This window comes from Eurosta solidaginis, chromosome 3, assembly GCF_040869045.1.
Source record: "Eurosta solidaginis isolate ZX-2024a chromosome 3, ASM4086904v1, whole genome shotgun sequence".
NCBI classification, from domain to species: Eukaryota; Metazoa; Arthropoda; class Insecta; order Diptera; family Tephritidae; genus Eurosta; species Eurosta solidaginis.
This window is the reverse complement of record NC_090321.1, coordinates 105,103,082-105,175,170: the sequence shown is the minus strand read 5'-3', so window position 1 is coordinate 105,175,170 and position 72,089 is coordinate 105,103,082. Positions and strand designations below refer to the sequence as shown.

Sequence of the window (72,089 nt, the reverse complement as noted above, 5' to 3'; positions counted from 1 at the left end):
AAAAACTTATAACATAGTTTTTATATTTGTTCTTATGTAAGGGTTGTTTACTAAGTAATTGATGAAATTTGCTTTGTATGTGGCAATGATAACGAGGAAAAGTTTAGATTCAAAACTTTTTCTTTTTGTGTTTATGCAATGATATACAATGAAAAAACGATTTTATGTTACTTTTTGTAATCTATTTTTGTGTATTGTTTTTGACTTTTTAGTTTCTTTGTCAAAGATTGTTACATTTACGCCATCCACCTGTTAACTACATGTGGACCCTCGTAAATGCTTGCCTGTTTATCACGTGGTTCTTTTTGTATTAGAACCATATTGTTTACTCTTTGAAGGACGTGTATTTCTGTCGTAATACAATTCATTGTATTGCATTTATTTCAATATATATCAGTACAATAAGATTCTTAAATCTTTTATAGCACAACAGCATTCATAAACAAATTCACATTTAAATAAAGCTTGCGATTTATAAAAATTAAGAAGTAAGAGTTAGAGTTAAAATAATGAATAGTAATAAAATAAAATTTTAAACTAGAAGTGAGGGTTCCAACAAAACGAGATAGCAGGCCATTCTTCTATGTTCCTGGAGTAAGGCTACAGGTTTTGTTACATCCCGCAAACCAATTTGCAGATAGCCAACAGCGGAAATGTCCCTACTTACATTGGTCCAACATCCAGCAATGTTCTGGATATTACATTGAGCTCCGATCGTGATATATCAAGGTATGATTGTATGATTCTTGATAGACCATCCTTCTCCGACCATGCGTATATCAGCTCAAGCATCCCTCTAAATAGGGTAGAGAAGGGAGGAAACTTTAGAAACCCTAGGTCAACGAACTGGAATAAATTCCAGAAACAGGTAGAAACAAAACTGGGACAACCCAAAGAGGTTGCCAATGTAGAGGAACTGGAGGAATTGAATGAATTCCGAACAATTACGCTTATGACTGCGTATAACAAAGCTTGCCCTCTAAGAAGATTCAGAGGAAAAGCAAAGCCGCCATGGTGAAGCAATGAGCAGAGTCTTCTAAGAAGACAGGTAAAAGAAATGCTTAGGTTCGGAAAGACCGCGGAAAGCGAAGCGTGTCGTGACGAGTACAGGGATCTACTGAGGATCTACACGCGTGAAATTACCAGGCCGAAGAGAAACTCATGGAAAAGCTTCTGTACGGACATAGAGTGCTCCAGCGAAACAGCACGGTTGAAAAAAGTCCTAGCAAAGGGAAACATAGTCCAGGGACTAATAAAGAAAGAGAACGGGGAATGGTCACGTAATAGTGAGGAATCCCTTGAGGTGCTTCTCGACACACATTTCCCATCGGGAGACGGTTTAGAAGAGCCAGCAGACATCACTCACACTTCGATCACGGAGCTAGTAGTGCCGGCCTTGGTGACCGATACCAAGATAGAATGGGCAGTGAAAACATTTTCTAAGTTTAAATCGTCGGGCCCAGACGGTATATTCCCGACCATGCTACAAGTTTTATGTATGGCGGTCGTGGAATGGCTTAAAATAATATTCGATGGGTGCATACGGCTGAATCATGTACCGCACTTTTGGAGAACTGCTCGTGTAGCTTGCCTACCAAAGGCGGGGAAGATCGGTCACGCGTATCCCAAACACTGTAGACCCATTAGCTTAACATCATTTCTGCTCAAAACATTTGAGAGGCTGATAGATGTGTACATAAAGTCCAACGTGGATGAAAAGCTGCCCTCCACAACACAGCATGCGTACACCAAAGGCAAGTCGGTAGATACCGCATTGCATAGGGTGGTAATAAGCATAGAGAAATCCCTGAAATATAAGGAGTATGCTCTAGGAGTCTTCTTGGACATTGCCGGGGCTTTCAATAATGTTGCAAAATGGGCGATTATGGATGGTCTTAATTACATAAAAGTACATCCTGCCTTAATCAGATGGATCGGCTGCATGTTAAATTGCAGGAAGATTACATCACAATGGGTATTGTACGAGGCCACAAAATCAGAGGACAGGGGCACGTCGCAGGGGGGTGCTATCACTTCTGTTGTGGACGCTGGTCATCAACCAACTGCTCAGGCGATTCAAAGAGCGTAAAACTTACGGCTTACGCAGATGACATTGCAATTGTCATAAGTGGAAAGTGCCTTCCAACAATTAGTTCTTTGATGGATCGGGCGCTTCGGGATCTTCATACCTGGGCATCAAATTTCGGGCTGAAAGTCAATGCGGAGAAGACGGATATGGTCTTGTTTACAAAGAGGTACAAGGTCCCAAATTGGACCAGGCCTAAGTTAGGAGGGGTGACCTTACAGGAGAAACTTTGCACAAAATATCTAGGAATCATCCTAGACAGTAAACTGTCATGGAAGCTCAACGTGCAGGAGAAGGTCAAGAAGGCCTCAACGGCACTCTATGCATGTAAAAGAATGCTGGGGTGTACGTGGGGCTCATCGCCCTCTCTTTCTCATTGGGTTTTTACAGCGATTGTAAGCCCTATTCTATAGTATGGAGTTCTTGTTTGGTGGAAAGCCACACAAAAAACAACATACCTCAAAAAATTAGAGGGGGTATGCAGACTATCGATGCTTAGCATTACGGGAGCCCTGAAAACAACCCCGACGGCTGCACTGTATGCCATTCTGCACATTCCACCTGTAGACCTGGTAGCAAAGCACAAAGCATTCATTACCAACCGCAACCAGGCTCGGAGCCTCGGGGCAGCTTGAGTGCCGACAATATGGCCATAGTAGTATAGCGTCATCAATCACAAGACGAACAGACTACCTGATTCCCTATCTGCGCTTCGAAGGAGATCTTAAGGCCACAATAGAGGTGGACGGTTGGCGCAAGGGTGCGCAAATGGCGGACGAGGCGATACATGTGTACACAGATGGTTCCAAAGTAGTGGAAGGAGTAGGGTCTGCGGTATACTGTGCTGATCCGGAAATAAGCAGATCCTACAGGCTGCCGGATTACTGTAACGTTTTCCAAGCGGAAATATTAGCCGTCACCAAATCAGTAGAAACCCTGGAAGAGAATAGCTTAAGATGCAACCGTGTTAACTTTTATATTGACAGTCAAGCAGCACTTAAGGCAATAATCTCGCATAGCACAGCATCTAAATGCGCGTTAGAGTGTAAGAAGTCTCTGGAGAGAATCGGGACAGGGAGAAGCATACATCTATATTGGGTCCCAGGACATATGGGAATAGGCGGGAATGAAAAAGCGGACCAACTACCTAAAAAGGGCGCATCCCTTGAAGCTTGCTCCGTAGACGTCCCAATTAGACTGGGCGAGACTAAGCGAAGGCGAGAGGTGCACATGATCGAGCAAGCGGGAAAGGCGTGGGTTCAAGCGCGTGGCTGTAAAGTGTCGAAGATTATATGTAGGTCTTACAACCCTAGACTAACAAAGTTGCTTCTATCATAAAAAGAGAGGACTGTAGACTCATGACGGGTATTCTGACTGGATACTGCCTTCTGGCGTCACATGCCTTTAAATTAGGTTTGGTAGATAGCAGATGTAAGAAGTGCGGTTTGGAGGAGGAAACGATCGAGCACGTTCTGTGCTCGTGCCCTGCACTTGCCAGGCTAAGACACCAACTATTAGGAGTAACACAGCTGTCAGATCTAGTAGCAGCAAGTGGCTTAAGTCCTAGGAAGCTTCTAGTATTTGCCAAGAGAACGGAGTTATTTTATAACATAGGCCCTGATTTTTGATAGGGTTTTTCAATTTGGTCGTTAAAACAAACTTCTGGTAACACTACGGACTCAATCAGTCTATGTGAGGTCCTCATGGACCGGCCAGTTCAACCTAACCTAACCTAGGGCTACAGAAATATGCATAAAGCGTTTGTTTAAAGTTGCTTTTGTTTAACTTATTCCTTATACTTGACGGAGTGGAGTTCCAAAGACGAATAGTATTGCTGATGTTACCGAGTTAAATTGTGGTACAATTAAGTCACTTAGACGAGCTGGCCTAATAAAAACTTATTTTGATGCAAATAATTTGGCGTGGGCGACATCATGAGTTTAAATAAAAATATGCAATTCCTTGCCTTCAAATAATCTAAGATGCCACAACCAAGGAGACGGTTTATTACGTTCTTTTTGTTTAGTTATGAGCTCTTTTGCTAATATATGGGACTTTTGCATGCGGTACTTTACTTCCTTTGCGTAATTCCCAATATTATATCTTGGATCAATGGTTTCTTTCTTTAGCTCGTTTGGTAAAACTGGTTTTCTACCAAATGTTAGTTCAAAGGGAGTAAATTTATTATCGAACACGATATTGGATGTTCTGTTGTGCAAGAAAGTAAAATACTTTAAGAATGTATCCCAGTCAGAAAATATATCGTTAAGATAAGCCCGTAGGTATTCGTTAAATACTCTATGGTTACGTCCGATTTAGCCTACAGTTTCGTGATGATATGCTGTTGAAAATTCATATTTGATATTTAAAAGTTTTATAAGTTCCGCAAGAATTTCATTCCTATACTCAGTACCTAAATCTGACTTGGTGGATTTCATAGGTCCATATATCAAAATAAAACCCTCGAAAATTGCTGAAACTAATGTTTTGGTACAGCTATTGTTACCAGGTATTTTGTTAAATCGCATATAATGGTAACTGCGAACTTGTTACCGTAGCTTAATTGTTGTAAAGGTCCAATTGTATGGATCTTTCATATTAAAAGGATATACAAGTGGCCTATGATCAGATTTAACAAGAAAATGAGTTCCGTAAATATATGGTCGGAAATGATTAATGGCAAAGTAAATCGCTAACAGCTCTAACTCTATAATGGGTTTCTTTTGTTCTGCATTGTTAAATGACTTCGACGCAAAACATATGGGTAAGTCGTTACCTTCATGGATTTGACTGAGTATAGCACCACAACCTGCCTTGCATGCATCGACCGTAATTATAAACTGTTTTCTGAAATCTGGATATTGTAGTAGCTGTGGTGACATTAAAGCGGATTTTAATGATTGAAATGCGTTTTCACAAGCACTGTCCCTAATAAAGTCTACCTTTTTCCTATTCAAGCGATTTAAGAGTGCTGCCAGTGAAGCAAAATTAGGTATAAACCTTCGATAGTAATTTGCAAAGGCTACGAAGCGTCGCACAGCGTCTTCGCGTTGCGAATGCGGTAAGCGGTAATTTTTTATGTACACAGGTGAAGTGTCATTCAGACTTAATTTTTGTTCGTAGAAATTGTTTAGTGTGATTTTGACGTCGCTAAGAGCGAAAATGTCCGAATATTCTAAACATAAATCTAGTAAATTGCTTGCGGCGTACTTATGCATTTGGTTTTTTTAAATTCTCTTTAACTCATTAATGCGATTGTTTTCTTTTGACGTTTTGTTGATTTTATAAACGTTATTAGAAATAGGTTCAGTGCGAATGTTACAATTTTTTATATATTTTATGCTGTTGGTAGTATTTATTACTTTTGGAATAGGATTACTTGTATCTATGATAAATCTTGCTGTAAAAAAGCCATCTGTGATTTCTTGTGAGTCCACGAAAAGTGGTTCTAGTGATTTGTTTAAATCAAAAATTCGAAAAACTTCGCATCATGGTGGAATAACGCAAGTATCGTCTTCCGTTCCGTGCAGGATTGGAAGTGATATTTTTTCGTTGCTTATCCGAAAAGAAATACTATTTAAGTTATAGCTGATATGACATTTATTTGCTTTTAAGAAATATTTTCCTATTATTCCGTCAGTCGGTTAGAATAGCACTAACCAGATTGAAAAACAACAAGGCCGTGGGCGCTGATGGATTGCCTGCGGAGCTATTCAAGTTCGGCGGCGAGGAGTTGGTAAGGCGCATGCAGCAGCTTCTTAGCAAAATAGGGGCGGACGAAAGCATGCCCGACGGTTGGAATCTAAGTGTTCTTTGCCCAGTCCACAAGAAGGGGGATACTGCAAAATGCACCAACTATCGTGGAATCAGCCTTCTTAATATCGCATATAAGGTCCTTTCAAGTGTATTGTGCGAAAGATTGAAGCCCACCGTGAACCGGCTGATTGGACCTTATCAGTGCGGCTTCAGACCTGGTAAATCTACCATCGACCAGATTTTCACAATGCGCCAAATCTTGGAAAAAACCCGTGAAAAGAGAATCGACACACATCACCTCTTCGTCGACTTTAAAGCCGCCTTCGACAGCACGAAAAGGAGCTGCATATATGCCGCTATGTCTGAATTTGGTTTCCCCGCAAAACTTATACGGCTGTGCAAAATGACGTTGAGCAACACCATCAGCTCAGTCAGAATTGGGAAGGACCTCTCCGAGCCGTTCGAAACTAAACGAGGTTTTAGACAGGGTGACCCCCTATCGTGCGATTTCTTTAATTTGATGCTGGAGAAAATTATACTAGCTGCAGAACTTAACCGCACTGGAACAATATACTATAAAAGCGTGCAATTACTGGCATATGCTGATGACATTGATATCATCGGCCTAAACACCCGCGCTGTTAGTTCTGCTTACTCCAAGCTGGAAAAAGAAGCGGTAAAGATGGGTTTGATGGTGAATGAGGACAAAACGAATTACCTGCTGTCATCGAGCAAAGAGTCAGCGCATATGCGCTTTGGCAACCACGCTACTGTTGGCAGCCATAATTTCGAAATAGTAAAAGACTTCGTTTATTTGGGAACCAGCATCAACACTAGCAACAACATCAGCTCTGAAATCCAGCGAAGAATCAATCTTGCCAATAAATGCTACTTTGGACTAGGTAGGCAATTGAAAAGTAAAGTCCTCTCTCGGCGAACGAAAATCATACTCTACAAGTCACTTATCGTACCCGTGCTGCTATATGGGGCAGAAGCATGGACCATGACAACAGCAGATGAAGCGGCTTTGGGAGTGTTCTAGAGAAAAGTTCTTCGAAAGATTTATGGACCTCTACGCGTTGGCGATGGCGAGTACCGAAGAAGATTTAATGATGAGCTGTACGAGCTATACGCAGACATCAACATAGTCCAGCGAATTAAAACGCAGCGGCTGCGCTGGCTAGGCCATGTTATGCGAATGAAAGATGATGCTCCGGCCAAGAAAGTGTTTCTATCGGAACCCGCCTATGGAAGCAGAGGTATAGGGCAGCCCCCACTCCGTTGGAAGGACCAGGTGGAAAACGATTTAAACTCCCTTGGTGTGACCAATTGGCGCCGGTTGGCGGAGCGAAGGAGCGACTGGCGCGCCTTGTTGGACGGCCATAACCGTTTAGACGGTTAAGCGCCAATTAAGTAAGTAAGTAAGTATATAAGTTAAATTAATTGTAAGAAAGACATTTCAAAGAAGAAGCGGAAATCGAATGAAAAGTTATTTTGTAGTATCCATTAAGGACACACTGAACTGAGGTAGGGTTTCCTAATTATATCTGATATGGAAAAAGCAAAGTAAAGTTTGAACTTACGAAATTCCAGAAGTACCGTTTGCAAAAGTCGCCTGAAAAACGTATGAAATTGCCATGCAAAGGAAGATGTCATTCATTAGGGTCTTCACATGCAAGTTAAAACACGTGATTGCATTCGAGTGTGTATTGTATGTATATATATAATGTAGAATGTACAGGAAATTATTGAAAGCGATTTAAAATCTTGAATTATTGGAAACCCGAAATATGTGTATACGTATGTCCTTATATGTATGTATGTTACACAAGGAATTTATATGAAATGGTATCTTTATATGTATGTATAATAGATATGTATCCCCCAGCGGGTTAGGGGATCAGAATATACCCGCGGTAGGTATGCCTGTCGTAAGAGGCGACTAAAATACCAGATTGAAGGGGTTGTGTAGCGCAACCCTTCAGGTTGCCAGCGCAATATATAGCTTCTCCAAACCCAATTGCCAACCTCATCTATCCGCGGCGAATCCTGTTTCACTAACAGACGAGGCTCTGGCGACCCCAAGCTCCTCATGGAACTTGGGGGTGGGGAGGGAGGGAATGGCATGAAGGTTTAATGTGGCCACATAAATCGTTCCCGAGATGGTCGGGCTAGCACCTTAATGGTGCTATGGTACCGGAGCGTACCGGATCTGTATCCGGCAAAGGACCATCACATCGATAACACTGCCCAAAGCCTTCGGGGAGCAACCTTATCGCTACAACAACAACAACAACATAGATATGTATGTTATATACTTCAAATGTAGTTAATCGAATTGAGTTGAACGAATTTAATTTGGCAAAATTTAACAATCAGCTTTTGAAAACGGATTCACATTTATTGAAATGAATTTGAAAATTGAAATTTCCATGCAAAAATTTACATATGTTTAGGTAACCTACTTTATACATACACCCATACATACACCTTTTTCTGCTTACGCGCTCCGGCGCCGTCCTCAAAATATGTTCTACCTTTGCCACTATTTGCTAATTAAGCTTTCTGTCCACGTTGTAGCTGCAGTTATAGTTACAGCAATTCTCGATCAAAACGCATCCAATAATTTTCGTATGTACGCGCATATACCCTTAAGTATTGCCAGCATAATTTGTATTAAAGTTATATTCGCATTTATGTGTTGGCGTGGCGTGTTTGTAACGGGACTTAGGGGCCCGTTATTGGGACCCGTTATGTATACGGATTGGAATGTAGGCACGTGGGTTGCCGTTTTGCAGATACCAAATTTTCAACTATTTAAAATAGTTGCGACCCATCGCGGTCGCCATGTAAATTAAATAATTGTCTTGTTTGTCCCTCACGTCGGTTACTGATGTAGCCACACGCACATACGTACATACCATTCTCTGAGTTGGTTACAGTTGGTGGAGCTTCCTCCTCAGTGTGACCCGTAGCCAAATTAGCTGGTGCCTGCTCCCAGGTGGCCTCACACCGTTAAAATAGAATTGATTAAAAACGAACACTCACTTTTGTATGTTTAAATAAAACTTAAATATTTTATTGGCAATTTTGTGCCGAGACAAGAATACAATTTTCTTCCAATGATCCGCGCTGTACAAAGTTCCGAATATTAATTTAACAAGATGACCGAGCCGTTCACCAATTTTCTCTTTCCAGCCGCTCGACCATCGGAACGCCAGCTGATGCAGGTTTGTGTTCTTGTTTGCTATGGTGAGTTGGTTGATGGGCTTAAGGCCAATTCACATGTGCCATTACAATCCAAGTAATTAACTTGCTTCTTGAACAGACAACGCTTTTTGGGACTAAGTTTCAGACCAGCACCAGCTATTCTTTGGAAAACCTCCTCCAAGTTCTTCAGATGTTCTTAAAAGTTCTTTCCCAAAATGATGTTGTCGTTTAGCATGTTTTCCAATGTAGTCCTTTCAGTACCTGATCTATGAGTCGTTTGCGTACTTTAAGAGCAATTTTGCCTTACTCTGATAGTCTTCCTCTAGCCCCTCCGTCCATGCCGTGATGTCATTTGAGAGATAAGTCTTGCTATTTGAAACATTTTCCTCCTGGCATCTTCCCAATATTGTTCGTTTGGTTAATTTGAGTGGTGACTTGAACTCATTGGGTACTCTTACCGCACTACGACCATCTTGTTTAATCATAGACAGGATTTTTCATACAAGTATATTCTTTAAAATATCCATGTGGATCTGTGGAAAATTAGCGTACTAACACGCTCGCACACACTTTCTTTAAACTTTAAGTTACCTTTCCGTTGTCTCCTTTTACAGATAAACCAAATTCGTTTCGTTTTATATTGTTTTATTATTACAACTTTTAGTTCTTAACACTTTTTAATTTCTTACGTGTATCAGCACAATTTTATCACTGTCCTTTTTTTGTAATTGTACAGCTTTTATTTTCACGAGTTTAAAGTGCGCGTCTTAGTTGAGTACCGGTTCATTTCTATCTAACTGCCGCTAACGCAACTCTGTGTCTAGGCACCTTTTTCCTTACGTTGCTTAGCAACGATTTTAATGATGGCTTCGAAATTAATGCAGGCGTCGAGCAACGACAGTTTCAACCAATCAGAAACTCTCCGCGTTGCTCGACTCTAACATTTTTAGTGATACCAAGTGCATCTGATGCATGGTTGCATCTTGCACTTTTCCAATGAGGGAGTTGCCAGCTACAATTTAATTTAATGCAATTACTATGGCACTATATCATCCCCCTTTAGAAAAGAAGAATTTGGTATGATTAGTAATTAATCTTGCCACATTCTTCTTTGGGCTTTAGTAATTTGTTGTAATGTTTTGAATGAACTGTGTTAACCCGGGATCCGTTCGTTCAGAACAGTGCAACTTTTGGAAATATAATGAAAAATTTAAACTACCAAGAAAATTGAATATGCAAGAAAAGTCAATTTTCAGAGATTTATAATTAATAGAAATTTTGTTTGAAATGAACCGGTTTTTCTATTCTTATTGTAGGATCTACGTTAGTAAATTTATTTTTACATTTTCATAAAATTGTTTCCTTTAGCCTTCATTGGCGGATTCTTGAAATATACTTGTATATTTATATCTAAAGATTAATTAGTAACTTTTATAGGAATAAGTACAGACTAAATTTAATTAATTTTTTGTACTCTATTTTTATGTACAATTTTTTCGTTTTGATTACTTATCTCACAAATTGTTACATTTGGTTCATCAATATTCTTTACTACGTAGGGACCTTGATATACATTTTTATGTTTATTTCTAGGATCTGTTTCTACTAAAACTCTATCATTAATTTTAATTTCTAAAGGCTTAGCGGCCGCCGTGGTGTGATGGTAACGTGCTCCGCCTACCACACCGTGTGCCCTGGGTTCGCACCCCGGGCAAAGCAAAATCAAAAATTTTAGAAATAAGGTTTTTAAATTAGAAGAAAATTTTTCTAAGTGGGGTCGCCCCTCGGCAGTGTTTGGCAAGCACTCCGGGTGTATTTCTGCCATGAAAAGCTCTCAGTGAAAACTCATCTGCATTGCAGATGTCGTTCGGAGTCGGCATAAAACATGTAGGTCCCGTCCGGCCAATTTCTAGGGAAAATCAAGAGGAGCACGACGCAAATTGGAAGAGAAGCTCGGCCTTAGATCTCTTCGGAGGTTATCGCGCCTTACATTTATTTATTTTTTTTTTAAGGCTTAGCCGTTTTATCGTATAAATCTTTATTTCTAATCTTATGCTTATTAATCAAATTTTTTGCCATTTTATGCGATTTTTGCATTCTAAACTTAAGCTCTTTTGTGTAGTTTTCTACATTGTAGATCGGATCAATTTGCTCTTTTTGCAATTCATGTGGCATTGTAGTTTTTCTGCCAAATATTAATTCAAAGGGAGTAAATTTATTATCAAAAACCGAACTACTTGTAGTATTGTGTAAAAATGTAAAGTATTTAAAATATGTATCCCAATCTGAATACGTTTCATTTAGATATGCACGCAGGTATTCGTTAAAGACTCTTTGATTTCTTTCAACAGTACCAACAGTTTCGTGGTGGTAAGCTGTTGAGAAATCATGATCAATCTTTAAAAGTTTTGTCAATTCAGAGAATAATTGGTTTTTATATTCCGTTCCTAAATCGGATCTAATAGCTTTCATTGTACCATATGTTAATATAAAGGTTTCAAAAATAGCAAAAGCAATCGTTTTCGCTGATTTATCTGGTACAGCTACTGTTACCAGGTATTTAGAAAAGTCACAACTCATAGTACCAGCGAACTTGTTACCATATTTGGATTCCGGAAGTGGACCTATTGTATCGACAATTACTATGTCAAAGGGTTTGCAGGGTGTTGGAGTCAACACAAGATTTTCCTTTGTTTTTGGTTTTACTTTATTCAAAAGGCATTTGTTGCAATTTTTGACAAACTTAGCTATGTCACGAGTCATATTTTTCCATATAGTATTTTGTTCTTAATTTGGAATATAATCGTTTTGTACCACAATGACCGCCTAACAAAGGATCCTCATGATAAATTGTCATAAGTTTTTGTTTTTGCTCTGTTTCTGTTACAGTTTCTACAGGGTAATGATTTTAAAATTTTATTACCGCTGATTTTAAAATTTGTAATTGAAAATTCTTTGAAAAATATATCATTTTTTGGTCATTCTAACTGCTTAATATTGTGACTGCCGGCTGCTTTTTCAAGCCTCGAAAATAGCTCATCTAAATTTGTCTCTCCGTTAGCATGCACAAAATTAAGTAAGTTTAGTTTTTTATGTTTTAAATGCGCATAAATTTGTATATTGGAGATCTCATTATTCTTATTAAACTGTATAGTCGACTTTACTCGCGGTATCTGTTTTGAAAAATTGTATGAAAATTTGTCATAAACTTGTACTTTAGGCGTTTCGCAAAAAGTATCAGTAAAATTATCGTCTTTATTTTGTAATTCCTTTTGTTTGATTTGTGATCGCGTTTGCACTGCTAAAACATGCTTTGTAGATTTTTTATTTCGTCTATACTAATGCGTGAAAGATCATTAGCCACAACGTTAGATTTTCCTTTTATATATTCAATCGTAAATTTATATTCTGTCAAAAACATAAACTAGTGGTCTATGATCGGATTTTACTTTGAAGTTTGTACCGTAAACATATGGACGAAAATGCTTTATAGCGAAATGTATTGCTAGGAGTTCTAATTCGATAATTGCTTTTTTCTGTTCCGCTTTATTAACAGATTTTGACGCGAAACAAATTGGTGAATCGTTATCACCATGCTTTTGGCTTAATATAGCACCACACCCACTCTTAGAAGCATCTACTGTAATTATAAATTATTTTGTAAAGTCAGAGTATTGTAGTTGTAGTTGTAGTAATGCAAGTTTTAGCTTTTCGAAAGCGTTTGCGCACTCTTCGTCCCAAACAAATTCAACTTTTTTCCGATTTAAACGATTTAAAGGCGCTGCCAGTGACGCAAAATTCGGTATAAATCGCCTGTAGTAATTTGCAAACGCGACAAATCGCCTAACCGCATCTTTGTCTTTTGGCTTAGTATACCTTTTAATAGCGTCTATTTTCGAATCGTCTGGCAGCAAACCTTTTGACGTGCATTTATGGCCTGGAAAACTTACTTCGGAACGAAGGAAATTGCATTTGTTTGGATTCAGCTTTAAATTAAACTTTCTTCAGGTTTCGAAAACTTTTTCTAAATTTTTAAGGTGGTGTGTCTCACTACAACCAATGACGATAACGCCGTCAATATACATAAAAGCCTGATTTGGCGAAATGCCTGAAAATGCTATTGACATCATACGAGAAAAAGAGTTTTGTGCTATATTTAACCCGAAAGGTAAAACTTTCCAACGAAAAGCTCCTCGCTCTGTACTGAAAGAAGTTACGTCTCTAGATTTAGGGTGAAGGGGTATTTGGTGAAAAGCAGAAAAAAGATCTAAAGTAGAAAAGTATTTGGCTCTGCCAAGATTGTCGAGTATGTCATCAACGCGTGCTAGTGGAAATTTGTCGGCTATAAGCTTTTTATTGACTGCTCTGAAATCTACGCACATACGATACGACTTTTGCCTGTTGGTTCTTTTTTCGGTACCAAAATTAAAGAGCTGTTATAATTTGAAAAATTAGGTTCGATTAAATCATTATGTAATAGGTTTTCGACTTGTTTATTTATTTCTTCGCGTTGTGTATATGGCAAACGGTAATTTTTAATAGAGACAGGAGTTTTGTCAGTTAATCTAAGTTTTTGTTCGTAGAAATTATTAAGCGTCATTAAGTCGGTTTTTAATGCAAAAATATAAGAATATTTCAAACATAAATCAAGTAATTTCTTTTTAGCGTAAGAGGGCATTTGTTTTGCTAAAAATGATTTAAGCTCTTCTATGCGTTTTGATCGATAGGTGTTTCATTTATGCGATTGACATTGAAGTTTTTTATGTCTTCAGTTTGAATATTGAAATCTTTTACGTACTTGACCTCGTCGGTGGTGTTGATAACTTTTATAATTGGTTTTCTTGTTTCAACGATATATTTTGCTGTGAAAACACCGTTACAAAGTTCCTGAGAATCAACAAAAACTGGACTTGTCGAATTTTTCAAACTAAAAACACGAAAAACTTCACATCTTGGTGGAATTACAAGAGTATTTTTCGAAGTGCTATGCAAAATTGAAACATTTACCTTTTTTGTCCCTTGTCCGAATGTAATTGTGTCATTAGCATAATTGATTATGCATTTGTTCGTTTTAAGAAAGTCTTTCCCTATTATACCGTCCGAAGGAATATTAAAGTTGTCATTGACAACGTGAAGAGTCAGAGGAAAAAATGTATTTGATGCGACTATACTTGTATTAACTGTTCCTAGTGTTGTTACCGTGTCTGTTGTTACGCCTGTTATATTTATTACGTTACTATCGTCTAGTTCTACATCGTTTGCCAAACTGGAAATTTTTATTAGTAAAATGTCTGCCTGTGAATCTACTAGAAAAGAACATATTTTATGAGAATTGCTACAAGCGACTTCGACGGAATCGGAAAAATTTAAATTTAGACAATATATCGAATTGCTCCTGCTCCCTCAGTGTTCGCGCCTGAGGGGCTTCGGCATTTAAAAAACGAACATTGGCTGAATTTCTAGAACTTGAACCCTGATTATTGGAATTTTTTGTTATTTCCGGACCGATTATTATTGTTATTGTTGGAATTGCTGTTGCCTCTATTGTAATTGCGATTATTGCCTCTGTTATAATTGGTATTTCGAAAATTTGTACTATTGTGTTGCCTATTTGCGTTGTTAAATCAAAAATTATTATTGTTGTTGTATCTAAAATTACTGTTACCTCTGGGATTTCCACGGAAATTATTATATCTTATCGGACGTGACCGAAACGCTAACACTTGCCGATCTTTAACTTCCTGTTCTCGCTCTATAATCATTTTCGCTACAACGTCCTTTGAATCTTTGAAGGTTGTTGACGCATGGATTGATTTCACCATATCTGACCTACTATTTAATCTACAAACACTAATGGTTTGTTCAACCGCCATCTCATGGGATTTTGCCTGTGTCATACTTTCAATGATTAGACATCGCTCTAAGGAGTCAGAAAGCTCTTCTACCTGCTTTGAAAATTCTGAAAAATTGTTATTGGTTACTCTTAAGGCTGCAATTTTTCCCGCGACAACTTTCGAGTTGTCTGGCCTAATTTTACTACATAGCGCTTCTTTAATTTGGCTGACTGATTCTATATGCGTTGGTAGGGCTTCGCGGGCTTTGCCTTCGAGCTTGGATTTTAAAAATGCAATAAAAGTAGGAGTTACATTTTCGTTAGAGAATACTTCCATTAATTCAACTTTATTTATAAATGAGCCAAGTGCTAACGGGTCTCCACTATACTTTTCTCGCATAATCGAGGCACACGTACTAATAAACGATTTTTTCTCCTCGATTGTGGCCATGGTTGTAACGTTAAGAATAGGAGTTAGGATAGAAAAACTAGAATTTGGAAGTACAGGTTGATCAGCGAATCCTAAAATGTCTGCACTCAGGGATAATTTATAATGTTCACTTGTTAAAGTATCAGTTGATGGTGCACTTGAAGCTGAATCAAAATCTGAATTATTGGAATCTAAATCTTGTTCTGCGTTTTTGAAATCTAAATTTTTTGGAACTTGAACTTGGATGTGAATTTTTAGAAACTACCTTCCCGTTTCTTAGGTCCATACGTGTTGAAACGAACAGACAAAATATTAAAAATTTTTGTTGTAAGATATGTCGAATTTGTTTATGAAGATTGAATAGAAATTGAATTTAAAGGAAATTAAATTTGAACGAGTTGAGTTGAGCTCAAAAGAAAATTATGAAAGTATTCTTAGAGGAAATTTATGAAAATATTTTAAAAGAAATTTGTGAAAGTATGTATTTTTGAAAGCTTTTAGATTTTAGTTATAATTATACAATTGGTTAGCGAATACTTATTGCAAAAAAACTTTAGTTAGTGAATTTTATTGAAATACTAAAGTTAGTGATTAGTTAATGAAAAGAAAGATTCAAAAATATTTACTTTACGCTTTTGTTGTCCGCAAATCCAAATCCAATGATTGGAATTAGCTGAAAATTTTTCATGCAAAACGGGAAGTGGGAATTGGAATTCATATGCAATTTAAAAGATGTTGAATATTGTTTACGAGTATATTTATTGAAATGTAAGAATTTTTAATTGTACAGAATGTGAAAAAATTTTGAATCTGAAATGTATGGCAAAATTATAATTTTATTTGAATTTAAATGCAAAGATTATAGAATGGCAAATATTTTTGTACAGGCTTTAAACGGACGCACCGCTTTTATCAAAATTGTATGGTTTTATTTTTATAGATACGGGCGCACCGCATCTTTCCAAAATCGAATATAAATGTCCTCGGACGCACCGGGATTTAAAAAAATTGTGTCATATTTTTTCACGAACGCACCGCTTTAGAAAAGTAAAAAAAATTTTTTTTTTTTTTTTTTGTTTCTAATTTTTTGATGGAGCCCACTGTAGGGCAGAGTGGGACTAAACTAATGAAAACTTTTATTGAAAATTTATTGAAACACAATTTTTGTAATAACGGAAAGAACCAATGAAGTTTTTAATGCAGTTTTTGTCCGACCCTGTCCCACAGTGCCTACCTGTGGTTTTACACATATATCTATATATGTATATGTGAGTTTTAATTATTTTTTTTTTCCTGTAAGTAATTTAATTTGATTTTGACTATAATATTTTTATAATAATTATGAAAAGTGATTGAAATATGTTTTAATTTCGATTTAAAAATTGAAAAATGTAATTTTAAATGTATGTATTAAATATGAAAATATGTATGAAAAGTTTTATTTCGCCATACCAATTGCTGCTTGATTTGGTTTACCGCTGTATGTTCAGCTGCTGCGCTTCCTCTTCTACTGCTGCTGCTTGGTGTTCTGCTGCTGATGGCGCCGCTCGTTTTCCGCTATTTTACGTGCCGTTATAAGTGGCGTGGCTAGTGCCGTTTTACAAAATTTTTGGTACAGTTTTCAAAAGTATTTATTTCAGTCTTTGTTATTTTTTCCAATTATATTATTTCTTCCAAATGTCCTTATTTCAACAAAAAAAATTGTTCCACTAGCCACTGCCGTATTTTTGCTGTTTTTTGAAAATTTTTCTGGTAGCCTCAACGTTTTAATAATTTTTATTGTAGATTTTTTGTTGAAAATGTTTAAATGTTTTACATGTTTTAGTAGTTTGGTAACTCATAGTTTTGTCTTTGTTTTTTTGTAAAAATTTTTAAATTGTGTAATTTTTTGTAGTTGTTTTAAATTTTTTTTTTGTAACTTTTTGATTTTATACTTTTTGTAGAGATTTTTTTTTTAAATATTTTGTAATTTTTTGTAAATGGCTTTTAAATTTTTGTAGTTCTTTGTTAATTTTTATATACATTTTTTTTTGTTAGTTTTTACTGATTTCAAATTGTTTTTGTAGATTTTTCTCAGTTTTATATTTTGTAATGATTTTAAATAATTTAATTTTATTTGAAATGGTTTTTGAAATTTTTTGTAGATTTTTTCAAATTTAAAAAAAAAATTGTTTGTAATAGTTTTTAATCTTTTGTCCTTTTTTGTAATTTTTTTTTTATTTTGTACTTTATATGCTGTTTTTGTAGAATTTTTAAACTTGTATTTTTTTTGTAGATTTTTCGACGTTTTTTTTTAATTTTTTGAAGGGTTTTTGTAAATTTTGTAATTTTTTTTTGTATTTTCTCAAATTTTTATATTTTTTTTGCAATGGTTTTTAATGTTTTAAATTTTTTTTTTTTTTCTTTTTTTGTAGATTTTCTGTTTTATAATTTTTTGTAATCGTATTAAATTTTGTTAAAAAATTTTTTTTGTAGATGGTTTTTTAACTTTTATATTTTTTTAATTTTTTTTTGTACATTATTAATTTTTCCAACATTTTTGAAATTTTGTGTTGGGCTTTTTTTTCTTTTAATTTGAGCACCCACGCCTGTTGGGAGGCTGGCCTCCTTTTGGCCACACACCGTTTTTACAGGGCTTCGGCCCACGGTCGCCATTTAAAAGATCCATGTGGATCAGTGGAAAATTAGCGTACTAACACGCTCGCACACACTTTCTTTAAATTTTGAGTTACCTTTCCGTTGTCTCCTTTTACAAATAAACCAAATTCGTTTCGTTCTATATTGTTTTATTATTACAACTTTTTAGTTCTTAACGCTTTTTAATTTCTCACGTGTATCAGCACAATTTGATCACTGTCCTTTTTTTGTAATTGTACAGCTTTTATTTTCACGAGTTTAAAGTGCGCGTCTTAGTTGAGTGCCGGTTCATTTCTATCTAACTGCCGCTAACGCAACTCTGTGTCTAGGCACCTTTTTCCTTACGTGGCTTAGCAACGAAATTAATGATGGCTTCGAAATTAATGAAGGCGTCGAGCAACAGCAGTTTCAACCAATCAGAAATTCTCCGCGTTGCTCGACTCTAACATTATTAGTAATGCCAAGTGCATCTGATGCATGGTTGCATCTTGCACTTTTCCAAAGAGGGAGTTGCCAGCTACAATTTAATTTAATGCAATTACTATGGAACTACAATTCGCTGTTGATTTGTTTGCTGCCTCGACAACCCACAATTTGTTTGTCCTACAATCTCCATCAATCTTTGACTGCCTCCGATTTTGCTGGTATTTTCTGATTCTCTTCCACCAGCACTCGTTTACTGCTGTAGCCTTTTTCGTAGCCGAAATTAAGTGGCACATACATGTTGGTATATCTCATCGTCTTGCTTTCCATGTCGATCTTGATGCCTTCCTCGATTAAGAAGTCCACTCCAATTATCATTTCATTAACAATCTCTGCCATCATAAAATTTTGTAGTACCATGACGTTCCCAATTGCGGCTTCACATGCTACTTCTCCTAGAACCAGGGTGTGTTCTCCAGCGGCTGTACGCAATTTTGCTCCATGCAATGGTCTTATCTTCTTGTTGACCAAATCCAATCAAATGATGGATCTATAGTCACTAAACTTTCCTTTCCATCCACATGCCATCCGACAGTGAGATTACTCGAAATTCTTTCAATTTGCGAGACAGAGATTATGGGGCATTCAATTGCCGGAGCCCGTTGTCGCCCCTTGCGGCTAACTCGCTTTAGTTTAACGATTGAGTGGACTTGAAGATTTGCTCATCTTCTTCAGCTCTGCGTTTAGGGTTAGTGCCGCAATAACGTGCATTGTGCACCGTTTTGCCACAATTAAAGCATTTGACTGCATCATAATTCCTCTGCTGCGTTCCCTTCAATGGTTCCAAAATTGTTTCTGCCTACTCTGGCCTTTCTTCTTGCAAACGATGGGCTTTTTACGCTGGCTTACTCAAAAGTGAAGCTGTTTCTTGAGGCAGCAGTGCATGTGATACCGTTTCTGCGAATGCAGGTTTTGGATTTGCGTATGTCGCTCACTTCGTTTCAAAATCCCGTATTCCATGAATAAAACTGAACATTTATAAAGCTCTGGATTTTGACCCTCTCGGTGTATTCCACGGGTGCGTCCGCGCTTGCCAGATGAGCCAATCTTTCAATGTCCGACGCAAACTCCTGCAGTGTTTCATTCCGCTTCCGTAACGTCTCTCGACAGCGACCATCTATGCCTCATAACTGTTCCGTTTTCCTACTATATTAGTCCGTAATACTTCAGCTGCGAGCGCTTTCGATGCCACGAACAGTGCAGCAACTTTGTATTCAGTATTGAAGTTGTTCACTGCTGACGTCATCTTAAATTGAAGCTTAAATACCTGGAAAGGAACAGAGTCGTCAAAAAAAGTGTTTACCTTCGTATTGCTTACTGAAACAGCTGGCCGATTTAGTTGCAACTCCTGTATACGACCTCTCAAAGCAGCCACCACTGCCTCGATTTTTTCGTCCATGCGCGCTTCGGGTTTGTATGATATACGCGCCTCTTCTGCTTCTAGTTGTAATGTAATGCGTGTCTAGTGTTCTTTCAGTTGAGATGCCATATATTTTCCTTTGTTCTTCCAGCTGTGATAAAATTTGTGTTTCCTCTGCTTCAATCTTGGATGTTATCCTTGTATCTTGGGATTCCAGCTGCGATGACATGTTTGTGGTATATGTGATAACATTTCGGACATTTGTGCCGATATTGCAGCTAATATGATGTTCAAGTCTGTGTTCCCCATTGTCTGCAGTGTTTCGTTTTTAATTACTTTTTGCAGTCGTTGGCCTGGATGAGCAAATTTAAATCTCCGGTTTTCCAAATAATGAAATCGCGGTTTATGTTATATTCGATTGTTCTCTCCGTTCGCTGGCCAACGAATTAATCATGTTTCAGCAATTAAAACAGAGCAACGCGCTTAACGGCAAATTAATACATAGAATTCAATTTTATAGTTAAATGTACATACGTATATGTACATACAAATTCATTAGAGTTTAGTACATATAGAATATGATGAGTAGACAATAAAGATAAAGAAGTGTCAAAATGAAATGAAATAAAAATATGAATATGTGGGTTAAAATAGACATAGTAGTGTAAACAAGCTTTATGCGGTGTAAGGCAAATGGGCGTTCTGGACTTTCCCTCCCCCGTGAATTAATCTGGTTTACCAACAACTACATCCAGAACGGCCAGTTTGGACACAGCTCTCCGCTTCACTCCTTGAACAGTCCGCACGTCAACTTGACGCATTTCACCACCTCAGCCAGGGTAAATTTCTTCCACTACACCCCGAAACCATTCTCTTCGCGGAACATTGGGACCGCATAGGAATACCAGCGGGTTAGGGGATCAGAATATACCCGCGATAGGTATGCCTGTCGTAAGAAGCGACTGGGTAGCGCAACCCTTCAAGTTGCCAGCGAAATATATGGCTTCTCCAAACCCAATTGTCAACCTCACCTATCCGCGGCGAATCCTGTTTCACTAACAGGCGAGGCTCTGGCGACTTTAAGCTCCTCATGGAACTTGGGGGTGGGGAGGGAGGGAATGGCCTGAAGGTTTAATGTGGCCACATAAATCGTTCCCGAGATGATCGGGCTAGCACCTTAATGGTGCTGTGGTACCGAAGCGTACCGGATCTGTATCCGGCAAAGGACCATCACATCGATAACACTCCCCAAAGCCTTCGGGGAGCAACCTTATCGCTACAACAACAACAACAATATCCCCCTTTTTTACCGGCTGCTTTCGTTGGCACCACTTTTCTCGACGTGTTAACTTAGGGAGGTACTACGCTATCCAGCGCTTCCTGATAACGAATCTGTCGAGCAATGCGCCCTTGTTGGCGGATAACGAGTATATCAGTTACGACTTCGGATGAGCCTGGTGCAGTACTAGCCGATCCCAATAAGGAGTCGTTTGGCGTGAACGGCTGTTCCTGTTTCTTGTCACTTGACAAATGCGTATGAGGACGAGAGTTGACGAAATTCTCAGCCTCAATCAAAACACAATTAAACGTATGTTCCCTCGACAGGACCCAAATAGTTGAGGCCCGTGTATGTGAACGGTCTCACGTATGGTGTCAACCTGTCAACGGAGAGTGGTCCCATGAGTGGTGGAACTGGCACGGCCTTGCGAACGCTGCCTAGAAAGCTTGGTAGCCGTTTTACCCAATGTAAGTGACGTATGGAACATATTGTTGCTTCGGCATTTTGATGACCCATAAGTCTGTGGTTCAACTTGGCGTCGGCATATTTTAGTAAACAAGATTACCCAGGCTGTAGTTCTTACCATCCTGTTAAGAGACGAGAAACGATTAAAGTTTTTAAAGTCATATCTTACGATGTTTAAAGCGTATTGCGGTCGCATTTCTTCATGGCAGTCATTAAGATCAGTGGCAATAACTTCTTCAGAAGTTCACGTATTTTCTGGCTGGTTGGGGCAAACGCAACTTTGTTGTTGATGCGTATAGCTTCGTCGGCGACATTTTCGGTTGTAAGTATCCACTGCCAATCGGATACTTTAGTGGCGGCTAAAATTTCTGCTGTTCTGTGTTGTACGAATGGCTTGTATCTGCTTCGTATCCAATTTACGACAGTCTTTGAATCACTCCATAGCCAGAGGATGCACTTGTCGATGGCTACGTTGGGCTCCTCCCTCACTCATTGTATAAGTCGTGTTCCCAAAACCGCCGCTTTTAGTTCTAAGCGCGGTACGGTTAAAGACTTTAATGGCGCGCATTTTAATTTCGCAGAGACGAAAGTAACTTCTACTTTGCCGCTGGAGTTTTCAAATTGCCTGTAATCGAATATGGTGGCGGGTACTTCCAAATAAAAGCCACGTAAATTGTTAGGGTTGGGCTTTATTTATTATAAGCAAAACGTACATATAAGAAATATTACAATGTTATTACAAATAAAGACAAACTCACGCTTTTGTACGACCACGCACTTCACCACCAAATTTCGTATTACTTTTAATTAATTCTTCTTTATTTAGATATGGGCGTTGAAGTAGGCCTAATAATCGATAAACTTAAAACTTAATAAATAGGCACACGACTAGCTACTTCACAAATTAGGAACTTTTTATAACAAATAAACACAAGCTCAGCTACGGCAACGTCCCCGCCTCCGTGAATTTATCAAGATTCACCAATATCAATTTTCGCTAAGACGCAGCTGGGGGCTTAAATACTGTCATCTTCGTATTAACTTCTGCGCATCTAATTGACCATCTTATTTTGTTTTGTTGATTTTTGTTGTGCTTCCTGATCCACCTCTTTACTAATACGGTCGAAACATTCCATTAATGCAGTCGTAGGTAGTTGTTCTTCCAATCTTAAATGGATAGATAATAACTCGGCATTTATCTCATCCTTCTTGGAGTTGTTACGTAACTGCCTGGTACTGGAGAGGAGGAGTGGCAGAGTGGCATGGTAGTAGCCCGGCTGAGGCTCGTCGGCTTTGAGGCGCGGTTCTTGCCACTTCTCCTTTCCCAACAGTTGCATAGCAAAATTTAGGTTCATGTCTGGGGAAAGAATTTAAACAAAAGAAGAAAAATAAATATAGTAAAGCGAGAGAAAATCTGTCCGAGTCAGGTGGAGCCTTCCACCCCTCCTGTTCACGAGATGCGAACAGCCTTTGGACTCTACTATGGCTCCACTTCCCGAGTAGAGTCCCCTTGAACCTGACTAATGTCCGTCTTTAGGTACCTACGTATCTTCCATCTTTCCACTCAACTACCTCAACTTACCACCTACACCAGCAAGTAAACTGCCTTTAGCCAGACATGTTGTAGCTGAAATTACCCATGTATGAAAAATAATAATCCTCAACCCATATACCACAATATAAAGACGATTCCAAGGAATTCCAGCTTTAAATTAATAAATAATATTTATTCAAATAATTCATAAATGACTCCTTACAGCTAATCAAAAATTATAACTCCCGTTTCATTACTTCTTCCCTAATCCTAATCTCAAAATATGAATTTTTATTTGAAAGGAAAATTTACAAGGAAATATTAATAATTATTATTACAAAGAAATATTAAAAATTCAACAACGGCCTAATGGCTATCTAATCATTTATGCACAAGCACACGTATAAACTTATGTAAAAATGCACGTACGTGTGTGCGTTCACTCTCAAAAATATGTCAACAGAAATATCTGTATAAGAATATGTTCCCTTACTCAGAGAACCGCTCTACATAAATAAAGGTAAGTGCATATGTTTTCTTCAAAAAAACTTACCTCGCTTATCCGTATGATTTTGGTACCAAAAACAACAACCAAGCTGGAAGTAAAGAAAAAAAACAAACAACATATGTAGATCAATAAGTTATCCCTGATACTGTTACGGGCTTTGGCCGCTTGACCGTGGTCAAGGCTAATTATTAGGAGCTAATGTCTTTTGATGTTAGTTTAACGCGGCGGTTCGGTGCATGTGCATTATTTCATGCATATGAAAAAAAAATATTTGTGTTTAGCAAAAAGGTAGAAATTAAAAATTAACAAAGCTAAATAGGGTCGCGGCGCGTAAAGCAAAAAAAGTGTAAGTGAAGTGTATATGTAAAGAAAAATCGAAGAAAAAAGGAAGCTTTTCAATCTTAAAAAAAAAAAAGAGAAATTGAAAATGTGATGCAAACTGTGTGGACGGGCCAAGACAGCCAGAAAAAATCCACAACTAGGAGTTAATTTTGAGAGTGGCAGTATATACCCTAGTAGTGGTGCATATGCCTGAGCATGTGTAGGCCTGAGTGCCAAAAAAATGAAAAAAAAAACCTTAAGGTAAGGAAAATATTCAGAATAAAAGGAATTCCGTAAAACGTATGCTAATTAAATAATAAAACTGATGTTATAACCAGGTAAAGCAAAGAGAATTAACAAATCCAAGAATAAAAAAATTCAAATTAAAAATTTATAAAAACTTTTCGACAAAAAAATGTTCGGGGGTGTACCTTAATATAATGAAAAATGAAAATTAAAACGAAAATATGATTTGAGTACCGCTCATGCTCAGCGCCGAAATTAGATTGATTTTTATTCATGAATATTTTCTATTTTATAGTAAAATTTCTTACAATACTCTTACAACAATTACGTACAATACTTACACACTAAGAATAACTACATTCTATTTCTATATACCTATTCATGTAGAAATATTTGGTCAGTCGCACTGACAAACCGACGCTGTCGATCAGGCATGCTGATCGATGCGTGAGCTAGTGAGTGTGACGCTTATGGGTTAAACAACTGTAAACGGATACGGCTCACCGCTGGGTTCTATATAACTTATCTATGCCGCTATGGCTATGTCGCTATGAGTTATTTGTTTGTGGTCGAAAGTGAAATTCATTTGCTTGTGCATTACAAGCTTGACTTATTCTGGCATTTACATAAATACAAATATCTTGGGTTGTGGTAATGCCACATTGGTCTTCGGATGAGAGTTCTTTACAATTTTATTCTTATTTTGTTTTTTTTCGGAGATTCTCCTTTCGTTGAAAACTTTAGATTTCTTTTACCCATTTTATTTTTTATTATAAGTTGTTTTTCTTTCACCCTTTTTTTGCACAGAGCTTGTTAAAATCCCAGAGCAACCAGATTAATCATTTCTTTTAGAAGCCTTTAAACGAGAAATTGGACGAATTTGTTCCGGTGTTTTCGAAAAGGCTGAATCTGAAGTGGGTCTGTCCTTTCTACGCTTTCGTCCGGCTGAAGAGGAGCGGGATCTATAACTTCTATATTGTTGTTGGAATGAAGCTAAACTGGGTCCATTACAGTGTTCTCTTCCGTTTCATATTCAGGAAATAATTCATCTTTTTGAAATACTTGCGAGTTGAAAGGATATATTCCAGTCCACCGAAAACCACTTATTATGTTTTCTGGTTTAAATGCTCTTTGGAATGGTATATTAGAGATGCAAGCGGTTTCTTATATTGTTATTTTCTTTCCAGGGTTGTTAGTCATAAAATCGGTGAAAGAAATTTGAAGAAATTTTTTGAATGGATCGTAAACCGATACGTCAAGTGGTTGAAGATGGTGTGAAGTATGTGGAGGAAATGATAATAACTGTATGCCATTTTCCCTTGAATAATTGATGGTATCAATACTGCAGTGAGATTACTGGTTATCGAGAATCAATAGAATTGGACGCTATTTTGAGCTATTTGTGTTCTTTTGAATGTGCGTGACAATACCTACAAATACCTCCGACATCATCCAACCACTTTTGCTGACTAATTTCAAGGACTCGAAAGACATCCGTTTAAAAATTGTTATATCCGTTTCATCCAAACTGTATATATTGTTTGGCGTAAACGAGTAGGTGTCATAGTTTTTTTCCAATTCTCGTAAATTCATTGACATATTTTTTTGAGAAAACTTTTAATCTAGCCAAGCTGGTACGCTCTGGCTTACGGAAAGTTAGGATCGGATTATGTTTAATGAAAGCGTAGAGCCAATCTTGACTTCCTTACTTCCTGCGTAGTATTCCGTTTCTCGGGAAATACCTTATCATTAGCTTTAGCGTATTGATATGCCAACTTCTGAAATAATTTATACGATAGGCCGTATTGGAAAAGTACGTAGTAAACTTTGACTGAAGGACTACATCTTGAAAGGTGTGACCGCCTAAAGAATACATTTTTATTTCTAGATTCAATTGCTTGTCGGTAAATGCTATATTTTCTACCGGCAAAGGTTGCCGTCTTTATAACGCGCAAAGCATCTTCTATTGCTGTATATTGGAACGATTTTCCGTCCTCCCTTGTCAAATTTGGTTTTGAGACAAACCGGTTTCGGCGTTGTCCCATCATCAGTGTCGATTTTCGTTCTGATCTGTTGTTGTCGTTGGTTCTGTATTTATAGTTCGTAGGTACGTGAGCAGGTATTGTCAAAATTGATGCTTGTGTGTATTTAGTTATGTGTATGTGCTGTGTGTTCATTCAGAGCAGGTAAAAATCCGTAATTTTAGTCGACTGACCTTCTTTGTGGGTTTGTTGTTTTGATGCGTTAATTGTTTTGTGTTTATTTGTTGTTGTGTGTGTGTATGTTGTACCTGTGTGGTTAGTTTGTTTCTTGTAAACAAGTTTTAAAGGCTCGAATATTGTGTCAGAAATTGTGTTTATCTGTTCGTTTATTATTCTACCGTCGAATGTTTTCTGTTTGTAGATTTCCATGTTTTCTAGTACGTTTAGACGTCGTCCTTTTGCTTGTATGTGAAGAACCCTAACTGTTTTATTGATGATTGCTGGGGAACATTCATTTTCCACCATGTGATTCGCGAAGTTAGAATCTGGTATAATGTGTGGGGTCCGTGTATTTTTGTTGTAATCTCTAATGTGTTTTCTGAACCTTGATCTTATTTGCCGTCCTGTTTGTCCCGTGTAACTATGTTGGTATCCGCTGGTAAGCTTGTATACGGTGTGGCTGCTAAGCGGATCCTCTGAGTTAGTATTAGTTCTTAGTTTTCGCCCTAGATTGTTCGATGATTTGAACGCTGTGTTCATGTTGTATTTTTTGAAGAAGTTTGCGAATTCATATGTTGCTTTTCCAGTATATTTCATAGTCGTCCAGGTGTCATTATTTTCAATATTTCTTTTTGGTTCTCCATACGTCCTTCTGAGCTTATCTACTAGTGCTTCTTTATATCCGTTGCTTGCAGCAATGTTATATATGACTTCAAGCTCTCTCTTATATGCCTCTTGTGTAAGAGGTGTTCTTTCAAGTCTATGTACCAAATTCTTTAATGCTGCATTTTTATGCTGTTGAGGGTGATTTGAGGTAGTATGTATTATTGTGTCGGTGACCGTTGGCTTTCTATCGTGCTGCTTGTTGAGGTACTCCAGTACAAGCTCTTCGTTATTAGTAGTTAAAACGCATATTATGTCATCCACATATCTAGCATAAAATGACACGCCTAATTTGGACTTCAGCTCGTGTATGTACTTTTCTCCCAGATTTTGCATGAACACTTGTGGCAACATGCTCACTTTTGTGCATGACGGCAACCCGTTTTGGGCTAATGACAGATACTTAAAATCAACGAACGACGCGGAAGAATTAGTAGAAGAAGAGCGTTTACACAGAAACATCCAAATTTCAATATTATTAGTTTTAAGAATATTATATATTAAATGTTATGTTTAATCAATAAACATATTATCTAAAGTCACTACATTAGTATCGATATGATCAAGTACACTACATTGGTGGCCCCAAACTAAAAATAAGCACGCAAACACAAAACTTGGGCACCGAAAACACGGCAACCACATCTTCAAGTGTTTCAGAATTTGGTTTAGCATTCAGCGAAAGCCCCGGTGATATTTTCTGAGCCACTCGTGCAGTTAAATTACCCCCATTCTGGAAAGACAATTGTGCAATATGGTTTATACAAGTCGAGGCCGCACTCGAAATAGCACAAATTCGCAGCGACATATCACAGTACCGGTATGTTTTGGTGCACTTGGACAATACTACACTACCATTTGTGGCCGACATTATTAAGGAACCACCAGCTAGCTGATGGTAAACTCCAGGCTTTGAAGACACGACAGCTTGATATATTCGAAGAAAGCAGCGAAAGCAAATTACGACGTCTGCTATATAACACTGAAGTCACTGATGGGAAGCCATCACAATATTTACTGCGTTTAAAAAGTTTAGCAGCTGGTATGGTGACAGTGAACATTCTACGTACAATTTTTCTGGAACAAATGCCACAGAACGTCCGTCAAATTTTGGCCGTCAGTGCCACTAACGATCTGGACAGCCTCGCCTTACAAGCAGTCAACATTTATGACGTGCAGAATAGTATTATGTCAGTGACTACCAAAGTGGGCCCCCAACAGCTGACGGGGCAGTAGCATACAACGAAACACAAAAATCCTTTGCACATAGCAAGGCAAATGGGCGTTCTGGACTTTCCCTCCCCCGTGAATTAACCTGATTTACCAACAACTACATCCAGAACGGCCAGTTTGGGCACAGCTCTCCGCTTCACTCCTTGAACAGTCCGCACGTCAACTTGACGCATTTCACCACCTCAGCCAGGGTAAATTTCTTCCACTACACCCCGAAACCATTCTCTTCGCGGAACATTGGGACCGCATAGGAATACCAGCGGGTTAGGGGATCAGAATATACCCGCGATAGGTATGCCTGTCGTAAGAGGCGACTGGGTAGCGCAACCCTTCAAGTTGCCAGCGAAATATATGGCTTCTCCAAACCCAATTATCAACCTCACCTATCCGCGGCGAATCCTGTTTCACTAACAGGCGAGGCTCTGGCGAGTTTAAGCTCCTCATGGAACTTGGGGGTGGGGAGGGAGGGAATGGCCTGAAGGTTTAATGTGGCCACATGAATCGTTCCCGAGATGGTCGGGCTAGCACCTTAATGGTGCTGTGGTACCGAAGCGTACCGGATCTGTATCCGGCAAAGGACCATCACATCGATAACACTCCCCAAAGCCTTCGGGGAGCAACCTTATCGCTACAACAACAACAACAATATCCCCCTTTTTTACCGGCTGCTTTCGTTGGCACCACTTTTCTCGACGTGTTAACTTAGGGAGGTACTACGCTATCCAGCGCTTCCTGATAACGAATCTGTCGAGCAATGCGCCCTTGTTGGCGGATAACGAGTATATCAGTTACGACTTCGGATGAGCCTGGTATTTGTGCAGTACTAGCCGATCGCAATAAGGAGTCGTTTGGCGTGAACGGCTGTTCCTGTTTCTTGTCACTTGACAAATGCGTATGAGGACGAGAGTTGACGAAATTCTCAGCCTCAATCAAAACACAATTAAACGTATGTTCCCTCGACAGGACCCAAATAGTTGAGGCCCGTATATGTGAAAGGTCTCACGTATGGTGTCAACCTGTCAACGGAGAGTGGTCCCATGAGTGGTGGAACTGGCACGGCCTTGCGAACGCTGCCTAGAAAGCTTGGTAGCCGTTTTACCCAATGTAAGTGACGTATGGAACATATTGTTGCTTCGGCATTTTGATGACCCATAAGTCTGTGGTTCAACTTGGCGTCGGCATATTTTAGTAAACAAGATTACCCAGGCTGTAGTTCTTACCATCCTGTTAAGAGACGAGAAACGATTAAAGTTTTTAAAGTCATATCTTACGATGTTTAAAGCGTATTGCGGTCGCATTTCTTCATGGCAGTCATTAAGATCAGTGGCAATAACTTCTTCAGAAGTTCACGTATTTCCTGGCTGGTTGGGGCAAACGCAACTTTGTTGTTGATGCGTATAGCTTCGTCGGCGACATTTTCGGTTGTAAGTATCCACTGCCAATCGGATACTTTAATGGCGGCTAAAACTTCTGCTGTTCTGTGTTGTACGAATGGCTTGTATCTGCTTCGTATCCAATTTACGACAGTCTTTGAATCACTCCATAGCCAGAGGATGCACTTGTCGATGGCTACGTTGGGCTCCTCCCTCACTCATTGCATAAGTCGTGTTCCCAAAACCGCCGCTTTTAGTTCTAAGCGCGGTACGGTTAAAGACTTTAATGGCGCGCATTTTGATTTCGCAGAGACGAAAGTAACTTCTACTTTGCCGCTGGAGTTTTCAAATTGCCTGTAATCGAATATGGTGGCGGGTACTTCCAAATAAAAGCCACGTAAATTGTTAGGGTTGGGCTTTATTTATTATAAGCAAAACGTACATATAAGAAATATTACAATGTTATTACAAATAAAGACAAACTCACGCTTTTGTACGACCACGCACTTCACCACCAAATTTCGTATTACTTTTAATTAATTCTTCTTTATTTAGATATGGGCGTTGAAGTAGGCCTAATAATCGATAAACTTAAAACTTAATAAATAGGCACACGACTAGCTACTTCACAAATTAGGAACTTTTTATAACAAATAAACACAAGCTCAGCTACGGCAACGTCCCCGCCTCCGTGAATTTATCAAGATTCACCAATATCAATTTTCGCTAAGACGCAGCTGGGGGCTTAAATACTGTCATCTTCGTATTAACTTCTGCGCATCTAATTGACCATCTTATTTTGTTTTGTTGATTTTTGTTGTACTTCCTGATCCACCTCTTTACTAATACGGTCGAAACATTCCATTAATGCAGTCGTAGGTAGTTGTTCTTCCAATCTTAAATGGATAGATAATAACTGGGCATTTATCTCATCCTTCTTGGAGTTGTTACGTAACTGCCTGGTACGGGAGAGGAGGAGTAGCAGAGTGGCATGGTAGTAGCCCGGCTGAGGCTCGTCGGCTTTGAGGCGCGGTTCTTGCCACTTCTCCTTTCCCAACAGTTGCATAGCAAAATTTAGGTTCATGTCTGGGGAAAGAATTTAAACAAAAGAAGAAAAATAAATATAGTAAAGCGAGAGAAAACCTGTCCGAGTCAGGTGGAGCTTTCCCACCCCTCCTGTTCACGAGATGCGAACAGCCTTTGGACTCTACTATGGCTCCACTTCCCGAGTAGAGTCCCCTTGAACCTGAATAATGTCCGTCTTTAGGTACCTACGTATCTTCCATCTTTCCACTCAACTACCTCAACTTACCACCTACACCAGCAAGTAAACTGCCTTTAGCCAGACATGTTGTAGCTGAAATTACCCATGTATGAAAAATAATAATCCTCAACCCATATACCACAATATAAAGACGATTCCAAGGAATTCCAGCTTTAAATTAATAAATAATATTTATTCAAATAATTCATAAATGACTCCTTACAGCTAATCAAAAATTATAACTCCCGTTTCATTACTTCTTCCCTAATCCTAATCTCAAAATATGAATTTTTATTTGAAAGGAAAATTTACAAGGAAATATTAATAATTATTATTACAAAGAAATATTAAAAATTCAACAACGGCCTAATGGCTATCTAATCATTTATGCACAAGCACACGTATAAACTTATGTAAAAATGCACGTACGTGTGTGCGTTCACTCTCAAAAATATGTCAACAGAAATATCTGTATAAGAATATGTTCCCTTACTCAGAGAACCGCTCTACATAAATAAAGGTAAGTGCATATGTTTTCTTCAAAAAAACTTACCTCGCTTATCCGTATGATTTTGGTACCAAAAACAACAACCAAGCTGGAAGTAAAGAAAAAAAAACAAACAACATATGTAGATCAATAAGTTATCCCTGATACTGTTACAGGCTTTGGCCGCTTGACCATGGTCAAGGCTAATTATTAGGAGCTAATGTCTTTTGATGTTAGTTTAACGCGGCGGTTCGGTGCATGTGCATTATTTCATGCATATGAAAAAAAAATATTTGTGTTTAGCAAAAAGGTAGAAATTAAAAATTAACAAAGCTAAATAGGGTCGCGGCGCGTAAAGCAAAAAAAGTGTAAGTGAAGTGTATATGTAAAGAAAAATCGAAGAAAAAAGGAAGCTTTTCAATCTTAAAAAAAAAAAAGAGAAATTGAAAATGTGATGTAAACTGTGTGGACGGGCCAAGACAGCCAGAAAAAATCCACAACTAGGAGTTAATTTTGAGAGTGGCAGTATATACCCTAGTAGTGGTGCATATGCCTGAGCATGTGTAGGCCCGAGTGCCAAAAAAATGAAAAAAAAAACTTTAAGGTAAGGAAAATATTCAGAATAAAAGGAATTCCGTAAAACGTATGCTAATTAAATAATAAAACTGATGTTATAACCAGGTAAAGCAAAGAGAATTAACAAATCCAAGAATAAAAAAATTCAAATTAAAAATTTATAAAAACTTTTCGACAAAAAAATGTTCGGGGGTGTACCTTAATATAATGAAAAATGAAAATTAAAACGAAAATATGATTTGAGTACCGCTCATGCTCAGCGCCGAAATTAGATTGATTTTTATTCATGAATATTTTCTATTTTATAGTAAAATTTCTTACAATACTCTTACAACAATTACGTACAATACTTACACACTAAGAATAACTACATTCTATTTCTATATACCTATTCATGTAGAAATATTTGGTCAGTCGCACTGACAAACCGACGGTGTCGATCAGGCATGCTGATCGATGCGTGAGCTAGTGAGTGTGACGCTTATGGGTTAAACAACTGTAAACGGATACGGCTCACCACTGGGTTCTATATAACTTATCTATGCCGCTATGGCTATGTCGCTATGAGTTATTTGTTTGTGGTCGAAAGTGAAATTCATTTGCTTGTGCATTACAAGCTTGACTTATTCTGGCATTTACATAAATACAAATATCTTGGGTTGTGGTAATGCCACATTGGTCTTCGGATGAGAGTTCTTTACAATTTTATTCTTATTTTGTTTTTTTTCGGAGATTCTCCTTTCGTTGAAAACTTTAGATTTCTTTTACCCATTTTATTTTTTATTATAAGTTGTTTTTCTTTCACCCTTTTTTTGCACAGAGCTTGTTAAAATCCCAAAGCAACCAGATTAATCATTTCTTTTAGAAGCCTTTAAACGAGAAATTGGACGAATTTGTTCCGGTGTTTTCGAAAAGGCTGAATCTGAAGTGGGTCTGTCCTTTCTACGCTTTCGTCCGGCTGAAGAGGAGCGGGATCTATAACTTCTATATTGTTGTTGGAATGAAGCTAAACTGGGTCCATTACAGTGTTCTCTTCCGTTTCATATTCAGGAAATAATTCATCTTTTTGAAATACTTGCGAGTTGAAAGGATATATTCCAGTCCACCGAAAACCACTTATTATGTTTTCTGGTTTAAATGCTCTTTGGAATGGTATATTAGAGATGCAAGCGGTTTCTTATATTGTTATTTTCTTTCCAGGGTTGTTAGTCATAAAATCGGTGAAAGAAATTTGAAGAAATTTTTTGAATGGATCGTAAACCGATACGTCAAGTGGTTGAAGATGGTGTGAAGTATGTGGAGGAAATGATAATAACTGTATGCCATTTTCCCTTGAATAATTGATGGTATCAATACTGCAGTGAGATTACTGGTTATCGAGAATCAATAGAATTGGACGCTATTTTGAGCTATTTGTGTTCTTTTGAATGTGCGTGACAATACCTACAAATACCTCCGACATCATCCAACCACTTTTGCTGACTAATTTCAAGGACTCGAAAGACATCCGTTTAAAAATTGTTATATCCGTTTCATCCAAACTGTATATATTGTTTGGCGTAAACGAGTAGGTGTCATAGTTTTTTTCCAATTCTCGTAAATTCATTGACATATTTTTTTGAGAAAACTTTTAATCTAGCCAAGCTGGTACGCTCTGGCTTACGGAAAGTTAGGATCGGATTATGTTTAATGAAAGCGTAGAGCCAATCTTGACTTCCTTACTTCCTGCGTAGTATTCCGTTTCTCGGGAAATACCTTATCATTAGCTTTAGCGTATTGATATGCCAACTTCTGAAATAATTTATACGATAGGCCGTATTGGAAAAGTACGTAGTAAACTTTGACTGAAGGACTACATCTTGAAAGGTGTGACCGCCTAAAGAATACATTTTTATTTCTAGATTCAATTGCTTGTCGGTAAATGCTATATTTTCTACCGGCAAAGGTTGCCGTCTTTATAACGCGCAAAGCATCTTCTATTGCTGTATATTGGAACGATTTTCCGTCCTCCCTTGTCAAATTTGGTTTTGAGACAAACCGGTTTCGGCGTTGTCCCATCATCAGTGTCGATTTTCGTTCTGATCTGTTGTTGTCGTTGGTTCTGTATTTATAGTTCGTAGGTACGTGAGCAGGTATTGTCAAAATTGATGCTTGTGTGTATTTAGTTATGTGTATGTGCTGTGTGTTCATTCAGAGCAGGTAAAAATCCGTAATTTTAGTCGACTGACCTTCTTTGTGGGTTTGTTGTTTTGATGCGTTAATTGTTTTGTGTTTATTTGTTGTTGTGTGTGTGTATGTTGTACCTGTGTGGTTAGTTTGTTTCTTGTAAACAAGTTTTAAAGGCTCGAATATTGTGTCAGAAATTGTGTTTATCTGTTCGTTTATTATTCTACCGTCGAATGTTTTCTGTTTGTAGATTTCCATGTTTTCTAGTACGTTTAGACGTCGTCCTTTTGCTTGTATGTGAAGAACCCTAACTGTTTTATTGATGATTGCTGGGGAACATTCATTTTCCACCATGTGATTCGCGAAGTTAGAATCTGGTATAATGTGTGGGGTCCGTGTATTTTTGTTGTAATCTCTAATTTGTTTTCTGAACCTTGATCTTATTTGCCGTCCTGTTTGTCCCGTGTAACTATGTTGGTATCCGCTGGTAAGCTTGTATACGGTGTGGCTGCTAAGCGGATCCTCTGAGTTAGTATTAGTTCTTAGTTTTCGCCCTAGATTGTTCGATGATTTGAACGCTGTGTTCATGTTGTATTTTTTGAAGAAGTTTGCCAATTCATATGTTGCTTTTCCAGTATATTTCATAGTCGTCCAGGTGTCATTATTTTCAATATTTCTTTTTGGTTCTCCATACGTCCTTCTGAGCTTATCTACTAGTGTTTCTTTATATCCGTTGCTTGCAGCAATGTTATATATGACTTCAAGCTCTCTCTTATATGCCTCTTGTGTAAGAGGTGTTCTTTCAAGTCTATGTACCAAATTCTTTAATGCTGCATTTTTATGCTGCTGAGGGTGATTTGAGGTAGTATGTATTATTGTGTCGGTGACCGTTGGCTTTCTATCGTGCTGCTTGTTGAGGTACTCCAGTACAAGCTCTTCGTTATTAGTAGTTAAAACGCATATTATGTCATCCACATATCTAGCATAAAATGACACGCCTAATTTGGACTTCAGCTCGTGTATGTACTTTTCTCCCAGATTTTGCATGAACACTTGTGGCAACATGCTCACTTTTGTGCATGACGGCAACCCGTTTTGGGCTAATGACAGATACATAAAATCAACGAACGACGCGGAAGAATTAGTAGAAGAAGAGCGTTTACACAGAAACATCCAAATTTCAATATTATTAGTTTTAAGAATATTATATATTAAATGTTATGTTTAATCAATAAACATATTATCTAAAGTCACTACATTAGTATCGATATGATCAAGTACACTACATTGGTGGCCCCAAACTAAAAATAAGCACGCAAACACAAAACTTGGGCACCGAAAACACGGCAACCACATCTTCAAGTGTTTCAGAATTTGGTTCAGCATTCAGCGAAAGCCCCGGTGATATTTTCTGAGCCACTCGTGCAGTTAAATTACCCCCATTCTGGAAAGACAATTGTGCAATATGGTTTATACAAGTCGAGGCCGCACTCGAAATAGCACAAATTCGCAGCGACATATCACAGTACCGGTATGTTTTGGTGCACTTGGACAATACTACACTACCATTTGTGGCCGACATTATTAAGGAACCACCAGCTGATGGTAAACTCCAGGCTTTGAAGATACGACAGCTTGATATATTCGAAGAAAGCAGCGAAAGCAAATTACGACGTCTGCTATATAACACTGAAGTCACTGATGGGAAGCCATCACAATATTTACTGCGTTTAAAAAGTTTAGCAGCTGGTATGGTGACAGTGAACATTCTACGTACAATTTTTCTGGAACAAATGCCACAGAACGTCCGTCAAATTTTGGCCGTCAGTGCCACTAACGATCTGGACAGCCTCGCCTTACAAGCAGTCAACATTTATGACGTGCAGAATAGTATTATGTCAGTGACTACCAAAGTGGGCCCCCAACAGCTGACGGGGCAGTAGCATACAACGAAACACAAAAATCCTTTGCACATAGCATCGGAGAATTAACTTCTAAGGTAGAAACGCTCACGACGGCGGTAAAAACAACAAAAGTTGAAAAGGCGAGAGAGATAGGAAAAGACATGTGCTATTACACACACGTTTCGGTGCTCAAGCAAAGAAGTGCCGACAGCCCTTTAATTTCCGCAATCAATTTAAATTAACAATGCCTTCGGTCATCCTCTTAGGCACAGCTGACGGCCCGTTCAATTCGCGCCTACAAATAACCGGTTTAAAAAATCGTCTCAAATTCTTCATCTACACCGGCGCCGACATTTCGGTGCTTCCCAGGGGAGATCTCAATAATACTCCAACGAATTTAAAGAAAACTGATTTTACTCTCTTTGCAGCAAAGGACTCTATATAAGAACTTATGGCTTACATCAACTAACGTTCGACATTGGTCTGGGTCAAACTTTCAAGTGGCAATTCACAGTCGCAGACATTGCGCATCCCATATAAAGTACCGACTTCATCAAACATAACAACCTACATGTCAATATACGCAATACGAGGCTGGTGCACTATAACTCAAGCGTTACTAGGTCACAGTCTCCACGACCTCAAGCATCAATGCAAGAAATGACGGCCGCACACGTTACATCCGCCACTTATAAAAGTTATGTGGAACGCCTCTTCCAGGAGTTCGAGGGAATCACCAAACCGACTAATCCCCTCACGCCTAAGCACTGCGTAAAACACCACTTAACTACGCAGGGTACACCCGTCGCAGAGAGGTGCGTCGGCTCTTTGGAGAAAAATTAGCAGCAGCAAAAAAGTATTCGACAGTATGTTAAAACAAGGTATTTCCGTTCCGTCAAAGAGCCACTACATCTCGTGCGAAAAAAATATGGAAATTGCACCTGAAGACCGACCGAAAAGAGTGGTAATAACACCCTTCGGCCTCTTCGAATTCAACGTAATGACATTCGGCTTATGTAAAGCTGCAGTCTTTTTAAAGATTAATGGATTCCATATTTCGAGACTTGCAAGTTTGTCACATTTATATCGACGATATCTTGATAGCACCTAAGTCCATGGGGTTAAAATAGGCACAGTAGTGTAAATAAGCTTTATGCCGTGTAGGGCAAATGGGCGTTCTGCGACTTCCCCCCGTGAATTAATCTAATTCACCAACAACTACATCCAAAACGACCAGTTTGGACACAGCTCTCCGCTTCACTCCTTGAACAGTCCGCACGTCAACTTGACGAATTCCACCGCCTCGGCCAGGAAATTTTCCTCCACTACACCCCAAGACCATTCTCTTCGCGGACCATTGGGATCGCATAGGAATGCTAGATCCCCCTTTTTTACTCGCTGCTTTCGTTGGCACCGCTTTTCTCGACGTGTTACCGTCGGGAGGTACTCCGCTATCCAGCGCTACCTGATCAGAAATCTGCCGAGCAATGCGCCGTTGTTGGTGGATAACGAGTATATCAGTTACGACATCGGATGAGCCTGGTGTTTGTGCAGTATTAGCCGACCCCAATAAGAAGTTGTTTGGCGTCAACGGCTGTTCCTGTTTCGCGTCAATTGGCAAATGCGTAAGAGGACGAGAGTTGACGAAATTCTCGGCCTCAATCAAAAAGCAATTAAACGTATGTTCCCTCGACAGGACCCAAATAGTTGAGGTCCGTGTATGTGAACGATCTAACGTATGGTGTCAACCAGTCAACAGGGAGTGGTCCCATGAGTGGTGGAACTGGTACGGCCTTGCGAAGGCGGCACACTGCACAGCTGGCTATAACGCTGCCTAGAAGGCTTCGTAGCCGTGGTACCCAATTTAAGTGGCATATGGAACATATTGTTGCTTCGGTATTTTTATGACCCATAAGTCTGTAGTGATGCATTGTTATTAGTTTCGTGAATGTACGTGTTGGCGGCATTATTACGGGGTATCTCACGTCCATTGGCAACCACCTAGCAGCATCTATGCGCCCACGCACACGCATAATTCCTTCTTCATCAAGATATGGCGATAGTTGTAGCAAATAACTTTGGCGTTATATAATTTTCCCTCTGCTTATTGGTTGTATTTCGGCGTTGAAGGACTCATTTTTGAAGAAATGATATAGAAGGCGTTTTGCTCCTTCCAAATCACTGGCTGTCAATCCAAAGCAACTACTTAAGATTTCAACTTGGCGTCGGCATATTTTAGTAAAAAAGATTACCCAGGCTGTAGTTCTTACCATCCTGATGAGCGACGAGAAACGATTAAAGTTTTTAAAGTCATACCTTACGATGTTCAAAGCGTATTGCGGTCGCACTACTTCATGGCAGTCATTAAGATCAGTGGCAATAACTTCTTCAGAAGCTCACGTATTTCCTGGCTGGTTGGGGCAAACGCAACTTTGTTGTTGATGCGTATAGCTTCACCGGCGACATTTTCGGTTGTAGTTATCCACTGCCAATCGGATACTTTAGGGGCGGCTAAAATTTCTGCTATTGTGTGTTGTACGAATGGCCTGTACCTGCTTTATATCCCATTTACGACGGTCTTTGAATCACTCCAGAGCCAGAGGATGCACTTGACGATTGCTACGTTGGGCTCCTCCCTCACTCATTGCATAAGTCGCGTTCCCAAAACCGCCGCTTGTAGTTCAAAGCGCGGCATGGTTAAAGACTTTAATGGCGCGCATTTGGATTTCGCACAGACGAAAGTAACTTCTACTTTTCCGCTGGAGTTTTCAGATTGCCTGTTATCGAATATGACAGCGGGTACTTCCAAATAAAAGCCACGCAATCAAATGTCTACAATTTGAGTAAAATCTTGTTAGGGTTGGGCGTTATTTCCTATAAGCAAAACGTACATATAAGAAACATTACAATGTTATTACAAATAAAGACAAACTCACGCTTTTGTACCACCAAGCACTTCACCACCAAATTTCGTATTACTTTTAGCTAATTCTTCTTTATTTAGATATGGGAGACTTGGCGATGAAGTAGGCCTAATAATCGATAAACTTAAAATTTAACAAATACCCTGCAAAAATTTTTGGATTACGTGTTCCATTTTCTTCATGTTGGAGTACTCTAACAATACTCCTTTGCAATGTGTTTGCGGAACACCATCAGCCGATCATTGCTCGTTTTTTAACGACCGTGATCACGACACGATGACGATCGAACAGAGTTGCCAAAAGTAAAATATTGCATACAAATACCTGATAATATAATTTTACTATGGCAACTCTGATAAAATGCAACCGCGCACTGGTTTTATGTATACATACTACAGTATAGAGAAATATTAGTTTCTTTATTCACGCAAATGCTAAATAACATAAGAATATTCGTAGTGAAAAATATTAAAGTTGTATTGCCCCTCTTCATTTACTTTCATTTTAAATTAAATTCACTTCGATAATTTTTTCCGACACAATTCCTCTTTAGTACTTTGGCATATGATCCTCTGTGGGTGCTCCATGGAGTACTACAGTGAAAGTACTTTGGAAAGTACTCTCACGTATGTACTCTATGGAATACTCACAAACAAAGCGAGAGTGGGATCACCTACTCCTCTCCTAGGACAGCGCAATGTTAATTGGAGCACATTTTTTGTATGAATACAGATTAGATTTGGAGCAGTCCTATACTCCCAAAGGAGTATTCCTTACATTATTTATAGAGTACTCGCGTTTTTTGAAGGGTACCCTTCAAGGCGGAGGTGGCTAGTTCACTCACACATGCAAAGCTTTTTTCGCTCTCCACTAACACATAGACGTTTCATGCTGTCATCGAAGTGACAGTGTCATCTTTAATGAAAATTTATTAATTATTCCGGGAAAACATTTAAACGAAGAAAAAATATAATTGCGATAAAAAATATAATTGTGTAAAAAGTAAAAGTTTTTGTGCTACGGGCTTTTAAGTTGTGACATCTGTTAGCTGTTTAGGCATTTCTAAATTAACCTGGCGCTTTAACTAGAGGCAACCAAGTCCTCTTGCCACCAATTGGAAGATTCGATTTCCAAAACCAATAAAAGGTAACGTTTTACACGACAGTGAAGCACCTAAACAAAGGTGGTATCAAAAGACGCGTGTCAAGCTTCATTTTTAGAATTCGAAAGGGGAAATTAAAAATTTTGTTGCACAGAACACCTTTTTGCGTTGGCGGCCTTCGCCAAAAATAATATTAAGGGTAACGTTTTACAAGACGGTGCAACACCTAATTTAAAAATTATCAAAATTATGTTTCGACAGAAATAAAAATTTATATTTTCGTTTTTGGATTCTAAAAACGGAGCTCGAGGCGCGTCTTTTGATTCCACCTTTGATAATTTTTGATAAAAATTAGGTTGGTGTTGTTGTTGTTGTTGTTGTAGCGATACGGTTGCTCCCCTAAGGCTTTTGGAAGTGTTATCGATGTGATGGTCCTTTTCCGGATACAGATCCGGTACGCTCCGATAACACAGCACCATTAACGTGCCAGCCCGGCCATCTTGGGAACGATTTATATGGCCACGTTAAACCTTCAGGCCATCCCTCCCTCCCCACCCCCAAGTTCCAAAGTCGTTAAAGGGGAGTGTCCTTATCGCTACAAAAACAACAAAATTATTTACTTTCTGCTTTCCATTCATACGGATGTGCATTTTTAAATAATAAAAAAAAATGTTATATTATTCTAATAGATAGCATTACTGCCGATGTGCTTTTCAGCTTAGAATATGCCAAAACCAGGGGATACCTACAATTAAATGCAGATTCACGAGTCATTTGCCAAGGATTTACCGGTAAACAAGGTACTCTACACAACCAACATGCTTTGGAATACGGTACCAAACTGTTTGGATGTTTGCTATCCTAGAAACATTAGAAATAGAAATTTCTTTGATTGTTTGCATCACCAAAGGTGTGCCATAACATGATATGGTTCGCTTTAAGCACGCTCTCTTGAGGCAAAAAAATCGCGTCTAGTTAGGCCCGATTGTCCAGGAATCATCGCACCAGAAAGGGTAAGTAAATTGCCTACCATATTAAATATATAAACAACATGTATGAATTGGTTAGTGATAATTTGTCATGCTTTTGTTGATAATCAACTGAAGAATGCAAATACCACAGAGTTCGAAGTTCATGTAAATACCAATTGATTGGAGAGCAAAATACATATGTACTTATGCATAGAACTGCAAAGAAAGGGAGGAATACATTATGGTCAGTAGATTTACAAGATTTTTGTCATTTTCCCTGGTTCGCAGTTGTCATTACATTACGTTAAGAGAGGCCATCAACACCTTATTACCCACAGCCAGTTAAAATTTTACTCTTTTCATCACTGATTCAAAACGTGGAAAGTTATATATCGAGCATTCCACGGAAAATGGTAAATTTTAGCAGACTTTCGCATTACGATCATTATTAATATTCAATCCCTATAAGGTTTAATATAGTCATATCAATAGATCCCGAGATGGTCGGGCTAGTACCTCAATGGTGCTTGTTACCGGAACGTAGATAGATAGATAATTTATTAAGGATTGCACAGTGACTTGCACATCCCCTTCACAGGACCTCATCCTAGCCGACTTCCTTGATGAACCCTAGCAGTATTCTTGGATTAAGGAATTAAATGTGGGAATGCTCTGGCCATGGTGAGCCCATAAACTTAGCCCTACGTCTTGAGATTGCGTCGCATTCTAGGAGAATATGGTCCGCCGTCTGCTGATCGATCACAAAATCGGCATGTGTTGTTCGATATTATACCCAGCTTTTGCATGTGACTGTTCAGTCTACAGTGTCCCGTAAGAATAGCCGTTAGGATTCTTAGGTTATCCTTCGAGAGGCCTATTAATGCCCTGTATCGAGTTGTGCTGTAACCCCTTAACAGTAACTTATATTGTCTCAGGCCTGGCATATTGCGCCAATTTTTTTCTCTCTTTTCCCTCCCTTCTATTAATAAATGCCACTGTGAGCCAACTGACAGGAACGGCTCGTGATCGATGGTTCATGCAGTTGCTGCCTCTCTTTCCGGGTTGTCCGCCTGATGTTGTTGTTGTAGCAGTGCTTCGCCCCATTCAATAGATGCGACCGATCACAAATTGTCATCAATCTCCTCTAACGGGAGTCCAAGGAAACTTTCTGTTTCAACAGGGGTGGACCATAATGAGAGGAATGTTAGAGGCGTTGGTTCCACAATACAGCTAAAGAGATAGTTGGTGTAATGTGGGGACACATTACAAGCAGAACAATGTTTTGTATGTCGGGGTTGATTCTGAATAGGTAAGAGTTTAACCTGTTACGGTAGCCAGATCGAAGTTGAGCTAGAGTGACTTGCGTTTCCCTAGGGAGAGTGCGTTCCTCCTCTACTAGTTTTGTTCTTTAAGTACAGGTTTCACCAGCACAGAGGTCCGACGCCTGTTTGTGGAGTTCACTGAAGACATGCTTGTGTTTTTTAGCTTCATACGGCTGTGTTTTCAGGTGCCGTATTTCCTCATAATGTAATGAGGGCGTAAACAACAAGAAGCCACAAAGGATTTATAAAAGTTACGAGGACGCCGGGTTTTGGGAACTAGCCCAGAGCAACCTGTCCGATGCAACCATCCCTTGCACCTGAAACACTGGAAAGAGTATGGTCGTCCTAAAAAGATTATTTTCCGGCAAACGCAGCAAACCCATTTCTGAGGACCGGGGTCAGGAGAAGGGCCCGGATTGGGGTCGATACCCGGAAGAAGAGAGTATGGCACAAACCCGCTGCAAGGATCTGCTGGGAGGATGACAATTTATGGGAGGGACGCAACAAATTAAACACTGAGTCCACCTGCTCATTTCCCTCTACTTCCCTGTGACCTGGGACCCAGGGCAACAGTACTACATTGTGTGCTCCTAATTGATTCAGCTTTTCTACGCACTCAAGGACCAGTGCTGACTTTATTTCGAACGCCGCAATTGCCTTTATTGGGGCCTGACTGTCTGACTAAGTATGGCAATTGTTTCATTGGGGTATCAGCGCTGAAGGTTCAGGTAAGCACACTAACTTATGACGAATACTTCGTTGGTCTGGGTCCAAAAACTCTGGCTCCAATCCCCTCTGGCGTCTTCGAGCGTCTATGTACCATACGATCTTGAGCAGACTAGTAATACATTGCACCCGCCCACACTTATACAGCCGTACCAAGAGACGGAGCAGCCCATTACATATTGGCACAACCGGAGCACTGCTGGACATCCAATCTATATTAAAGCTATGCATTCAAAAGTGTTTGTACCAGTGGCTGGAGCACACCGAACTGGATCAATGTATGCTACATTGATGCCTGCATAAATACCAAGCAATGTTTATGTAAATAATGTTACTGCTAATGCCAATTTGCCAATTTGAGCTAATGTGAGAAGGCGACAACCTGGCTAGGCCACTCTGACATAATCGGTTTAAGGGCTAGCCCGGGGAGATCACATCGGCAGCGTCTGTATACCTCTAGGTGCGGCTGCAAGCGGGCGTCTGTCTTGGAGCAATCGGCTCTATATATAAACGTGCCAAGTAATATTTTCACCCCCGCTGAGCGGGTTGTGCGCTGGACTTGGGACCCGCCACGTAAAACCATACTCCAATGAAATATAACAAAAAGCCTCGGATAAATACACTGTCTGTTGATGACGACCATGCCAAACGTTTGAAGGACAATGAATTGAGGGCATGCACCTGGAACGTCCGCTCCCTGAATGGGATTGGTGCAGATGCCCGGCTGGTTGATGTCCTCGTCAAAGCAAAATCTGACATCACTGCCATCCAAGAAGTGCGTTGAACGAAGCAAGGAAGAAAGAAGACCAAAAATTGTGACATCTGTTGGAGTGGCCGTACGAATAAGCACAGTTTCGGCGTCGGATTTGTGGTTGGAGAGAGACTTTGTCGCCAGGTTCTGGCGTTCACACCTGTGAACGAACGTCTCGCCGCTATCCGAATAAAAGCAAAATTTTTTAATATATCATTCATCTGCGCCCATGCGCCGACAGAGTAGAAAGGCGATATGGTGAAAGACACTTTTTATGAACAATTAGAACGCACATACGAGCGCTGCCCCCGTCACGATATAAAAGTCGTGCTTGGTGACTTTAACGCCAGGGTGGGCAAAGAAAGTGTTTTTGGCACTACATTCGGAAAGTTCAGCCTACACAATGAAACTTCTCCTAACGGACTGAGGCAGATTGACATTGCCGGTGCTCGAAATATGGTCATATCCAGCACGAGGTTCATGCATAAAAAGATTCATCAAGCTACATGGCTGTCTCCTGATCAAAATACTTGCAATCAGACCGATCACGTTGTGATAGACGGACGGCATGCCTCCAGTGTTTTAGATGTGCGCACGATCCGAGGACCTAACATCGACTCGGACCATTATCTCGTTGCAGCCAAAATACGCACCGGCATCAACGCGGCTAAAACCAAGGAACAAAAAACACAGGGAAAGCTAGACGTCGAAAAGCGTCAATCACAACAGACTGCCAATGATTTCGCAACTCGACTCTCACACCTGCTCTCTGAGAGCACAATTCATCCTGATGGAATACAGGAGCAGTGGGAGCATATTTCCAAAGCACTTCGTACTGCCGCCGAGGAAAAAATTGGTTACCGGCGACCACCAAAAAACAACTGGTACGATGAAGAATGCCGCGTTGCAACTGAAAGAAAAGACGCTGCCTACAGGGCTACGTTAAAAGCGAGCGCGACAAGAGGAGTGTTTGAACGCTATCGTGAGTTGAAAAAGGAAAGGAGACGCCTTTTCAGGAAGAAAAAAGCAGAAGCAGAAAGGCATGAGTGCGAGGAGCTTGAGCTGCTATCCTCCAGGAATAACGCCCGAAAAATTTACCAAAAAGTACGGCGACAGACGGAAGGTTTTAAGATCGGGGCAAACTCCTGTAGGAACGAAAACGGCGACCTTGTAACTGATGTCCAGAGAGTGCTTAGATTATGGAGGGAACACTTCTCTGTTCTCCTAAATGGAGGCAGCAATTCACTGCGCAGAGATGAAGAACACGATCCCGCAATCGATGATGATAGAATATATGTCCCCCGCCCGATTATGACGAAGTTAGAATAGCAATAACCGGATTGAAAAACAACAAGGCCGTGGGCGCTGATGGATTGCCTGCGGAGCTATTCAAGTACGGCGGCGAGGAGTTGGTAAGGCGCATGCAGCAGCTTCTTAGCAAAATATGGGCGGAAGAGTGCATGCCCGACGGTTGGAATCTAAGTGTTCTTTGCCCAGTCCACAAGAAGGGGGATACTGCAAAATGCACCAACTATCGTGAAATCAGCCTTCTTAATATCGCATATAAGGTCCTTTCAAGTGTATTGTGCCAACGATTGAAGCCCACCGTTGATTGGACCTTATCAGTGCGGCTTCAGACCTGATAAATCTACCATCGACCAGATTTTCACAATGCGCCAAATCTTGGAAAAACCCCGTGAAAAAAGAATCGACACACAACACCTCTTCGTCGACTTTAAATCCGCCTTCGACAGCACGAAAAGGAGCTGCCTATATGCCGCTATGTCTGAATTTGTTTTCCCCGCAAAACTTATACGGCTGTGTAAAATGACGTTGAGCAACACCATCAGCTCAGTCAGAATTGGGAAGGACCTCTCCGAGCCGTTCCAAACTAAACAAGGTTTCAGACATTGTGACCCCTATTGTGCGATTTCTTTAATTTGATGGTGGAGAAAATCATACTAGCTGCAGAACTTAACCGCACTGGAACAATATACTATAAAAGCGTGCAACTACTGGCATATGCTGATGACATTGATATCATCGGCCTAAACACCCGCGCTGTTAGTTCTGCTTACTCCAAACTGGAAAAAGAAGCGGTAAAGATGGGTTTGATGATGAATGAGGACAAAACGAAGTACCTACTGTCATCGAGCAAAGAGTCAGCACATATGCGCCTTGGCAACCACGCTACTGTTGGCAGCCATAATTTAGAAATAGTAAAAGACTTCGTTTATTTGGGAACCAGCATCAACACTCATCAGCACTGAAATCCAGCGAAGAATCAATCTTGCCAATAAATGCAACTTTGGAATAGGTAGGCAATTGAAAAGTAAAGTCCTCTCTCGGCGAACGAAAATAATACTCTACAAGTCACTTATCGTACCCGTCCTGCTATATGGGGCAGAAGCATGGACCATGACAACAGCAGATGAAGCGGCTTTGGGAGTATTCGAGAGAAAAGTTCTTCGAAAGATTTATGGACCCCTACGCGTTGGCGATGGCGAGTACCGAAGAAGATTTAATGATGAGCTGTACGAGCTATACGCAGACATCAACATAGTCCAGCGAATTAAAACGCAGCGGCTGGGCTGGCTAGGCCATGTTATGCGAATGAAAGATGATGTTCCGGCCAAGAAAGTGTTTCTATGGGAACCCGCCTATGGAAGCAGAGGTAGAGGGCGGTCCCCACTCTATTAGAAGGACCAGGTTGAAAACGATTTAAACTCCCTTGGTGTGACCAATTGGCGCCGGTTTGCGGAGCGAAGGAGCGACTGGCGCCCCTTGTTGCACGGCCATAACTGTTTAGACGGTTAAGCGCCAATTAAGTAAGTAAGTAATGCCAATTTGCACGGTTGAGCACATACCTACGTTTATACAAGGTGGAACACCACACTACCTACATGGCGATGTAGCCACCGATCAGGTTGCTGTAAGAGATTAATTTAAATATGTTACTCATAAACACTGATTCTTATATTTTCATTATCATTAAACTATAGACTGTAGAACTCATGACGGGTATTCTGGCGTCACGTTTTGTGCTCGTGCCCTGCGTTTGCTAGGCTAAGACTCCAGCTATTAGGAGTGATACAGCTGTCAGTTCTGTGCTCGTGCCCTGCGTTTGCTAGGCTAAGACTCCAGCTATTAGGAGTGATACAGCTGTCAGTTCTAGAAGCAGCAAGTGGCTTAAGTACTAGGAAGCTTCTAGTATTTGTCAAAAGGACGGAGTTATTTTATACCATATGTCCTGGTTGTTGATAGGGTTTTCAGCTTGGTCGTTAAAACAAACTTCTGGTAACTCTACGGACTCATTCAGTCTATGTGAGATCCTCATGAACCGGCCAGTTCAACCCAACATATATTTGGTTTTGGTTTTTACTTTAGAATCAATCGGTTAAGTAACCGATGTCAGCTAACTAAGCGCCTTCAAATGTAGATCCATAAAGAACATGGGGTCGCCAGAGCCTCAGCTGTTAAAGACACAGGATTCGCCACGGGTAGGTGAGGTTGACAATTGGGTTGGAGAAGCTATATATTGCGCTGGCAACCCATTGAAAGGGTTGCGCTACACAGCTCCTTGAACCAATTTGGTATTTTAGTCGCCTCTTACGACAGGCATACCTATCGCGGGTGTACTCTATGCACCACAACCCGCTGGATCCATGAGAATCGTGAGTGCACTTAGGGTGTCCCAAGACAAGTTCCGTCGTACCTGGTGTTGTTGGGTGAGCGGCCAGACAGCAGGGTGCAACAAATGCACCTTCCGTAGAATACCCTTGCTGAGCCCAGAAAATCGGGGAAATATAGATGTAACAACCGAGTATATTCTGTATCATATGATCAACTTGGAGACAACCAAACGCTTATTTTCCTGTCCAACACAGAACTGGTGCACGGCACTGCTGCTAAAGAAGGGCAGGCGCAGTTATATCAATTCGTTCCCGGGTTACTCGGGGAAAGCAATTTTAGCAGTACTTTGCCCGTTCAATTTGCACATCCATTCAAGAACTTCACATAATGGATTAAACAGTCATCTTCATTTATTTGTTTTTATTTTTTTAGCGAGCCTAATTTACTTCTAACATCAATTAACCCTTGTTTAAATTTTATGCTGTCTATAAATGCAACAGCGAAGTATCTTCGGGTACCCCTGCCATCGGAAGATACCTTGGCATGGTGGAGGTTCACTTGAAGTTACTTTACAAGGGCCTGAATCTGCTTATCTGAAATCTCATTGAGTCCCTTGAGCCTTTGGCCTCTCAGAAAAGAGCTAATAGTGGAGTCCTATTTATAGAGCACTTTTCCGGTTATATTAAAAACTTTTAATCTATCCTTACTGATATTAGTTTCCTGTTCATTCTAGGTAATTTAATTTTGACGATGTGCGCATAGCAATATTCCAAATATTTCAGCTGTGGCTGTAAGAAGAACACACATTTGCTCAATTAACAGGAAAACTGCGACAACTGTCCCTCCGCCTTTTTATTACCACATATATGGCCCTACCAAGCATATTATGGGAAAGGGTCAAGGCCAAATGCTTAACATCACCTGTGAAGCGACTTTGAAAGCACGAATTGGGGCTGCCTATATTCCGGTATTTTCCCTACAAAACTCATATGGCTCTATAAACTGATTTGAACAACACCAGCACAGGAAAAATTGGGCAGCATCACCCTGAGCTTCGAAACAAGGTTGCAAAATGGGAACGACTATTAATGGACGTTAAAGTATTTATGTAGCTGGTACATATCAGTATTTTATTTATTTATTTATATGTTAAGTTTATTTGGGTCATAAGGAAATAACTTGAATTGTAAAACCCATTATAAATATGAATTATTTGTTAATTAAATATTATTTAAACAAATTGTACTTGTTTCATTCATGGAAAAAGCGAATTGACAGAAGGTAACCGGTACGGGTAACCGGCAAGCCAGTTACCCGTGTTGTTGTTGTTGCATATGTTTTGGTTAGCGATAACGAAAACATACCTAATAAAGTAACTTCAAAATTTAAATAACATCGAGCGAGAAGGAATGTCCAAAACACAATAGGTAAGAGCGTGAAAGCGAGTCACACGTACACTATTTTGAGAGAGCGCGTGCGTTACTTTTTTCACGACATCAATGTAAAAGCAAAGAGGATAAATATAATAAGAGCCGTCACTCGTTATTTTTTAGCCATTTACTCGATGTAAACTGTGAGGTGGTCGCTACTTTTGTTTTATAAGCGACATTTTTGAATTGCTTTCCCTTTATCCATGCGGGGTTGTCATTTTATGCAAACGTGTTTTTTGGAAAGAGCATTAAATAATTTATTAAATACAGTCGGAAAAATAAACACAAATACCCCATGAAAATGTATAGAAGACATTTATAAACATCTCGCCCAAAAAAAAAGTAGCGACTACCTCATAGTTTACATCGAGTAAATGCCTAAAAAATAACGAGTGACGGCTCTTATTATATTTATCCCCTTTGGTAAAAGTGATTAAGACGATAATTGGTGACCAAGTTATCGGTGACGATTAAGTAATCGATTAGGTAACGAGTGTCTATCTTGTAGGGTAGCTACCCTTCATAAACGCGAGTACTCTATAAATATTGTAAGGAATACTCCTTTGGGAGTATAGGACTGCTCCAAATCTAATCTGTATTCATACAAAAAATGTGCTCCAGGTGATCCCACTCTCGCTTTGTTTGTGAGTATTCCATAGAGTACATACGTGAGAGTACTTTCCAAAGTACTTTCCTTGTAGTACTCCATGGAGCACCCACAGAGGATCATATGCCAAAGTACTAAAGAGGAATTGTGTCGGAAAGAATTATCGAAGTGAATTTAATTTAAAATGAAAGTAAACGAAGAGGGGCAATACAACTTTTATATTTTATACTACCAATATTCTTATGTTATTTAGCATTTGCGTGAATAAAGAAACTAATATAACACACATACGCATACGTGAATAAAGAAACTAATATGATATGTATACATAAAACCAATGCGATGTTGCATTTTATCAGAGTTGCCAAAGTAAATTTTATTATTAGTTATTTGCATGCAATATTTTACTTTTGGCAACTCTGTTCGATCGTCATCGTGTCGAAATCACTGTCGTTAAAAAACGAGCAATGATCGGTTGATGATGGTCCGCAAACGCATTGCAAAGGAGTATTGTTAGAGTACTCCAACATGAAGAAAATGGAACACGTAATCCAACAATTTTTGCAGGGTACTTCACAAATTAAGCTTGGTACGCAGATCACAAGTAATTGCTCAAGAAAATTTTTGCCTTTTTTTTTGCGTGAAAAATAGTAGTATGGAAGTAATTTTGACGTTTAAAAATCTACGGTGAATAGTGAAACAAGCAAGAAGAACAGCACATAAACAAAAGAAATATAAAGAATGTCACCTCCTTATTAGGGAAAGTATTCGCAAACATATATTTTTGATAATTTTCTGTCTAATAAATGTTGTTATTTTTCTAGAGTGGTCCTCAAATTGGTCAGCTACACCACCAACATCAATTGCCGACAGTGTAAAATCTCCATACCAGCAAACAGATGAACAGCAAATGCCACCGCAACTGGGTCCAATGCCACGACAGCCTGGTCTAATGCAGTCAAAATCCGGTCAAATGCCACCTCAACACCCTATGCGCCAGTCATTTGGTGGCCATGAGCAACAAGGTCCTCCAGGTATGCCGCCCGCATCTACTGGACCAGGTGGGGCAATGACACCACATCCAGTTATGCCAAGGTATATACCACAACAGCATCCGGGTTATGCAATGCCACGATAACAGCAGCAACAACCTCCCCAGGATGGCTATCTGCCAATGCCACAAAATCCGGGCTATCCACCACAACCTCAAAATCCAGGTTATCCTCTACAACAACCAGGTGCACCACGTGGTTACATGGGTCAAATGATGCCACCAATACAACCTGGACAGACGCCAATGCTCAGTCAACCACCCAAGCCGGGTCAACCCCCAATACCCAGACACGTTCGGACGTTCTGGTTATAATGTATGCTAATACAACTAATAATTTACAAATTTGCTGATGATTATTTTTGTGTTATTTTCTTTAGCAACCACCTGCAACTGTTACTGGTAAATATCAACAGCCGCAACAGTATGATCAAGCCCAACGCCGTTTAGATCCCGAACAGATGCCAAATCCGATAAGCGTTATCATTGAAAATCAAAATAGCGCTGGTGGTGCTTTTATTACTAATGAACAGGATTTATTACCACCATTGGTGACCACAAAATATGTGGTAGAAAATTAGGGTAACTCCTCGCTACGTTACGTTAGGTATCGATAATCGAAATTAATGTTTTGTTTGGCAATTACATTGATCTTTCTTCTTTGCAGGTCGTCTTTGTATTGCATACCTGCAACAGCTGATTTATTAAAAATAACAGCTTTGTCCATTACACTTACCGTCTCACCAATGGCACGCACGGTTGAGGGTGAATATGAGCCACCCATTATAAATTTTGGTGAATTGGGTGCAATTAGATGTAATCTTTGCAAGGCTGATATATACTATTTGTAAATGCTGGTCGTCGTTTCCAAAGTCTTGTGTGTAAAGTAACAACAGATGGTAAAAAAATCTGTAAATTTTGCTTGTGTTCATTGATCCATATTTTTTCTCAACAGTGCCAACTGAACATTTCCAACATTTGGGCCACACCGGACAGCGTGTAGATAAATATGAATGTCCTGAACTTGTATTGGGTACGTATGAGTTTTTGTGTAAAAAATGTTTGGGTACCGATAGCTCTGAAGGTAAACCTCAACTCATATCCAACATCAATGCTTCGCAATCAATTGTGGACGCTATACGCACTACATTGGGTCCACGCAGTATGGACAAGCATATTGTTGATTCCAGTGGTAAGGCCACAATTTCAAATGATGGGGCAAGCAGTATGAAACTATTGCATATTGTGCATCCAGCCGTAAAACTCTAGTCGACATCGCCAAATCTCAAGATGCTGAGGTAAGTTTTTTGTTATATTAGAATGTCTAGAATAAAAATGTTTCTCTTATCAGGTCAGCGATGGCACCACTTCAGTAGTACTTTAAGCAGGTAAAATCTTAAAACAAGTTAAGCCATATGTTGAGGAAGGCGTGCATGCACATATCATCATTAAAGCTATACGTAAAGCATTACAATTACGCATGGCCAAAATATGACATGGCTGTACATGTAGAGGCGCCAATCAAAGGAATAACAACGTGCTTTATTGGAAAAAGGCGCTGCCACAGCAATGTCCTCCAAACTTATTCATCAACAAAAAGATGTATTTTCTAAAATGGTTTTGGACGCTGTACTTTCCTTTAATGGACACAAAGTCATACAAAAAATATAAAATCGCAAAATTAAATATAGAATTGGAATTGAAGGCTTTTATTCAGTCTATAAATTTCACTTTCAGACAATGTATGTATATACAAAGAAACATTAAAAACTAAAAATAAATATACATACAAACAGTGGCTCCGAAATCTATAATAGAAGCCACCTAAACCAAAGTTGCAAAAGTTACAAAGAATTAATCAAACTTTGAAAAACGGACATCAAAATTTGCATCTTTTTTGGCAGAGAGTCTAGCAAATTTTTGAGTACGCAGTTTTGTAGCCCAATCAATTTCAAAATAATAATGTAAATACTAGAACGACTAAAAAGTTTATCTGAATTTTCAGAACTTTTTAGTAGAGGCTGTTCAACATTTTCTTCCACACAAAAGAAAATTTTTCGCATGCGTTGTATGGAAGAAATTTCTCAACAGCCTCTACAAAAAAATTCTGAAAATTCAGATAAACTTTTTAGTCGTTCTAGCATTTACACCATTATTCTGAAATTGATTGGGCTACAAAACTGCGTACTCAAAAATTTGCTAGACTCTCTGCCAAAAAAGATGCAAATTTTGATGTCCGTTTTTCAAAGTTTGATTAATTCTTTGTAACTTTTGCAACTTTGGTTTAGGTGGCTTCTATTATAGATTTAGCTATATTTTGCAAATTAGAGTGCCTTTTTGTTATGCAAATTATACAGCCTTCCTGTGATGCATTTTAATCGAGATTTTGATACAATATAGAATGTTTAATGGTTCATCTAATGACCTGATTAGATCAAAGTTTAAAAAATGGCACACTCACGCTTCTGGCAATCAAGTGACGATATGTACAGTGTGCGCCAAAACTAAAGCACCGAAGTCTCTGTTGCTTTTGGTTAAGTAAAATCTTAAATGCAAGTTCTTAATTCAATGGGGCGTATACTCTAAATTAGTTGCAACTTTTTTGACAGATATCCCATTGGAAGTTTTGTCAAAAAGCTACAACTAACTTTAAGTACCCACTTAATTCTGACTATGGATATGCTTTTATTTGTGAAGACCACATCGACGGCTGAGTGGAACATCACCGTATTTCAAAACATTTTTCGAAAATTCCCTTTCTCAGAAATTGTTTCACGAGCGCCTTAAATTAGAACTTGTTTCAAAAATGCCTTATTTCAAAACTTGGTTCAAGAACGTCCTATCTCAGAATGAGTTTCAGAAACGCCCTATCTCAGCTGCAAGTGTATTTAGTTTTCGTTCAAATATGACCTTTTGTAAACTCATTCTAAGATACGGCGTTTTGGAACTAAGTTATAAAATAGGGCGTTTTAGGAAAAAATTCTAAGTTAAGGCGTTCTTGAAACAATTTCTGAGAAAGGGCATTTTTTTTAAAATGTTTTGAAACAAGGTGATCTTCCACTCAGCCGTCGATATACTAAACCTTTATATATTATATTGAGTATATGTTTTTCCTTAATAAAAGAGACTTAACATCCCAGAACTTATAATTTGACTCTTGTTGAGCTATGTAGATGTTCTGAAAGGAATTTCGGTGCTTTATTTATGTCGCACACTATATATCATAAATTTCACCAACAGACTTCAATATTTACTCTTGGAGAGCTCATTAATAATACAATGCAATAAATAATAATAAAGGCATGCTTTCAATAAGCGCCTATAAACTTCCCCTCTTATCCATAAAAAAAAAATAGTTTTATTAAGCTCTTATAATTGGAAATTTGTATGGAAATGTCATTTTAAAATGCTTTATAAACCTTCAATATTTTATATGAATAATGGGATTAAATAAATATACCCCTTATACATAAAAAATCATGAGGGTTTATAAAGATTTTTAAAATGACATTTCCATACAAATTTCCAATTATAAGAGCTTAATAAACCTATTTTAATTTTTTATGGATAAGGGGTATAATTTATAACAAACATAAAATAACATTTCTTTTTATCTAATAATATATTGGGTAATATGAACAAAAGAGTTTGCTAATAGACTTCAATATTTGGACGCTTTAAGAGCTTATTTGGTGCAGATGCCCGGCTGGTTGATGTCCTCGTCAAAGCAAAATCTGACATCACCGCCATCCAAGAAATGCGTTGGACGAAGCAAGGAAGAAAGAAGATCAAAAATTGTGACATATATTGGAGTGGCCATGCGAATAAGCGCAGTTTCGGCGTCGGATTCGTGGTGGGAGAGAGACTTTGTCGCCAAGTGCTGGCGTTCACGCCTGTGGACGAGCGTCTCGCCGCTATTCGAATAAAAGCAAAATTTTTTAATATATCATTCATCTGCGCCCATGCGCCGACAGAGGAGAAAGACGATGAGGTGAAAGACATTTTTTATGAACAATTAGAACGCACATACGAGAGCTGCCCCCGTCATGATATAAAAGTCGTGCTTGGCGACTTTAACGCCAGGGTGGGCAAAGAAGGTGTTTTTGGCCCTACAGTCGGAAAGTTCAGCCTACACAATGAAACTTACTTCTCCTAACGGACTGAGGCTGATTGACTTTGCCGGTGCTCGAAACATGGTCATATCAAGCACGAGGTTCATGCATAAAAAGATACATCAAGCTACATGGCTGTCTCCTGATCGAAATACTCGCAATCAGATCGATCACGTTGTGATAGACGGACGGCATGCCTCCAGTGTTTTAGATGTGCGAACGATCCGAGGACCTAACATCGATTCGGACCATTATCTCGTTGCAGCCAAAATACGCACCCGCCTCAACGCGGCTAAAAACAAGGAACAAAAAACACAAGGAAAGCTAGACGTCGAAAAGCTTCAATCACAACAGACTGCCAATGATTTCGCAACTCGACTCTCACACCTGCTCTCTGAGGGCACAACTCATCCTGAAGGAATACAGGAGCAGTGGGAGCATATCTCCAAAGCACTTCATACTGCCGCCGAGGAAAAAATTGGTTACCGGCGGCCACGAAAAAACAACTGGTATGATGAAGAATGCCGCGTTGCAACCGAAAGAAAAGACGCTGCCTACAGGGCTACGTTAAAAGCGAGCGCGACAAGATGAGTGTGTGAACGCTATCGTGAGTTGAAAAGGGAAGCGAGACGCCTTTTCAGGAAGAAAAAAGCAGAAGCAGAAAGACGTGAGTGCGAGGAGCTTGAGCTGCTAGCCACCAGGAATAACGCCCGAAAATTCTACCAAAAAATACGGCGACAGGCGGAAGGTTTTAAGACCGGGGCAAACTCCTGTAGGAATGAAAACGGCGAACCTGTAACTGATGTCCAGAGAGTGCTTAGATTATGGAGGGAACACTTCTCTGCTCTCCTAAATGGAGGCAGCAATTCACCGCGCAGAGATGATGAATCCGATCCCGCAATCGATGATGATGGAATATATGTCCCGCCGCCCGATTATGACGAAGTTAGAATAGCAATAACCAGATTGAAAAACAACAAGGCCGTGGGCGCTGATGGATTGCCTGCGGAGCTATTCAAGTTCGGCGGCGAGGAGTTGGTAAGGCGCATGCAGCAGCTTCTTAGCAAAATATGGGCGGACGAAAGCATGCCCGACGGTTGGAATCTAAGTGTTCTTTGCCCAGTCCACAAGAAGGGGGATACTGCAAAATGCACCAACTATCGTGGAATCAGCCTTCTTAATATCGCATATAAGGTCCTTTCAAGTGTATTGTGCGAAAGATTGAAGCCCACCGTGAACCGGCTGATTGGACCTTATCAGTGCGGCTTCAGACCTGGTAAATCTACCATCGACCAGATTTTCACAATGCGCCAAATCTTGGAAAAAACCCGTGAAAAGAGAATCGACACACATCACCTCTTCGTCGACTTTAAAGCCGCCTTCGACAGCACGAAAAGGAGCTGCCTATATGCCGCTATGTCTGAATTTGGTTTCCCCGCAAAACTTATACGGCTGTGCAAAATGACGTTGAGCAACACCATCAGCTCAGTCAGAATTGGGAAGGACCTCTCCGAGCCGTTCGAAACTAAACGAGGTTTCAGACAGGGTAACCCCCTATCGTGGATTTCTTTAATTTGATGCTGGAGAAAATTATACTAGCTGCAGAACTTAACCGCACTGGAACAATATACTATAAAAGCGTGCAATTACTGGCATATGCTGATGACATTGATATCATCGGCCTAAACACCCGCGCTGTTAGTTCTGCTTACTCCAAGCTGGAAAAAGAAGCGGTAAAGATGGGTTTGATGGTGAATGAGGACAAAACGAATTACCTGCTGTCATCGAGCAAAGAGTCAGCGCATATGCGCCTTGGCAACCACGCTACTGTTGGCAGCCATAATTTCGAAATAGTAAAAGACTTCGTTTATTTGGGAACCAGCATCAACACTAGCAACAACATCAGCACTGAAATCCAGCGAAGAATCAATCTTGCCAATAAATGTTACTTTGGACTAGGTAGGCAATTGAAAAGTAAAGTCCTCTCTCGGCGAAAGAAAATCATACTCTACAAGTCACTTATCGTACCCGTCCTGCTATATGGGGCAGAAGCATGGACCATGACAACAGCAGATGAAGCGGCTTTGGGAGTGTTCGAGAGAAAAGTTCTTCGAAAGATTTATGGACCTCTACGCATTGGCGATGGCGAGTACCGAAGAAGATTTAATGATGAGCTGTACGAGCTATACGCAGACATCAACATAGTCCAGCGAATTAGAACGCAGCGGCTGCGCTGGCTAGGCCATGTTATGCGAATGAAAGATGATGATCCGGCCAAGAAAGTGTTTCTATCGGAACCCGCCTATGGAAGCAGAGGTAGAGGGCGGCCCCTACTCCGTTGGAAGGACCAGGTGGAAAACGATTTAAACTCCCTTGGTGTGACCAATTGGCGCCGGTTGGCGGAGCGGAGGAGCGACTGGCGCGCCTTGTTGGACGGCCATAACCGTTTAGACGGTTAAGCGCCAATTAAGTAAGTAAGTAAGTAAGAGCTTATTAAATTCATTAAATGTATACTTTCAATAAGGGCCTGTATTAGGCTGAGGCGATTTGGCAATTTATACCGTGCCGTCGAAATTATAGTTCCTCATGTTCGTACGAACCAAAAAATTAATGTTGTTATAAAAAAAATTAAAAACTTAGAAGGAATCATTCGCGAATCTAAATCTTTTCCATTTTGAATTCAGAAAACGTCAACTGAATTTCAGAATAGGTAATTGGATTTCAGAATAGGCAATTGAAATTCAGAATGTGTGAAGTGGATTTCAAAAATAGACAATTCAATTTCGGAAGGCATCAATTGGATTTCAGAATCAAACAATTTATTACGCAAAGTTGGAAAATAATTTGTAAGTTCAAGGCATTTCATAAATTCATTTAAATGTAAAATGGTTCGAAAGGTATTTTCTGAAATCCACTTGACGATTTCTGAAATCCAATTCACACATTCTGAATTCCAATTACCTATTCCGAAATCAAATTAACATATTCTGAAAGGTGTAGTTGACCGATCAATTATGTACCTATTAACTTGGGAATGAGTGTATGTTGTAGACCAATTTTTTGTTCGTACCAACATAAGGAATCATAATTTCGACGGCGCGGTCTAGCCTGCTTCCTTAAATATAATTTATAACAATTTTTCATGAGGAAGATATGTGATCACAGGTGGTGCACTGACGTACAGACCAATTTATTCTGTGGTCTGGCTGGATTTGTGTTCCACGATTTTCTGTAGAAGGATACTGTTTATGTGAAGACACATGTCATCTCCGACAGAACGTGGTAGCTTATTTAGCAGCCAGTCAAAGGTCGATAATGCCTGGGCGTATGGGGATTTCTTACGATCCTCCAAAAACTCCTCTTGCTTTTTTAAAATTCTATTGAAGCGCCCCCACTTCTCATCTGGACTTTGAGATAACGTATACGGTTTCGAAAGCTTTGGATTCTGTAAATACAAAATGCTAGGTCTATTTATATATTTTATTTATTTATTATTTATAGAACGTCATGCTGTTGCGCATATTGCCAGACATCAACGCAGAATGTGATGCTGGTGCAACTGCGCAATACTGCTGTCGATATTACCATCTGCACCCATACTCACATAGTCGTATTGGGAATCCTTGTCACTAATTTGCGTGCTGTTCAAGTCCTCTGAGGGATCTAAGGGATATTGGCTTGATTCCTCACTGAAATTCGATGAAGATGTAAATGTCCTGCAAGGGAGTACATGTACAATGTTAACATTTTTTGAAGTATACACACAGAATTCATGACAATGGATCAAACTTCAAAAACGTTTTTTATCAAAACTTGAATTTTTTTATCCGAATTTCAAAAAATTTTTCGAATATGCAGTTTTGTAATGTCCAAGTTAGAAGTTTCTCAGAAGTTTCCCCGAATTTTCAGAACTTTTTTTGAAGACAGTGTTGGTTATTTTCTTAAAAAAAAATAAAAATATTTCGTTTTTTATTCGATATTCAAAAGTTTCATTTCGTTGATATCAAAGTAAAAAAAATTGATTTTTAGAGTTTGAGTATGTTTTTCCATACAAAAAACGCTCAAAAAATTACTAAAAAATTCTAAGTTTTTGATTTTGTTTCTGATGCCAACATAACGAATTTAAAAAATTTTTTTTTGACTTCGTTGTCGAAAAAAAAATATTTGTTTATTTCGTTGTGCATCCTTGTTTTCTTCCATACAACTTATACACAAAAAGTGATTTTTCAATCAAAACATATGGAAAAAATACTCAACACTCTCGACAAAAAAAATTCTGAAATTTCGAAGAAACTTATGAGGTACTTCTAACTTACACATCTATCTATATATATAAAAATCAAATTATGTATGTATGTATGTAGGTAAAGATCGACTTGCGTCCTAAACGTATCGACCGATCACAACCAAATTTGCACAACCCACTAGAAACCTTCCAAGGATGGTCATAGGCTAAAAATAATATCGATATATAAAAGGGGCGTGGGACCTCCCATGCAAAATGAATATTTAGTACTACATAACTCTGAATATATTCATGCTAGAACATTGAAATTCAGTAAGGAGTTATATGAGGTCAATCCCCAACACAAACAAAATGTGGGGAGGGGGAGAAGGTCATCGGGAAGTTAGTTAAAAGTGGATTGCAAAATTACCTTCGTTTTTGTGAAACGTTTGGCAAGAATGCCATTTCCCCGGCAAACTCCCAATATAGCCGCATCTAATGCAGCGCCGCCGCTACTGCCACTCTTTTGCCGCTTGGATGCTCTGACGTGGTAGCGATAGCTTTCCCGAAGGCTGGTCCACGCGTCTTTGCTTTCAATCACTAATGTAAATAACACATACAATTAAATGTGATACTTTGCATTTGCTCACAATTGTTAAAACATGTCCAAAAATGTCGCGAGAGGTATTTAAAGATACGTTTTGACTTCCGTACCAATAACACACTTGCAGTTTTCGGAACACGTAATACTTGTGCGTACACGAACCAAATGGAAATTACAGAAAATGTCCAACTTTGCTTGCAAATACCTATTTATAAAAGACAAAACGCATCTTTGGACACTCCTCCATATATTTTTGGACGTGGTTTAACAGTTTTGAGCTAAAGTAAATAATTACCAATTAAAATACACAAATATGGTAATTGTTTACTTTAGCTCACAACTGCAAAAACCCGACCAAAAATATCGGGAGAGGTGTCAAAAGACGAGTTTTGATCCCAGGACCACGACTCCGAGAGCGGAAACTCAAAATTTTATTTCTGTCAAAAGTTATTTCCAAAAAACCGAAAAATGGCCCGGGAGCACTCCGAAACCGAGGGTGGGATCCATAGTTTTCTTGCGCAGAACACCTTTCTGTATTGGCGGCCTTCGGCCACTCTTATAAAAAATTACCCTGGGTGGGTCCAACACCGGTTTGGAGACCAAAACTATATCCGCGCAACACACTTTTACCCACAGTTTTTCTTGTGGGTAATACAAAATCATCAAAATAACAACCACATGAAAATTTTGAATTTTGTTTGCAAATATCGGTAATAGTCTAGTTGAGGGGTTGACTGCTAATACGCTACGATGCGTCTTGGCATCAGTATTAATAATACGAAGGCGGAAAATAAAAATTTCAACTCGTTCAAAAGATATTAACGAAAAACCGAAAAAAGACTCGCGGGTACCTCCGAAACCGGGGGTGGGATCCATAGTATTTTTGCTACCGCCACGGTGATGCACAACTTTTTTTGGGGGTACTAACACAACAACAACCACATGAAAATCGCCAAATTCAATTGCAAATATCTCCGGACTCTTTCACTTCTCTTATCAGAGCCCGTTTCTCCTCCGCCGTGAAATTTAATACGCGCTTTTTGCGTTTTGGTGCTGCAGCAATATTTATTTCCATTTCTGAAATAAAATAATAATTATTTATTGCAGAAAAATTAAAAAACCATTTGCTTACCTAATTTTCCAGTTGTTTACCTTTTTTTCTTCAAGAAATATATGGCACTTGACATATTTCTTGCGGAAACCGGTGTTGCCGTATGTAAAGTTAATGGAAAAATAGTAGTAAAGTGTCGTACTAAATTTCTTGTAAACTGCGTACTACTTCAAGAAAATTTACCACAAGGAATTTTCTTGAGCATTTCTTGAGCGTTTTTTATATGGAATTTTTACTTTCTTGTGATCTGCGTACCACGCTTTAGGAACTTTTTATAACAACGAAACACAAGCTAAGCTACGGCAACATCCCCGCCTCCGTGAATCTATCAAGATTCACCAATATCAACTTTCGCTAGGACGCAGGCTGGGCGCTTAAATACTGTCATCTTCGTATTGACTTCTGCGCATCTAACCTGGCCATCTTATTTTGTTTTGTTGATTTTCGGACAGGGTGGATAAATGATGTACATTGGAACGATTTTCCGTCATCCCTTGTTAAACTTGATTTCGAGACAAACCGGTTTCGGCGTTGTGCCATCATTAGTGTCGATTTTCGTTCTGATCTGTTGTCGTTTGTCCTGTATTTATAGTTCGTAGGTACATGAGCAGGCACTGTCAAAATTTATGCGTGTATATATTTAGTTATGTGTATGTTCCATGTTCATTCAGAACCAAGGGTGGTTTTTACTGATCGATTTGTGTGGCTGACTGAGGCAGGTAAAAGTACGTCATTTTAGTCGTTTAACCTTCTTTGTGGGTTTGTTGTTTTGATGCGTTAATTGTTTTGTGTTTATTTGTTGTTGTGTGTTTGTCTGTTGTACCTGCGTGATTACTTTGTTTCTTGTAAACAAGTTTTAAAGGCTCGAATATTGTGTAAGAAATTGTCTTTATCTGTTCGTTTATTTTTTTGCCGTCGAATGTTTTTAGTTTGTAGGTTTTCATGTTTTCGAGTATGTTGAGACGTCGGGCTTTTGCTTGTATGTGAAGAACCCTGTTTTATTGATGTTTGCTGGGGAAAATTCATTCTCCACCATGTGATTCGCGAAGTTAGCCTCTGGTAAAATATGTGGGGCCCGTGTTTCTTTGTTGTAATCTCTAATGTGTTCTCTGAACCTTGTTCTTATTTGCCGTCCTGTTTGCCCCATGTAACTATGTTGGTATTCGCAGGTAAGCTTGTATACGCTGTGGCTGCTAAACGGATCCTCTGAGTTAGTATTAGTTCTTAGTTTTCGCCCTAGATTGTTCGATGATTTGAACGCCGTGTTCATGTTGTATTTTTTGAAGAAGTTTGCCAATTTATATGTTGCTTTTCCAGTATATGTCATAGTCGTCCAGGTTTTATTATTTTCATTATTTCTTTTTGGTTCCCCATGCGTCCTTCTGAGCTTATCTACTAGAGCTTTTTTTATATCCGTTGTTTGCAGCAATGGTATATTTGACTTCAAGCTGTCTCTTACATTCCTCTTGTTTAAGAGGTGTTCTTTCAAGTCTATGTACCAAATGCTGTAATGCTGCATTTTTATGCTGTTGGGAGTGATTTGATGTATTATGTATTATTGCGTCGGTGGCCGTTGGCGTTCTATATATGTCGTACTTAAATCTTTTGGCAACTTTATCAATATTTATCGTGAGGTCTAGATAGTTGATTCCTCCGTCTTTTTCGGTTTCCATTGTAAATTTTATATTTCCGTGCTGCTTGTTGAGGTACTCCAGTACAAGCTCTTCGTTATTAGTAGTTAAAACGCATATTACGTCATCCACATATCTAGCATAAAATGACACGCCTAATTTGGACTTCAGCCCGTGTATGTACTTTTCTTCCAGATTTTGCATGAACACTTGTGGCAACATGCTCAATTTTCTGCATGACGGCAACCCGTTTTAGGCTAATGACACATACTTAAACTCAACGAACGACGCGGAAGAATTAGTAGAAGAAGAGCGTTTGCACAGAAACGTCCAAATTTCATTATTATTAGTTTTAAGAGTATTATATATTAAATGTTACGTTTGATCCATAAACATATTATCTAACGTGACTACGGTAGTATCGGTATGATCAAGTACATTGCATTGGTGACCCCAAATTCAAAATGAGTACGCAAACACAAAACTCGAGCACCGAAAACCCGGAAACTGTATCTTCAAGCGAAGCCCCGCTGGTATTATCTCAGCCACTCGTGCAGTGAAATTACCCCCATTCTGGAAAGACAATTGTGCAATATGGTTTAAACAAGTCGAGCCCGCACTCGAAATAGCACAAATTCGCAGCGACATATTGCAGTACCGGTATTTTTTGGTGCACTTGGAAAATACTAACCCGCCATTTGTGGCCGACATTATTAGGGATCCACCAGCTGATGGTAAACTCCAGGCTTTGAAGACACGACTGCTTGATATATTCGAAGAAAGCAGCGAAAGCAAATTTCGACGTCTGCTATATAGCACTGAGTTCACTGATGGGAAGCCATCACACTATTTACTGCTGTTAAAAAGTTTAGCAGCTGGTATGGTGACCGAGAACATTCTACGTACAATTTTTCTGGAACAAATGCCACGGCCGTCAAATTTTGGCGCCACTAACGATCCTGACAGCCTCACCTTACGAGCAAACAAAATTTATGAGGGGCAAAATAGTATTATGTCAGTGACTACCAAAGTGGGGCCCCAACAGCTGACGGGGCAGTAGCATACAACGAAGCACAAAAATCCTTTGCACAAGCGCTCACGACGGCGGTAAAAACAACAAAAGATGAAAAGGCGAGAGAGATGGGAAAGGACATGTGCTATTATCGCTGGAGAAAAATTAGCAGCACCGAAAAAAGAATTCGAAAGTATGTTAAAACACGGTATTTGCATTCCGTCAAAGAGCGAATGGGCCAGCCCACTATATCTCGGCGGAAAAAAAGATGGAAATTGCACCTGAAGACCGACCGAAAACAACGGTAATAACACCCTTCGGCCTCTTCGAATTCAACGTAATGACATTTGGCGTATGTAACGCTGCACAATCGTTTCAAAGATTAATGGATTCCATATTTCGAGACTTGCAGTGTTGTCATACTTACAGCGACGATATCTTGATAGCATCTAAGTCCATGGGGTTAAAATAGACATAGTAGTGTAAATAAGCTTTATGCGGTGTAGGGTAAATGGGCGTTCTGCGACTTTCCCTTCCCCGTGAATTAATCTGATTCACCAACAACTACATCCAGAACGGCCAGTTTAGACACAGCTCTCCGATTCACTTCTTGAACAGTCCGCACGTCAACTTGACGAATTCACCACCTCGGCCAGGGTAAATTTTCTCCACTACACCCCGATACCATTCTCTTCGCGGAACATTGGGATCGCATATGAATAATAGATCCCCCTTTTTTACTGGCTGCTTTCGTTGGCACCACTTTTCTCGACGTGTAAACGTAGGGAGGTACTGCGCTATCCAGCGCTTCGTGATAACGAATATATCAAGCAATGCGCCGTTGTTGGCGGATAACGAATATATAAGTTATGACTTCGGATGAGCCTGGCATTTGTGCAGTATTAGCCGATCCCAATAAGAAATTGTTTGGCGTCAACGGCTGTTCCTGTTTCGTGTCAATTTGCAAATGCGTAAGGGGACGAGAGTTGATGAAATTTGTGCAGTATTAGCCGATCCCAATAAGAAATTGTTTGGCGTCAACGGCTGTTCCTGTTTCGTGTCAATTTGCAAATGCGTAAGGGGACGAGAGTTGATGAAATTCTCGGCCTCAATACAAAAGTAATTCAACGTATGTTCCCTCGACAGGACCCAAATAGTTGAGGCCCGTGTATGTGAACGGTCTCACGTATGGTGTGAACCTGTCAACGGGGAGTGGTCACATGAGTGGTGGAACTGGTACGGCCTTGCGAAAGCGGCACACTGGACAGCTGGCTATAAAGCTGCCAAGAAGGCTTCGTAGCCATGGAACCCAATGTAAGTGACGTATGGTGGTGATGCAATATTAGTTTCGTAAATGTATGTGTAGGTGGCATTATTACGGGGTATCACGTCCATTGGCAAACACCTAGCAGCATCTATGCGCCCACGTACACGCATAATTCCTTCTTCATCAAGATATGGCGATAGTTGTAGCAAAGGACTTTGGCGTTATATAATTTGCCCTGTGGTTATTGGTTGTATTTCGGCCTTGAAGGACTCAGTTTTGACGAAACGATATAGAAGGCGTTTTGCTGCTTCCAAATCTCTGGCTGACAATCCATAGCAACTACTTAAGATTTCAACTTGGCGTCGGCATATTTTAGTAAACAAGATTACCCAGGCTGTAGTTCGTACCATCCTGTTAAGACCCCCTGTGGGTTAGGGGTTAGAATATGCCCACGGTAGGTATACCGGTCGTAAAAGGCGACCATAATACCATGGGTACCCAATCCATGAGTAAGGTGTTTTACTCGAAAGGTAGCAGGGTGGACGCGGTGTATCACCCTGTGGGAACCTAGGCAAGGTCTTTATAAAAACTGCTACCGCGGGAGCAGGAGAAGCCAGTGTGATCTGGTGCACTGCATCAAACGATGCTTTGTACTCAGGTCTCACCTCCTGTCCTGGGATGGCCCCCTTGTGGGAGCATCGCGGTGGCTGTGGTTTCAAATAGAGTTCACTTATGACACACGCTCTGAGTAGACTTGTTTTCCCTTGGGGCGTGCAAACCCAAGGGAATTCGGTCTCATGCGTGCCACGGCAGTCCCAATTTCATTGAGAAACTGACCCTGAGGGGCAGATGATAGGTTGGTCACATCCCTTAATTTGTGACAAAATGCTGCAAATAAGTTGACGAAAGATGGTGAAGGAACGCATGTCTATCGTCAGCCGAAAAACAATCGATAATTGTACGAGTGGGCCGGTGCTCATCTCGTCGTTTGAGATGTTTGAGGCTGCTTTAGACTGCGTAAGCGAATAGGAGGCGTTCGCTGTGTGGAAGACCACATCCTATATGTGGTAGATTTAAAGTTGTCAAATCACTGCAGTGTGGCGGACTGCAGTGCAAGGATGTTGCTGGGGCAGGTACTCGGTACTTACAGGTCTGTGAGCGGAAAAGGTTGGACACATCCCTTAATTGTGGTAGGAGTTTATTTGGAGGCAAAGCGGTGCATAATTGTTGCGTAATTGAGTGGAAATTGGAGCGAAATTAGTAGCAAAAATGGAAGCCAATAGTAGACAATATGACACACAATGTTTGTCAAGGTAGTGTGGCCTCAAGCGATGTCGAGGGGCATTGTTGAGGCGGGCACTCGGCACTCACAGGTCTGTGTGCGGAAAAGGTTGGTCACATCCCTTGATTTAAATTGTGATGGTGTTTTAAGACGGAGCATAATTGGATGCCAAGCTCACTTTGTTTGTCAACGTAGTGCGGCCCTTTAAGCAATATCTAAGCAAAACCAAGCTCCGTCGTTAACAATGTATTTATACATTGTTGTAACACTGCAGGACAGAAAAGATTGGTCACATTCCTAAATTGCGACAAAAACACAATATCTCAATCTGGTTAACTTGTTAATCAGATATCGAGATATCAAAATCAATGAAAGAGGGACTCTGAGGCAAGCACGGAACTCGCGGTGGAGTTGCCGTGCAACCGGGTGCCATTACCCGAAAATGGAAGAGGAGGATGGATATTCCTCCTCGGCCAAACCAAGGCTGGTTGACTTGAACACCCCAGCTCACCGATTTGGTACCAACTTGTTGGGCCGAAGATCAACGGACATTGATCTGTGTTTTTACACCGGAGGTAAGTCTTCACGACAGGAACTCCCGTAATACACGTTCTTTTATCCTGTTAAGAGACGAGAAACGATTAAAGTTTGTAAAGTCATACCTTACGTTGTTTAAAGCGTATTGCGGTCGCATTTCTTCATGGTAGTCTTTAAGATCAGTGGCAATAACTTCTTCAGAAATTCACGTATTTCCTGGCTGGTTGGGGCAAACGCAACTTTGTTGTTGATGGGTATAGCTTCATCGGCGACGTTTTCGGTTGTAAGTATCCACTGCCAATCGGATACTTTAGTGGCGGCTAAAATTTCTGCTGTTCTGTGTTGAACGAATGGCTTGTATCTGCTTCGTATCTAATTTACGACGGTCTTTGAATCATTCCAGAGCCAGAGGATGCACTTGTCGATGGCTACGTTGGGCTCTTCCCTCACTCATTGCATAAGTTGTGTTCCCAAAACCGCCGCTTTTAGTTCTAAGCGCGGTACGGTTAAAGACTTTAACGGCGCGCATTTGGATTTCGCATAGACGAAAGTAACTTCTACTTTGCGCTGGAGTTTTCAGATTGCCTGTAATCGAATATGGTGGCGGGTACCTCCAAATAAAAGCCACATAAATTGTTAGGGCTGGGCTTTATTTCCTATAAGTAAAACGTACATATAAGAAATATTACAATGTTATTACAAATAAAGACAAACTCACGCTTTTGTACGACCACGCATTTCACCACCAAATTTCGTATTTCTTTTAATTAATTCTTTTTTATTTAGATATGGGCGATGAAGTAGGCCTAATAATCGATAAACTTAAAACTTAACAAATAGGCACACGACTAGCTAATTCACAAATAAGGAACTTTTCATAACAAATAAACACAAGCTCAGCTACGGAAACATCCCCGCCTCCGTGAATCTATCAAGATTCACCAATATCAATTTTCGCTGGGCGCTTAAATACTGTCATCTTCGTATTGACTTCTGGGCATCTAACGTGATCATCTTATTTTGTTTTGTTGATTTTCTGACAGGGTGGATAAATGATGTATATTGGAACAACTTTCCGTCATCCCTTGTCAAATTTGGTTTCGAGGCAAACCGGTTTCGGCGTTGTGCCATCATCAGTGTCGATTTTCGTTCTGATCTGTTGTCGTTTATCCTGTATTTATAGTTCGTAGGTGGATGAGCAGGTACTGTCAAAATTGATGCTTGTATATATTTAGTTATGTGTATGTTCCGTGTGTTCATTCAGAACCGAGGGTGGTTTTTACTGATCGATTTGTGTGGCTGACTGAGGCAGGTAAAAGTACGTAATTTTAGTCGTTTAACCTCCTTTGTGGGTTTGTTCTTTTGATGCGTTAATTGTTTTGTGTATATTTGTTGTTGTGTATTTGTCTGTTGTACCTTTGTGATTACTTTGTTTCTTGTAAACAAGTTTTAAAAGCTCGAATATTGTGTCAGAAATTGTCTTTATCTGTTCGTTTATATTTTATCCGCAGGTAAGCTTGTATACGCTGTGGCTGCTAAACGGATCCTCTGAGTTAGTTTTAGTTCTTAGTTTTCGCCCTAGATTGTTCGATGATTTGAACTCTGTGTTAATGTTGTATTTTTTGAAGAAGTTTGCCAATTTATATGTTGCTTTTCCAGTATATGTCATAGTCGTCCAGGTGTTATTATTTTCATTATTCCTTTGTGGTTTCCATGCGTCCTTCTGGGCTTATCTACTAGTGCTTTTTTATATCCTTTGTTTGCAGCAATGTTATATATGGCTTCAAGCTCTCTCTTATATGCCTCTTGTGTAAGAGGTGTTCTTTCAAGTTTATGTACCAAATGCTTTAATGCTGCATTTTTATGCTGTTGGGGGTGATTTGAGGTATTATGTATTATTGTGTCGGTGGCCGTTGGCTTTCTATATATGTCGTACTTAAATCTTTTGGCAACTTTATCAATATTTATCGTGAGGTCTAGGTAGTTGATTCCTCCGTCTGTTTCGGTTTCCATTGTAAATTTTATATTTCCGTGCTGCTTGTTGAGGTATTTCAGTACAAGCTCTTCGTTATTAGTAATTAAAACGACACGCCTAATTTGGACTTCAGCTCGTGTATGTACTTTTGTTCCAGATTATGCATGAACACTTCTGGCAACATGCTCACTTTTCTGCATGACGGCAACCCTTGTTGGGCTAATGACAGATACTTAAACTCAACGAACCACGCGGAACAATTAGTAGAAGAAGAGCGTTTACACAGAAACATCCAATTTCATTATTATTAGTTTTAAGAGTATTATATATTAAATGTTACGTTTGATCAATAAACATTTTATCTAACGTGACTACAGTAGTATCGATATGATCAAGTACACTACACACTTCCATAAGAATGGCTGATGTAGGGCTTCCCATTCCAAAACCGTTTGTTTTTCTATATATTTTGTTGTTGAATTGAAATTCGCTGAGATAAGTCATCTTGTTCGGACGCGTTTTAATAATCGCTCTGTTTTTTGTACACTTTAGGAGTTTAAAAATAAGATACAAATGACTGTATAGTTGTTGTTGTTGTTGTTGTAGCAATGCTCGCCCCACCTAATAGCCGCGACCGATAACAAATTGTCATCAATATCCTCTAACGGGAGTCCAAGGAAACTTGCCGTTTCAACACGGGTGGACCATAAGGAAAGGGGTGTTAGAGGCGTTGGTTCCGCATTACAATTAAAGAGATGGTTGGAGCATGTGGGGACACATTGCAAGCAGGGCATACATTTTGTATGTCAGGGTTGATTCTGGATAGGTAAGAGTTTAACCTGTTACAGTATCCAGAACGAAGTTGAGCAAGAGTGACACGCTCCTCACAAAAAAAATCTTTCACTGTTGGACAAGTCGACACCTGTAATGAGACCATCTTTAACCATTTTTCTCATTGAATTGATGTTGACGTGGCCCAATCGACAATGCCACTGCTCAAGCGAAACAGCTGCAACATGTTCAACTTCATTTGTACGTACACGAAATTCCATGCGTATTTGTTTCATTTTATCACGCTTACCTAGTGCAACGATTTTACGCTTTTGATCATTTTTTTGCAACCACCACTTTCAAATAAAACTTGAAAACCTTTATCTGTCATAACTATTGTCGAAAACTAATTTTCACCAAGGTCTGGAACATACATCACGTTTCCAAGACGACGCTGGTCCCACTGATTGTTTACCTTCGCATCTATAAGAATGGTACCAATTCCATGAATCTGGACACTATGACGATCGGCTAATTTTACTTGACCACTATGTTCTCTTAGCTCTGAGAACCACTCACGACGAAAAGTCATGTGACTTGTTGCACCTGAATCAGCACACCAATAATCTGGATTTAATTCGTTTGATTTGTCCGAATATACTACTGTACAACATGTCAGTTCGTTTTTATTTGCAGTTTATTGCTATTCGACGAATTTGTTTTCTTTGGACATTTTTTATCTTTTGCCCATTGGCCCATTTGACCACAAGCATTGCATTTCGTTCTCTTCTTCAATTCATCAACATTTGACTTTGGCTTGAAATCTTTTTTGGAGTCTTTGTGTTTATTGTGTTTAAACCTAGCAACAAATGCCGCATCTGATGAATCATTCTGTTCATTGTTCATTCGATTCAAATTATCCTCCTCTAATTGCAAAGATGCCATAAGCGTATCAATTGTACGATTTTCCTTTGTATTATACCAAACAGTTTTATGGTTGTTGAACTTTACAGGCAAACTACTAATAATACGCACCATCTTCAATTTGTCAGACAGTTTTTCACCCTGTTGCTCAATCTCTGATGCTAATTGATTTGCTTTGGCTACGTACGAAGCGTCAGCTTCCTCATCCTTCATCTTGAGTGAAAAATATTCTTCATACCAGGCATGCTTAACCAACGAACCGATATCATTTCGTTATGATAATTAACGTTAATAAACGAAACAAAGTCATTTCGTTTCGTTTATTAACGTTAAGAACGTCAAATTAACGAAATGATTTCGTTTCGTTTTCTGCCATATCAAAACGAAATCAAATCGTTTATGTTGATTATTAATTTCAAACTATGCTGGCAAAGCTAATTGATGGCGGAGTCATTAAAGGTGAAAGCATTAGCCAAGCTGATTGCAACTTTTCTCATGAATTTTGACAGTAGAACATTTCTCAGAGTATTTTTGACATTACCACAAACGAATTACACAAACAAACTACATGGAGTTTGTGTGTGTATGTCCGCTCGCTGTTACCACCTTACGGCTTCACCATGGCTATAGCATTGCCAGCACAATTCAAACATAAAGTATCACGTTTTTGTTAACGTTTTTAATGTTAACGAAAGCTTTTCGTTTCGGTTAAAAACGAGATGCAATTTATCTTGATAATTTCTTTATCGATAATATTTCGAAGTGTTTCAACGGAAACGGTGGAAATTTTTGATAAACGATTAGCTTAACGTTAAGGTGCATCCCTGCTTCATACACTTTCCAATTTGTCCATAATTTCTTTGGCGGTTTTGCATGTTAGAACAAGATTTGCGCGTTCTATATGCAGCGATTGTAATATAGCATTCATGGCTTTACCTTCATTTCTTTCAAAAATATTCCTTTCATCCTCTGGTGCATTTTCTGCCGGTACTATCCCTTCTATATTCTTGGTCAAATTACGTGCTTTTAAGAAAGCCATTATCTGGAATTTCCATAAGCGATAGTTTGAACCATTTAATACGTGGCCACTAAAATTGTTTTCATTTTTATTTCCATCAATTTTAACCGAACTTTAGTTGTTGTGCGACGACAAAGCAACTTTACATAAAACTTGTTGTTGTTGGGCCTACTAGTCTGCGAACGAATATATGTACAATATTGTATGCACAAACGTGATAACGGGAATCCTATAAATGTTGATGCAATTTTTTTTTATGGTAGTGAAATTAGATTTTACCTCATGCGACGATGTAACACAGCAATTATTTCCACATGCTCTATTTTATTAACGCTACGACGAGACGACTTTTTTTCTTTTTTTTTTTAAATGTGCGCGCAACTTTATACAGTTGTACGACTTGACTCAGTTGTTTTAATTTCTTTTAATTTATTCACTGAAGCTCTCTGGGCCCATAACCTTTTAAATGTTTTAGAAGTCCTTTTGACGGAACCAATTAAGTGAATAAAAAAGAAAAGACGTTTAATTAACAGTTGAACAATTCGCTTTTATGGAAAAAAAATTTTATTGAAGTGCTTCTTCTATAAACGTCACATTTCAACTGTAGTTAACGAAGGTAAAAAATAGTAAAATAGAATACAGAAAAAACGTTTGCCATCTTTGTTTCGACAATGGATAATTCCAACAGTTACTTTTTCCTGATTTCGAAAAACAAGGACTCGGCAGGACAAGTCTCTTGCGAGATTGACGTAGGAGAAGCAAAGGCGATAAAGCAGCGCTTTTATTCAGTTTCCCCAGCAGTAGAGAAATTAATGTATCAAGAGGTAGACAGAATGCTGAAGTTAGGAGATATTGAGAATTCTCAAAGTCCTTGGAGCTCACCAATGCATATGGTTATACAACCCAATAAAATTCGACTGTGTCTAGATGCAAGAAAAATAAACGAAGTAACAAAGAAAGATGCATGCCCATTTCCGTCAATAGAGGGTATATTCTCTAGATTGACGGAGGCAAATATTATAACTAAAATCGATCTAAAGGATGCCTTTTGGCAGATTCCTTTGACAGAGGAAGCCAAAGAATTTACA

At 39.3% G+C, this 72,089-nt stretch overlaps 1 protein-coding gene and 1 long non-coding RNA gene across 4 annotated transcripts; one reads left to right on the top strand and one right to left on the bottom strand.

Annotated features, from left to right (window-relative positions):
- Positions 1-22,212: 22,212 nt before the first annotated feature.
- Positions 22,213-67,086, bottom strand: LOC137246570 (uncharacterized). 3 transcript variants are annotated; one of them, XR_010951563.1, is made up of 6 exons: positions 67,032-67,086; positions 66,439-66,969; positions 31,436-31,478; positions 30,106-30,704; positions 23,627-23,669; positions 22,213-22,896 (listed from the first exon to the last, which is right to left on the bottom strand). XR_010951563.1 is itself a non-coding variant. In XM_067777653.1 (4 exons), exons 2-4 carry the CDS (start codon positions 66,468-66,470, stop codon positions 57,835-57,837), a joined length of 399 nt encoding a protein of 132 aa, XP_067633754.1. In that variant the 5' UTR covers positions 66,471-66,969; positions 67,032-67,086; the 3' UTR covers positions 57,698-57,834. The 3 variants fall into 3 exon arrangements, 2 of the variants coding, with proteins under 2 accessions (XP_067633754.1, XP_067633753.1); XM_067777653.1 differs by lacking the exons at positions 22,213-22,896; positions 23,627-23,669; positions 30,106-30,704; positions 31,436-31,478 and adding exons at positions 57,698-58,089; positions 58,249-58,360; XM_067777652.1 differs by lacking the exons at positions 22,213-22,896; positions 23,627-23,669; positions 30,106-30,704; ... (1 more) ...; positions 66,439-66,969; positions 67,032-67,086 and adding exons at positions 57,698-58,089; positions 58,249-58,360; positions 59,300-59,483.
- Positions 50,369-52,084, top strand: LOC137246571 (uncharacterized). Its single transcript, XR_010951564.1, has 5 exons — positions 50,369-50,848; positions 50,913-51,139; positions 51,200-51,431; positions 51,488-51,830; positions 51,884-52,084. It is a non-coding gene; the product is annotated as an uncharacterized lncRNA (long non-coding RNA).
- Positions 67,087-72,089: the final 5,003 nt, after the last annotated feature.

Excerpts from the sequence above, each read along its gene's own strand:
- LOC137246570 (XM_067777652.1), bottom strand. The coding sequence starts at position 59,364 with ATGCGGCTATATTGGGAGTTTGCCGGGGAAATGGCATTCTTGCCAAAC. Across the intron at positions 58,361-59,299 it reads AACGTTTCACAAAAACGAAG|GACATTTACATCTTCATCGA; the intron begins GTAATTTTGCAA and ends ACTCCCTTGCAG. Across the intron at positions 58,090-58,248 it reads AGGATTCCCAATACGACTAT|AATCCAAAGCTTTCGAAACC; the intron begins GTGAGTATGGGT and ends TTGTATTTACAG.